Raw genomic sequence first — 71,906 nt, forward strand, 5'->3', positions numbered from 1 at the left:
TCCGGGATGACAATTTAGCGACGGAACAACGCAAGAGTGCCTTTTGGAGCAGAAGGAAGCATGTTGCGGTCAAAGACAAGCCTCCAGTGGCCAGCTCTGCTTGGTCTAACGTCATGAAATGCTGCATTTAATGCACCCACCCTCTCCTCCCTAACTTGCCTCTCCCTTTTTTCCGACCACGAAGATTTATAATCCTTTCCCTTTATCCCCGTCTTGATCATATACCCTTTATTTCTGAAAATTTTTTAAGTTTCTTTTAAAAGAACAAAAAAACTCCAACAACAACAACAACAACAACAAAAGCCCAATGAAAACCAGTTCGCTTGGAAGCAGAAAAATCCTGAACCTAATGGAAACCTCAGTCGCCATGACAACAAGGCCACGCCAAAGCAGGAGTCACCATCGCCCTGACTTAGTGGCTGATGTGTCCCCTACTTGGCCTCTTGCACCGGCTGTAGCTCCTGGGCTGGCACGGCCTGGTCCTCCCTCGGCCTGTCCCCCGTGGGAGCAGTTGGAAACCCGAGGTCTCTCTGGCTTTGCTGTGTCCGCCACTCTGCTCCTCCAGGTGACGCCACGCAGTGGAGGCCTGATGTCAAGCGGTAAGATTTGGGTGCTTCAGACTTCATGGTGGGTGTGACATTGAGTGGCTGAGGGGCAGGGGGGCAGGTCCTGGGAGAGTGAGGAGGGGCCCGCAATCCCCACAGTGGGTGTGGCTCCGGGCCCACAGCCCCGGGGCTGCCTGGAGCCCGATGCTGTGCAAACAGCCTGTCCTTGTGCTCCCGGAGCTCCACCGCACGCCTGTGCCACTGGGATTGGAGAGCCCATCACCTGTCCCATGATGAGGTAGTTGCAGGTCTTTTCGGGGTTTTGCCCTCATGTGTTTTTTTTTAATTGGGATTCTGTTTAGCTTTTACAAGAGTATACGTTCATGGTAGAAAATTCAGAGATTGCCGAATGCACAAAATACCAGGTAAACTCATGGTGCAGTCAAAGTCACCATGCGGAGAGGAGGGCTTCTTAAACAGAGGGTTGTTCGGGTGGTAACCAACTTGGTTCTCAAATCCTAAGGGTGCCCTCCGGGACCGTGAGGGCCCGGACCACAGGTGTGGAGTGGTCCTAGGCAGACTTGGGTCAGGGTGCTTTGAAATCAGGGATCTGAGGACACAGTGTCTCACGGCAGGTGTGCCCAGGAGTTATGTGTTGGCCTTGTGCCAACATTTGGTGCAGCCTCGTGAGTTGGTCCCCCAAGTTCTCCCAACTGCTCAGAGCCAACCCTGTGAGCGATGGGTAGAGTGGAGGCCTCCACTCAGGCCTGCGGCCAGGGCCTCCCAATCAGACCACAGCCCGTGAGGCGCAGCCCCACCTCTGTCCCTGGGCTCCGTGGGCCCCGCTGCCTCTGCTGCTAGGCCTCGGTGTGGTCGCCCCCCCTTGACATGGGGTGTTGCAGCCCCATTTCTCACTGTCCTTCTCTGCCCCAGGCCCTGGGGACCCGATACTGAAGGGAGTGGCCCTCCACGGAGGCAGCCTTGACCACTCAGATGCCTCTGCTGACCCAACACCCAGGCCTGGCGTCCTGACCAAAGGCGCTGCGGGAGCTGGGGTGACGCTAGGCTGTGAACAGGCTGAGCAGGAGCAGAAACTTTGGTCCTGGCCATGTGGCCTGTGAGGGGCGGCCCTGGGAGGGAAGGGCTCTCCGAGAACCCTCCTGCCCTCACTCCGTCCTCTCCTTCCTTCCTCTCTTCTCTGTAGGACACTCCCAGGTGCCGGATGATCTGCCAAGGTACCTTCTCAGAAACACCTTCATCTCCTGACCACCGGGGGACAGGCAGGCGCACCTGCCAGTAGCAAAGGGAGGATGCCCTCCAGCTCTGTGCCCGCAGGAGGACTGTCAGCCCCTGCGGGGGAACCTGCTGAAGGCCGGGCGGTATGTGAAGCCCAACTGGAGACCTGCTGAGCCCGAGGCCCACCCAGTGCGCCCTGAGGCAGCCCTGCCTCCCCAGAGCCTTTCTCTGGGCAGAGCCAGGCCACCCCATTCCCCCCTTGCCCCCCCACCTCCCACACAGCTGCCCGCTGGTGCCTGTCCCTAAATAGGGCGGTCAGCCTAGCCTCAGCCCAGCTGCTTGGGACCGCAGGCCACAGGCCGGCAAACAGGAGTCACCTGAAGGCGGGGGTTCTGAGGACTCGAGGGGCAGATACAGCCAGCCACATCCTCTGCCCCAGCTCCTTCACCGCCAGGGTCCCCAGTGCCAACCACTGGACAGGAGGCGCTTCTCACTGGCTCCCCCAAAGGAAGAGAGGCTGGCTCCCCTGCAGCCTCCGCCACGGCCCCGCCATGGCCACGGGAGGTGGCGGCCGCAGCAGCTCCAGCCCCAGCACTACACAGTGACTGCAGCCCTGGCTGCCAGGACGAGGCCTCGGCCCCAGAAGTTCAGGGCAAGTGGCCACCGTGGCCCCTGTCCTGGCAGTGTCAGCTTCTCAGAGCCCGACGGGTCCAGGGCAGGACCAGAGGGAGGGGCTCACTGCCAAGAGCCCACGCAAGTCACCGGACGTGGCTCCCACGCCATCGGGCCCCTGAGAACGTCAGTCATGGGAACAACTTAGAGAGCAGGCGGGCGTCGCCACAGCTGCGTGGGACCAGCAGGTGGAGCTCAGACGATGAGCGTGGCCGTGGGCGACTGGTCTTTTGGACCCGCAGCCCCTGAGCCTTAAAACTCCTGACGCCCCTTCTGACCACCAGGGCCCCCTCTCCCATCGGCCTGAGGGGCCGGGAGCGACTTTGGAACAGGGAAGCCCAGACCGGCCAGACGACCAAGACCTCACAGCCCTGGGTGGACCTTGGAGTCGGGCTCACTGTTACCCCAGAGTGTTGCCGAGCCAGGCCTGGGCCCCACACTCCTGAGCCCGGGGCCGTCCAGGCAGGTGGCCTCAGCCTGTGCCTCTCTCCAGCTGGCTCCTGGGCCCCGGACCTGCCCCCGGGTTCACTTTTCTACCATCATGGGCTCTGCCCCGCCTGGCGCAGAGAAGCCCTGCCCGCCCCCTCCCAGCAGAGGCCACAGTGTGCAGAGGGGAGCGTGTGCGAGAGGCGGGTGCAGCCTGGTCACTAACGCGGCTGTAGCCCCCGGTGTCCACCATCGAGGATGACACTTTGAGTCTTTGTTTCTGAGTCACTCCCCGGGATAGAAACCCAATTTACTACATTCCATACCCGTGTAGGCACTCATGGAATATATGTGTTTTGAGGTGTCCCCCAAATGGATGTACCACAGGCTGGCTGTCCACCAAATGTACACGCACTTTAACAGCTGAGAACCCAGTTTTCCCTCCTTTCAGGGTGAGCGGATTTGACGGAATGGGTGAAGCCAGACTCAGCTTGGAACCAAGAAGATGTGTCCTCTGGACTGTGTGATGGGGACACATCCAGGATGAAGTGTCTGGTCCCGAACGGGCCCCAGTCCAGGCATCCAGGGCCGCTGTGGACAGAGGATGCGCAGAAACACCGAACACAGCGATTCTCGGTGTTTGCGGTTCCATTGCTTCAGCAGCAGCAGCGCCTGGACCACAACTGACGCAGCCACGGAGCCGCACACATCAAGAATCGTTCCTTTGGTTCGGTGTCTGTACGCATCTCTCTCAATAGCTGCCCTCGATTCCTCGATTGCTGGGTGTTGGGTCCCCTCAACTTTATCTTTTCTGTGTCCCCATAAAAAGTCCTGTGGAGACATGGTCTTCGTTCAAATCCTACCGTCTTCACTGATTTCTTCAAATCTGTTCAAACTGAAAAGAAGTGAAAATTAAGTGCGTTATCAGCTGTTAATGTGTCTACATTTTGGGGGGATACTACATGTACATTCAATAGAGAGAATTTTCCATCAGTTGTCTGACCTCTTTGTACCTGTTTTGGGGGACAGCCTGTATTTACATTCAATGGGGACTCATTGTCCATCAGCAGCCCAACCTCTCTTTACCTTTTTGGGGGACAGCCCATATTTACAACCAATGGGGACTCATTTTCCATCAGCAGCCCAACCCACTTTACTTTTTTGGGGGACAGCCCGTATTTACATCCAGTGGGGACTCATTGTCCATCAGCAGCCCAACCTCTAACTTTTTGGGGGACAGCCCCTATTTACCTACAATGGGAACTCATTTTCCATCAGCAGCCCTACCTCTCTTTACCTTTTTGGGGGACAGCCTATATTGACATCAGTTGGCATCAATCTTTCTCTTTGGGAGTCACACCTCTAGTGTGTATATGGCCGGTTTCCTGACACATGGTTTCCGGTTTCCTAAGGTGCTCTCCTGGGATGGGCTTGGCCTGGGGACCCGGGCTCTATAAAGAGGTTTTCCTTTGGCCTTAATGTGCTGACAAAGAACTGGGTGTGCAAAAGTGTTTTGTCTCCGAGTGCTGTGACCTGTACTGATTAGCCATTGATTGTGGAACACAAGGATGGGTTTGTAATAAAATGAGTTGGAGTAGAATTGAGTCCTGCATTTCCTCACCGCTCGTCACTGGCAGCGATGCCCGGGCTCCGGGGTCCCTGCGTCCGTCCCCGGGTCCTGGGCCCCTGGAATGCAGACCTCCCTCGGCCAGGAGGCCAGAGAAGGGGAAGCCAGTTTTCCTGTTTCCCAGGCAGCCGCTCTTCCCAGGCCTTGGTGTATTTTAAGTCCCTCTAAGTGGAATCCCATTTTGATTTGGGATTTCTATCACAGCAGGAGCTCAGCTTACAATGATCCTTGGGTATTCCAAGGCCACTCAACTAGGAAGAGGCCGAGGAGGGAGGAGGACGACAGGTGAAGATCCCCCCCTGACCTGACCTCATGGCGGCCCGTCCAGCTGCCGCCTGCGTGTCCCTCCTCCCTCACCAGCCTCTTCTGTAAGGTGCTTCCTGTGGCCTCCTTTCCCCTTCTTTCCAAGGCCCTGCCCCTGGGGGAGCCGCCCCCTCTGCGAGCTGCCCTCCCCAAAGATGGGAGCCAAACTGAGCATGTGGACCCCTGCAGGCCGCCTCCCCTCCGCCATTGGCTGTTGCAGGGTCTGAACCTGACCGGTCACCCCTGGGAGCTCTCAGACTCTATCCCCTGATTCTCTCCCCTCTGGGACAGCTCTTCAGGGCGCACACTGGCCGGTCCCTGGGTCCCCCCTCATCCTTTCCACAAACACTCATTGGAGTTCCCTGTGTGCTCGCTCCCAGGTTCCACCATGGAGGCAGCCCCCTCCCTGCTCCTCTGCAGGGCTGAGCCACCTGCTCCCCAGCACTGACCGCTCCTGAGCTTCAGGCCTGAGGTCGCTGCCTTAGACCCCCTGCCTGGGCTGCAGGCTTCTCCACTGTCCCTGACTCCTCTGGGCTCCCTGCTTATGCAAGGCCACCAGCTGTCAATCACAGAAGCCAAAACCTGGGGTGCGGGCTGGACCCCTCCTCTCTCTCTCCTTCCCACAGGTAATCGCTCCCCTGAACCTGGGTCTGGAATGGATCTGGAATGTGCCCACCCCTCTTAGCTGACTGTTCTCATCCCAGGTCCCCCCGACACCCCTGTCCCTGGGTCTTGGCAGGGCCTGGCCAACTGGTCTGCCTGCCTCCCACAACATCTCAGCCCCCTGGCACCTCTGGCATCCACCCCGCTGACCTACCTTTGTGAACCTCCCTCCCTCAGCCTCCACACCAGCTACACCCGCCAGGAGCAAAGGGAGGATGCCCTCCAGCTCTGTCAGCCCCTGAGGGGGAAGCTGCTGAAGGCAGGGCGGTATGCGAAGCCCAACTTGAGACATGCTGAGCCCGAGGCCCACCCAGTGCGCCCTGCGGCAGCCCTGCCTCCCCAGAGCCTGTCTCTGGGCAGAGCCAGGCCACCGAATACGCCCCCCCCCCCCACACACACAGCTGCCTTCTGGTGCACGTCCTTGAACACAGCGGCCATCATGGCCTCAGCCCAGCTGCTTGGGACCCACAGGCCACAGGCGAGCAAACAGGAGTCACGTGAAGGCGGGGGTTCTGAGGACTCGGTGTGGGGGGGGGGGGAGGCAGTCAGAGAAACAGCCAGCCACACAATCTGCCCCAGCTCCTTCACGGCCTGGGTCTCCAGTGCCAACCACTGGACTGGAGGCGCTTCTCACTGGCTCCCCCAAAGGAGAGGCTGGCTCCTCTGCTTCTCACCGCCCCCCCCCCCACCACACACCCACACACACACACACAAACACACACACACACACACACACACAAACCCTATTTGACCAGGTAGTTAACTTTCTGGGGACTACAGATCTGTCTTGTCCCCTGGCTTGAGACACAAGCCCTGGAGAAGCAGGACCCCTCACTGCCTGGCTTAATAGACAGGGGGCCCTGCTGGGGTCTGGCTGGAACTCTGTCCCCAGCTGCCTCCTTTCAGCTCAGCAGCCACCACTCCTCCAGGTCCACGGAGCACATGCAACCTGCCACAGAAGGACAGGGGACCAGCCCAGCTCAGGGAAGGAGCCCACAGGGGGCTCTTGGTCTCGCACTGGAGCTCTTGGTCCCAGGTGGCGACCTGATGGAGCCTCTCCACTCTCCTGCTTTCTCCCAGGACCCTGGGGCTCTCCAAGTCCCACCCTTCGGGAAAGTGACACCTTGGCTGCCCCCACAGAGCAAGGCCCAGGGAAACCCCAATCCTCCAAGCGTTTTAAATACCTGACAAACCCAAGTTCACCCTTGGAATGAGCCCTTCCCGCCCACAACAGCCACTACCACATGGGACACTCCAAGTCCTAGCACCTGGGAGGTGCCAAATAGGCTGGAACCCGCACACAGTTGGGGGTGGGGGGTGGAACGGGGGGTCGACTAGGCTTTTAGGCGGAGTCGCTGGGCAGGTGCGCAGGAGGGCACTCACCTTGGTGACATTGAGGAAGGTGGTCTGGCCCATTGCTGCCCCTCACCAGCTTCCGCTCCAGCTCCTCCCTCAGATGAGCAAGTGGATCCAGCCCACATGCGGGAGAGGAGCGCCTGCAGGATGGTGGCCTGGACTCCAGGCAGATGCACTTGGTCTGGCAGCGGGGGCGGCTCCACACCAGCTGGGCTCGCCCTCCAACGGCTCCTCCGCCCGCGGGACCCTGGCGGACCCGGACGAGGCAGCAGCAGGAGCCAGGAAGCCCAGCGGTTCCTGTGACTCACGGTACCCCAGGCTTGTCCCCCTCACCCATGTGGGCACCTGTGGCCACATCTGCCAGGCTGGCCTGCCAGGATGGTTTGCCGCTGCAGCGCCACCTGGTGGCGCCTCTGGACAGTACCAAGAGGCCACCCTGGGCTCCTTGCTGCCATCCTGCTGTGCTCAGGAGTCTGGGTTAGTTCCTCCACCCAGCATTGCTTACTGACAGTCTGTCCCTGCAGAATAACTTCAACACAGGACACTTCTGCATTCTGACCAAGTCACTGTCGAGAGCCAGAATTTTCCATTAGGTCACTGGTTTGCTCATCATCATGTACAATATCTGAGCTTTTAATTTTTGACTTATTTTATTAAATATTTTATATTAAAGAAGGAAATAATTTTTTTGTAGATGTTATAAAGGAGGGTATGTCATTATATTGTCTGTGTACCAGGTGTCAGGAAGTTATAGTCAGCGGGTGAAATCTGGACTATTGCCTGTTTATATATGTCACATGAGATAAGAATCATTTTTATTCACTTTTTAAAAGTTAGAAAACAATGAAAAGAATATTTTTGATACATAAACATAATATGAAATTAACATTTTGGTGTCCATAATTACTGTTTGGTGTCCATAATTACCGTTTTACTGGGAGCAGTCATGCACAATCATTTACACATTGTCATTGGCTACTTGCATGTTACAATGGCAGAGTTGAGTAGTTATGACCAAGATGGTATTGTCTACAGAGCCCAAACCATTTACTACCAAACCCTTGACACAGGAAGTTTGCGGACCCTTGTCCTACACAGAGTAGATGAAGGCCGTGTGCGTTATTATTAGCACTGTATTTGGATTTCAAATGATTTTAAATGTCGCATATTGCACACTTTAAAGTCAACAAAATATGCCTAGCTAGTCTTGCTCAGTGATTGAGCATCAACTAATGAACTAGGAAGTCACGGTCTGCTCTGAAACCTGGATATTAAAGTAGCATCCTGGATATTTGGTAACATGCCCCAAAGGGGTGTGCTTTAGGGATAAATCTCCAATGAAATCTGTTTCAAGGGTATTTCAAGGATGAACCAACTTCCAGGAACTCTTCACATTTCGCCATTCTTGGAAAAAGATATCCTTGATGCCTAAATGTGATCATTTCCCAATTATACTAATTCTAGGAATAACCATATGAAGCCTTATCTGCAAATAGTAATATTGTTGGACTTGGAAGATAACAAGGTCCCTCTGTTTAAAATCCTCCCTGTGTCCCAATCAAAAGAGTGACTCTATTCTTAGTGTTTTTCTAAATATTTACTGTCCTCTGCAATTCATTTGCCCTGTGTACTCACTGTCTTTTAGTCACGCCAGTCTTTAAACTTCCAGATACTTTACATAATCTACCAGATGACTCTTATGGTTTATGAACCTTCTGAAGTTATAAGAAAAAATACTTGCTCATACTTGCTAATACACCTAAGTTCCCAATATTTCAGAAGCAATATTCTAAAAGACCACAAGATGGGGGTATTCCTGCATACAAGCAAATTCTCAAAGCAGTGCATTGAGCTCCCAAGTGTCAAGTTCTGCTTTGTTGGTTTCTGTTTGTTTGTTTGTTTTTCTAAGATTTATTTATTCATTAAGTTATTACAAATGTGTTCTTATCCCCACATTACCCTCCCCATCCTTCCCACTCATGCCCTCACCTCCCTGTTGTCTGTGTCCATTGGTTAGGCCTATATGCATGCAAATAAGTCCTTTGGTTGATCTCTCCCTCTTACCCCCACCCTCCCCTACATTCCCTCTGAGGTTGGTGGTCTGATAGATGTTTCTCTGTCTCTGGATCTGATTTTGTTCATCAGTTTATGTTGTTCATTATGTGTACCACAGTCTCTGGTGGTCTAGTGCTTAGGATTCGGCGCTCTCAAGTTCTGCTGTGACCAATAAGGTAGTCATTACCCACATGAGGCTAATTTAAAATGAAGTAAAAGGAGAAATCACACTCCTAAGTGGCACTAACCACCTATCAAGAGCTCAATAGCCATATGTGCCTGCTGGGTACACTGCTGAGCAGTGCAAAATAAAACATTTCTATTCTCACAGATTTTCTAGTGATTTTAAAATTAATTTCCTTTCATTTAAAAAATGGAGAAAGTTTTAGAAAGTGCTGATTCTTCCTATTATTCATAATGCTGAACAAGTGGAAAAAACTTAAATGTCCAGCGATAGAGTTTGGGTTCTCTGAATTGTGATTTAAACATATGCTGGAATATTACAAAGCCATTAAAATAGTCTTTTCTTAGAATGTGCAGGAAGGTTTATGGCATAATATTAAGAACAAGAGGAAGCAAAAAGTATGTGTACTTATATTTTCATAAATATATGTATATACACATTTGAATATATAATTCCAAATTTTGCAATTTTATAAGAGATATATATATATATACATATATATATATATATATATATATATATATATATATATATATACATACATATATATATGTAAAAGAAACAAAGGAAAAAGATCATACTATTATCTGTTAACTGTGGGATGTGAAATTATGGCAGATTTTATGTTCTTTGAACATGCCTTTATTTTTTATCTTTTTCCAATATCAGGGGAAAAATGAATAAAAGAAGAAACTATAAAAAGAATGTGAAATTTTTTGAACTTTTGCAAAAGCCAAAATAAGTTTCAGAAGATTCAGTAATTCACTTAAAAAAAAAACACAACTAAAGATTTTTTCGATGTATAAAATGTTTTGTATATCCGCTCAAGCCGTCTGCATAATTCTTGTCACCAAGGCAGGTGTCAAGGCAAGTGTCATTCGTAGGATGCTCCCATGTCTACAGAGCAGCGGAGTGGTCTCTGGATTCTCTCTGTAGCTGCACCTGTCTAAACATTGAGCCCAGGGTGACATTCATTCATTTATTCGGAAGCAGATCTGTAAACATTTTCTATGCTCCAATTGTTCTGAATGAGAGTCTCCTCTGTATCCCTATTGCTAGTCCTTAACCGTAAAAATTCTTTTCCCACTGGTTCTTTAGGAAATTGGTTGAAATTCATGAAGACACCAGCATGAGTCTTAGGAACAGAAACTCATACTTTCCATCAGGGAGGACAAGGAAAACCTGGACACAGGAGGCAGCTTGCTCTGGGGGAGCTGACTTGGCTGGATTTGGAGCCCCACCAATTCTGGCCTCCTGTCTTCAGTTCTCTGAATTCAGTTCTCTGCTTTCTAAAATGGGAGGCACATGGGGACCATTGTGGGATTAGAACAATACATGTAAAGTGCCTGAATTATGGAAGAAAACTAGGTTTTTTTAGTTCTTATTATGCTGATGTTTATTTAACAAAAAAATAATCCATTTTTCCCTTTTATCAACCATTTTGAGCACTGTGAGATTTTACACTGTCTGGCCAGGTGTCAGGCTGTGTTTAACATTTGTGTAGCTGGAGGTGACCGAGGCTCCAACTATCTCTGAAGTCTCTGCTTTTGTTTTTCCTGCTGCCTTCAGATTACCCTAAGAATTCCTTCTCAGATAGGGTTTACTCATGCAGTATGATTAGTTGGCATGCACTCATACTTCAGAGGGCTGGAGAGTGTCACCCCCAGGGGCAATGGTAAGATTTCTGGGAGGAGGTGGGGAAGGCATGGTTTTCTTAATTAAATTGAGAGAAGAGACTGTGAAAGGTGAGATGGAAAAAAAAAAATCACAGATGACTCGTCAGGCAGACCAAATGTGAAAGCAGCACCTAAAAGAAATGTGGAATTTCGAAATTAATTTTCTCAAATACTTTGTATACACTTGCATGCTCTTGAAAAGCATTTACCTGCCCTGAATTCCAATGTTCTCAAATTTTCCATCGGGGAAGGTCTTTATGGATAGGAAGGAGAAGCAAAGCCTTCTGAGCTCTGGTAACTGTGGGAACAAATGAAGAGATTGAGGACAGGGAACTGCAGATGCCTCCTGCCCCCTCCTCTGCAGCCAGGACTCTCAGAGGGGAGAGGGGGACACACAGACACTGGGGTTAGAATTGGAGGGCTGAGGACTGCTCCCCTGGGATTATCTGGGCAGACTGGGAGCCCCCAGGAGGGATGCTGCATGTCCTCACTCTCTGGCTGAGTAGAACTCCAGAAGGAAACCTGGAGTAGGACCCCAGGCAGGGACCCAGGCTAGCTACTCCCTGAGAGACAATAGGAGATACAAAGACTCTGCCCCTGTTGCCAGAAAAACAAAATAGCTCCGCCTCCCATCCCATATAACACCAATGGGAAAGGCACTGGGTTCATTTAAAGACAGGATTCCCTTCATGAGGCTGAACTCAGATATTAAACTGGGCTAAATATTTTCTTTTGCTCCTCTCCCCTCTATCCTTTGGTGGGGGACTCAAGAGCAAATTCATTTAGAAACAAGTAAATAAGCTATATTGCTTCTGCACATTTAACATACTGAATATATTTGCAACTTTGAGCCCTACTTATCTTTATTCATGCAAAACTGTAACTCTATCTGACATTTCTTCTTAAAGGTGTTTCTTCCTCGCTACAATGTGCAAAGGAAATTTCTTATTATGAAAATAGTGCTGTGGTTTTAGCTGTTGTGTTTCTGTGAAATAAGCTGAGCTTCCTTTCACCAGACACTGAGCAAGTGTCTTGTGAAAATAGCATAAAGGCTCTTGTGAGGAGAGAACCCTTCCTAGTACACTGGGGCCTTGACTTACAAGTGTCCCCACTAAGGAGTTTTTTGAGATACCAGCTGTCTCTTGGCTGATTTTTTGCATTGAGTTGACAGAGTAATTTGAGTTAAGGAGCGCCTTAACGAGCTCCTTAATGAGCTTGGTCTCAGAATGAATTAAACTAGTAAGTCAAGGCTCCACTGTATCTAGTGATTAAAGTAAAATCAGAATTTGTATGTATTTCTTAAAAAGAAACCTTCAAAAGTCATTGCTGAATTCCCACTCAGCACTGGGGGCTCTTTGGTCCTAGCACAGGCCTAGGCACCTTCTGAGAGGGAGATCCAGTACTGAAAAGGTCAGTTCTAGAAATGTCTGTAAAACATACATTTGGCAAATGAGTGAAGAAAGAAGCAAAGAAACACTGACAGAGAAGATGTTCCACTCTGCCGACTTAAAGTGTGCTTTCTAAAGGAGGTCTGAAGCTTCCTACTGTTTTTTCAGCTTCTTTGGATTTCTAAAAGGCAGGGCCTTTGAACTCTAATGGGAAAAGAGAAGAAAGTGCTGGGCATTCAGAATCATGAGCAGTGGGAATATTGGGGAACCTCAGACCAGTCACTTCATCTCCCTGAACCAGTTTCAATCTGCAAAATAACTAATATGTGATTTTTTAAAGAATATTTTTATCTATGAAATCCACTAGTGTGACATTGGTCAACAAGAACATACAGGTTTTAGGTGTGGGTTCTATGTGACAGGATCTGTATATTGCACCTTGTGCCCAACTGAGGAAGCAACACCAGGCTGGTGAACAGAAGATGAGGTGTAAAGGTGCATCATGGGTAAACTGGTCACCAGAGGCCAAAAGGGCTGGCCTGCGAAGGACCAGGAACAGGAGCCACATCCTGGCGTGAACCTGGTCTGCAGTCAGAGCCCTCTCCTCCCCAAGGCAGGTCATAAAGCAGCTACTGCATTTCTGAACAAAAAATTGAGACGTGGGTTTTGACCAAAAAATTAAGATATTTTAAAAATTCATGAATCTATGTGGGATGTCCTAAAGAGGATTAAGATATCATATGTATGTACATGTTAATGAATCAGGTTTATTACAAATATGAAATAAAGGAAATCAAAAAAGAGCTCTTTGCTCAGGAATTCATTCAGCAAGTGTGTGATGTCTACCTGGATCTCGGGGCAGGGCCTTCACAGGTCACCTTTCAGGTGCTGAGAGGGCCTGAGAGACAGACAGGTGAACAAGAACCAAGGCCACACTTTATTTCAGAGGACAGGAAGAGCCATGAAGAAAACAGACTTAGCTTATATGACTAGGGAGCGACAGGGACACAAAGGATTTCTATTGGTGCCCTGACCTATGACTTTAAAGGCAGAGGTTCACAGGACAAAGTGTGGGGTCCCAGGTGCTGTGGGTCAGAAACCTGAGGTGGTTCATTGGGTTGCCCTCCTCCCAGGAGGCCTCGGGGGGCCTGCTCATGGGGAGGTGGCAGATTCCCTTCCTTATGGCACAGTTCCCTTCTGTTCCCTGCCAAAGCCACTCCCAGCTTCCTGGGGCTCCCAAAAATCTTGGCTTTTGATCCCTTCCTCCAGCCTCAAAGCCAGCAACTCAAATGGGGTCCCTCCCTGGCTTCTCTGCCCCTCCTTCCCAGCCAGTTTTCACTTTGAAGAACACCTGGTTACTGAGGGCCAGGACCTCGGGGGGAGACACACCTCCTGTGCTTTCTGTAGAGGACCTGGGGTGTGTTGGTGTCAATAAATGTTTATTCACTGATTTTTAACAACACCACCACCAGAAAACTTGAGAGGTTGGCCCACATGGCTGACCTGGCATGGTGGCTAGGTTACCTCTATGACCTGTCTTACCATTCTGACCTCTGTTACTATTGTGACCTACTGACGGTGATATACCATAGGGCTAGATGGGGGCTCCTGAGCAAAGTGACTCCCCAGAAGGCTTAGGAAAGGGCTCCCCAACATATTTAAACTGAGACATGGCTGTTGAGACAGAGCTGGCCCCATGGAGACCTGGGGAAGCCACCCCAAAAGGAGAGGCAGTGCCCCAGGGCAAGGACAGCCAGGCTGGCTGGGAACAGCAGAGGGGGGGGGGCATAGAGGGCCCTAGTGTGGGTTGAAAATGCTGTCACAGCAGGAAGGCTTTTAGGCACGAGAATAGGGGGATCTGATTTATATTTTTTAAAGATCACTCGGTGATTTGACATTTGAAATGATATTTGACATGTGTCCTGAGAGCCCGGGAGGATTTGGGCAGATGAAGACGGTGAGATGTGCTTCAGGTGCAGACAGTGGACACGGCCTGGAGGCAGGACAGATGAACACTGGGGACCAGAGCACATGCCTCTCAGACCCTGTGAGTGATGGGACAGGGCAGGGAACCAGAAGACCCTGCATGGAGGGGGCAGGGCAGGGGGAAGGGGTCCTTCCATGGAGAGGACAGGGTAGGGGAGGCAGTAAACCCTCCATGGAGGGGGCAGGGCAGGGAGGACAGGGGACCCTCCATGGAGGGGAGAGGGGAGGGAGGAGAGGGGACCCTCCATGGAGGGGAGCGGGCAGGGAGGAGGAGGGACCCTCCATGGAGGGGACAGGTAGGAAGGAGTGGGGGCCCTCCATGGAGGGGTGGGCAGGGAGGAGAGGGGACTCTCCATGGAGGGTACAGGTCAGGGACAAAAGGGCACCCTCCATGAAGGGTGCAGGGCAGTGGGGACAGGGCACCCTCCTTTGAGGGAACATGCAGGGAGGAAAAGGACCCTCCATTGAGGGGACAGGCAGGGAGGAGAGGGGACCCTCCATGGAGGGGAGAAGGCAAGGAGGAGAGCAGACACTCTATGGAGGGGAGAAGGCAGGGAGGAGAGGGGACCCTCCATGGGGGGACAGCCAGGGAGGAGAGCGGACCCTCAATGGTGGGGACAGGCAGTGAGGAGATAGGACCCTCCATGGAGGGGAGAAGGCAAGGAGGAGAGCAGGCACTCCATGGAGGGGAGAAGGCAGGGAGGAGAGGGGACCCTCAATGGAGGGGACAGGCAGGGACTAGTGGGACCCTCCATGGAGGGGTGGGCCGGGAGGAGAAGGGACTCTCCATGGAGGGTACAGGGCAGGGAAAAAAGGGGACCCTCCATGAAGGGTGCAGGGCAGTGGTGACAGGGCACCCTCCTTTGAGGGAACATGCAGGGAGGAAAGGGACCCTCCATGGAGGGGTGGGCCGGGAGGAGAAGGGACTCTCCATGGAGGGTACAGGGCAAGGACAAAAGGGGACCCTCCATGGAGGGTGCAGGGCAATGGTGACAGGGAACCCTCCATGGAAGGGACAGTTATGGAGGAGATGGGACCCTCCATGGAGGAGAAGGGCAGGGAGCAGAGGGGACCCTCCATGGAGGGGAACGGCAGGGAAGAGATGGGACCCTCCGTGGAGGGGGCAGGGTAGGGAGCAGATGGGACCCTCCATGGAGGGGAAGGGAAGGGAGGAGAGGGGACCCTCCATGGAGGGGAGAAGGCAGGGAGGAGAGGGGACCCTCCATGGGGGGACAGCCAGGGAGGAGAGCGGACCCTCAATGGAGGGGACAGGCTGGGAGGAGATAGGACCCTCCATGGAGGGGAGAAGGCAGGGAGGAGAGCAGACACACCATGGAGGGGAGAAAGCAGGGAGGAGAGGGGACCCTCAATGGAGGGGACAGGCAGGGAGGAATGGGACCCTCCATGGAGGGGTGGGCCGGGAGGAGAAGGGACTCTCCATGGAGGGTACAGGGCAGGGACAAAAGGGGACCCTCCATGGAGGGTGCAGGGCAGTGGTTACAGGGAACCCTCCATGGAAGGGACAGTTATGGAGGAGATGGGACCCTTCATGGAGGGGAAGGGCAGGGAGGAGAGGGGACTCTCCATGGAGCGGAAGGGCAGGAAGGAAGGGTGACCCTTTATGGAGGGGAAGGGCAGGGAAGAGATGGGACCCTCCATAGAGGGGGCAGGGTAGGGAGCAGATGGGACCCTCCATGGAGTGGAAGCGAAGGGAGTAGAGGGGACCCTCCATGGAGGGGCAGGACAGGGAGGAGATTGTACCTTCCATGGAGGGGGTAGGGCAGGGAGCAGAGGGGACCCTCCATGGAGGGGAAGGGCAGGGAGGAGAGTGGACCCTCCATGGAGGGGCAGGACAGAGAGGAGATTGTACCCTCCATGGAGGGGGCAGGGTAGGGAGCAGAGGGGACCCTCAGTGGAGGGGAAGGGCAGGGAGGAGAGGCGACCATCCATGGAGGGAGCAGGGTAGGGAGCAGATGGGACCCCCCATGGAGGGGAAGGGCAGGGAGGAGGTGGGATCCTTCATGGGAGGAAAGGGCAGGGATTAGATGGGACCCTCCAAGGAGGGGGCAGGGTAGGGAGCAGAGGGGACCCTCCATGCATGGGAAGGGCAGGGAGGACGTGGGAACCCTTCATGGAGGGGACCCTTCATGGAGGTAAGGGCAGGGAGGAGATGGGACCCTTCCTGGAGGGGACAAGACAGGGAGGAGATCGGAACATCCATGGAGGAGATGGGTCATGGAGGAGAAGGTACCCTCCATGGAGGGGGGAGTGTAGGGTTATTGGAACCCTCCATGGAGGGGACAGGTAAGGAGGAGTCAGGACCCTCCACGGAGGCCACAGTTCAGGGAGGAGAAGGATCCCTCAGTGGAGGGTACAGGCCAGGGAGGAGAGGGCAGGGACGGGGACAGAGAACCCTACAGGGATGGGCTAGACAGGGAGGAGAGGGGACCCTCAATAAAGGGGACAGATCAGGGAGGAGAAGGATATTTCCAGGGAGAGGAAGGGCAGGGAAGAGATGGGAACCTCCATGGAGGCGATGGGTCAAGAAGGAGAAGGTATCCTCCATGGAGGGGGGAGTGTAGGGGACAGGGAAGGGAGAAGAGGGGACCCTCAATTTAAGTGGCTCTGCGGGAAGGACAAGGGAACCTCCATGGAGTGGGAAGGGAGAGGAGGAGAGGGGACCCTCCATGGAGGGGGCAGGGCAGTGGGGACGGGAAACAGGGAACCCCAAACAATGGGCTGGGCAGGGAGGAGAGGGGACACTGCATGAAGGAGGGAGGGCAGAGGAAGTGGGGACCCTCCGTGGAGGAGACAGGGCAGTGGGCAAGGAACCCTCCATTGAGGCTACAGGACAGGTGGGGCAGGGGACCCTCCATGGAGGGGTAGGGCAGGGAGGAGAGGGGACACTCCATTGAGGGAAGAAGACTGAGAGGAGAGGTGACCCTCCATGGAGGGGGCTGGGCAGGGAGGACAAGGGACCCTCCATGGAGGGGAGACGACAGGGAGGAGAAGGGACCTTCCATGGAGGGAGAGAATAAAGAGTAGAGGGGACAATGCATGGATGTTTCAGGTAAAGAGGAGAGGAGACTTACCATGGAGGTAACACGGCAGGGAGGAGAGGACCCTCCATGGAAGGCAAGGATAGTGGGAATGGGAACTCTATGTGGAGGGGGAAGTGAAGGGGGTATAGGGAACAGGGAACTCTCCATTGATAGGGTAGGGCAGTGCGGACTTGGAACACGGGACCCTCTATGATTGGCCAGTCAGAGAGTAGAGGGGAATCTTCATGGAGGGGGGAGGGCTGGGAAAGTGGGGATCCTCCATGGAGTTGACTGGGCAGGGAGGAGAGGGGACACTCCAGGGAGAGGGCAGGGCAGTGGGGACAGGGAAACCTCCATGGAGGCTTCAGGACAGGTGAGGGAGGGAACCCTCCATGGATGGGGCATGCCAGGGGTGTAGAGAACCTCACTTTGAGGAGGATGGGCAGGGAGGATAAGGTTTCCTTCATGGAAGGGGCAGGGCAGGGTGACAGAGAACCTCACTTTGAGGGGGCAAGCAGTGGGGAAAGGTAACCCCGGTTTGAGGGAGAAGGGCAGGGAGGAGACAGAATCCTACATAGAGGGACAGGTCATGCAGGAGAGGGAACAGGGATATCTCCATGGAGGGGAGAGGCTGGGGGCATAGAGAACCCTACTTTGAGACAGCAAGGATTTCAGCACAGGTCCTTAGATAGATGGCAGGGCAGGGGAGAGAGGACATCCTCTCGCGAGGTAGCAGGGCAGGGAGGACAAAGGACCCCACATAGTCTGAGCAGGATAGTGAGGTTAGGGCACCATCCATGGAGGGGCCAGGGAAGGGAGGACAGGGGAGTAGAGATAGGTAACAGGGGAAACACACCCCTCCATGGAGAGTCCCCTGTTCCCCCATGGTGGGGCCCTTGTCCCCCAGCCCTGCCCCTTCACAGCATTCCCTGTCCTCCCTGTCCATTGGTCCCTCCCCTGGTCCCCTGCCCCCACTGCCCTGCCTTCCCATGGAGGGCCTGCTGTCTCCGCTGCTCTGACCACTCTGTGGTTGGTCACCTTATCCCTCTGCCTTCTCCTTCCATGCCAGAGTCTTCTGTTTCCCTGCCCTGACCCCTCACTCACAGGCATCTGAGGGGCATATGCTCTGGCCTCTCCAGTGTTCATCTCTCCTGCCTTTAGGCTGAGTGTCCACTCTCTGTACCTGAAGTACATTCTCACCTTCTTCATCTGTCTAAGTCCTACCTGTGCTCTCAAGACACATCTCAAATATCATTTCAAATGTCAAATCACAAACAGGGGAAGGGGGGTGGGGGTGGGAGGTTAGGAGTGGGAAGTGGGGGATGGGAGTGGGAGTTGGGGGTGGGGAGTTGGGGGGTGGGTATGGTAGGTGGGGGTGGTGGGAGGGGAGTGGGGGCTAGGGCGTGTGGCCTGGGGAATGGGGGGTCAAGAATCAGGGGGGTGGTGTGCGGTGTGAGGTGTGGGTTGTGGGGTGTGGGTAGGGGTGTGGGTAAGAGTTTGAGGTAGGGGTGAGCGGTAGTGGTGGGGGATGGGAGCTGGCAGGTGGGTGGTATGGGGTCGCAGGAGGGGGCTGTGGGTTGGGGGTGTGGTGAGTCCGGTGGGGGCTGGGTGTGGTTGTCGGGTGGCAGGTGGTGGTGGCCTGTGCGGAGTAGGGGGTAGGGTTGGTGGGTGACAGGTGGGGGAGGGAGAAGAGGGAATAGGGGGGATAAATGGTGATGGAAGGAGACTTGACTTGAAGCCAGTGAACACACAATGCAATCTACTGATGATGCAATATAGAATTGCACACCTGACCTATGCAATTTCATTAATGAATGTCACCCAAATACGGTTGATTAAAAGTAAATGAAAGGTGGGTCTTTTGAGGTTGATTAGGTTATGAGGGTGGAGCCCTCATGAGTACGATTAATACCCTTTTCAAAGATATCCCATGCTAGACTTATCAGGAGATGACTTTATATGTTATATAAATGTCTAACCACTATTTTGTACACTTGAAACTAATATTGAATGTCATCCCTAATTGAAACTAAATTAAAGTAGTAAAACAATTTTGAATAAAAATTAAAATGCGAATCAGAGTGATCTTTAAAAAATGTAAATCAGATCATTATACTCTGTGCCTAAAAGCCTTAAGCGCTCCAACAGTGGTCAGCTCTACAGACAGCATCATGCCTGTGAGGGTGTTACACTCCTGGGAGAGGAATGCCCTGTTTTCTTCCTCCAGTAGCTCCCTTCATGGCTCTGGTGATGTGTGGCACTGGTGCAGGGCAGAACTGTGCTTCCTTGAGAGTGAGCTAAGCATCACTTTGGCTGCTTATTTGTAGTGTGGGAGCCAACACAGAAAAAATAAATTTAAGCCTTAAAGGTTCTCACAGCATTTCAACCCACCAAATGGACCTCTATCCTCCCTTCCCTACACTCCAGCCAGCCTGGCTCACCCAGCCTGGAGGAAAGAAGGCAGGGACAGTGCTGCCTGGGAAGCCAGTGAGCATGCATGTGGTCAGAAGTCTGGAGAGAGCTTCAGTTCTCTTAGGACAGAAATGGAGGGATGAATCTGCTGAAATCAGCCACCCATAAGGGGACTCAACTTTTCACTACATGATGACTGGATTACACCTGCATGATCCCACCATGCTCTCGCTCCCCTGTGGCATCCCAGGGGATCCATGGATCATCTACAACAGAAAGCAGCTCTCTGGCCTTTGAAAATCCACAGACCCTCTGCAAAGCCCTTAAGCTCACACGGCTGATCTCAGACTACAGATTCCAGACATCTTCAATCCTGGGAAGCAGCCTCTTTTGATTTTTCATTCTCCTCCTACAAACAATGCCAGGTCTGTGTCTTCTGTACACTGCTCAAAGATGTGTGAGGACCCAGCGGGTGGCAGCTGGACGTGGTATACCCTGGGACATTTGCTGAGTGGCCTCAGACCCAACACTGACACTGAGCTTGAACCTGCATCCATCTGGTGAACACCACTCACCTCTACCTGGGGACTCCCTGAGAACCTACCTCATGCAACTTGAGTGCTTCCAGAGACGCTTTCATTAGCGGAGAATAACAGGCACTCGGCACATGGAAGCAGACAGGGAGGCAGAACATGGTGTGCTCTGGGACTTTTGCTGACCTGTCCCCGGGATCAGTGCTAGTAAAAGCCAGCTTTGGTGCCCTGCCAGGGCCTTCCTGAGCTTACTGGGCCTCAGGAGTGCCTGTCACAAATTGTGAATTGCTTTGTAGATGCAAATAGATTGCCCTGGGCCAGTCACATCAAGCATCTGACATTGTTCAGCAACAGAGTCGCTCCCAGGAAGCCTCAGGACCAACAAGCCCAGTGGCCAGCTTCAGAGCACATCAGAGAAGGATACAATTAGCCTCAGAAGTGGCAGATCCAAAGAGAGATCTAGGCAGGCACCAGACCCCGCTGAGATGAATTGCACTCCACGTGGTCAACACCTGTCAGCAGCTTATACACTATACTATAGGCAGGGTACACTGTGGTCGCAGCCAACTAGCCTGAGCATCGACTTAGTACATGCATGGGCCAACAGCCATCAAGAACCAACTGCCACAGGAAGGTTCACATAACACACACGGGACATCCCTGGAGCACTCAACTCAGATGATCAAGAAGAAATCGCCACTGGGTTCCACAGGACTCCTACTACACGAAGCCACACTATCAAGACCTGGATTTTAATACAAAGAAAGAAACACACAGAGGCAGCCAAAATGCAAAGAAACATGCCCCAAATTTAAGAACAGGGGACACATCCAGAAAAAATGCTAAACAAAGTGAGGCAAGAAATATTCCAGATACCGCATATATATATACATAAAATGGTTGTAAGGATGTTAATTGAAGTTAGGTGAAAAATGGATGAAATCAGTAGGAACTTGAAAACTGATAGTAGGCATGAAAAAGTATATTTAAGCCATATAAAAGATCCAGTCAGAAATAAAGAGTAAAATCTTTGAAATGAAGAATACACTAGAGAAAATAAGTAATTTGATTAAGGAGAGAATCAAATGAGTGATTTGGAAGACAAAGTCACAGGAGACAAAACAGCAAAAAGAAAAAAGAACTTTTAAAAATGAGGACTGTTTAGGGGACTTTTGGGACAACATGAAACATTAACAACGTCCACATTATAGGCGTACAAGGAGAAAAGAAAGATTAAGGGACTACACCATATTAAAAGAAACAATGACCGAACAGTTCCCTCACCTGGTGAAGGAAGAGACACACAAGTCCAGGAAGCAGAGAGTCCCAAACAAGATGAACCCAAAAAGGCTTGACACCAGGAAACATCATCATGAAAATGACAAAGATTAAAGACAGGACATCTTAAAAGCAACCAAAGAAAGACGGTCAGTTACCTCCAAGGGAGCTCCCATAAGATTGTCAGCTTATTTCTCTACAGAAACATACCAGGCCAGTAGGGATTGGCACAAACTATTCAAAATAATGACAAGCTAGGACCTTCAACCAAGACTACTTTACCCAGCAAGGCTGTCATTTAAAATTGATGGAGAAATAAAGAGCGTCCTAGACAAGAAACAGCAAAACAAGTGTTTTACCACCAAACCATTAGTATAAGAACTATCAAGAAGGAATAAAAGGGAAACAGAGTTAAAAGAATAAAACATATCTACGAATAATCACTTTAAATGTAAGTGGCTTGACTGCTGCAGTTAAAAGACATGGTAGCTGAATTGATAAGAAATTAATAACCATATATATGCAGTCAACAAGAGATCTATCTCAGAATGAAAGATATACAGACAAAAAGCAAGGGGATGGCAAAAGGTATTTCATGCAAAAACAAATGAAAAATAAGCCGGGGAGGTAAACCTATATAGCTGACAAAACAGACTTTAAAACAAAGGCTGTATTGAGCAATAAGAATGGACACCACAGAATGATAAAGAGAGCAATCCAACAAGAGGATATAACCCTTGCAAACATGTATTTCCTCAACATAAGAGCAAGTAAATGTGTAAATCAAATCCTGATGTACATAAATGGAGAGTTCAACAATAATACAGACGCAGTAGGGGATGTTAACATCCCATTGGAATCAATGGCTGGATCTTCCACACAGAAAATCAAGAAGCAAAGAGTGGCCTGGTGCTGGACTCTGCAGCAGCAGCAGGAGCACATACCCTAAAGCTGGAATGATACAGATGAGATTAGGCTGGCCCCTGCGCAAGGGTGACACTCAAATCAGTGAAGCATTCCCTTCCCCCTAGCGTGGGACATGCTCTCCTGGCTCCCCTAGGCTCCCCTGGCTCCCCTGGGCTGGGGCCCCTGCGGGTGGGGGTGGAGGGAGATGGGCGGGGGCTGGGGGGGGAGGGAGACGGGCGGGGGCTGGGGGGGGAGGGAGAGGTGGGGGGGAGACTTGGGCACCTTCTCACCCTTGTGCAGGGCGGCCTCACACCTAGTCTTTAAATTAAAAAAAAAAAAGAGTGGACAGAAATAACACAATAGATCAAATGGATTTAATTGGTATCTTCAGAGCATTTCACCCTGAAGCAGTAGAATATACATTCATTTTAAGTGGACGTGCAACATTATCTGGATAGACCACATGTTAGGGCACAAAAACAGTCTCAGTAAATTTAAGAAGATTGAAATCATATCAAGAATCTTTTCTGGTCATAACTGTATAAAACTAGAAGTCAATTAGACAAAACTGATGTACAAGTGATCTATTACTGAATTTTACACACCTAAAACCACCCTGCCCCAATAAATTTATTAACAGAGAAATAAAAACCATGACAAGCAAAAATAAATAAATAAATACATAAAAATTTGGGGATACATGGTGGTGAGCATTGCATGTCAATATACTTGATGTATACTTAAATGTGGTTAAAACTCTAAATGTTATATTTATTTTACCACAATAAAAATTAGTAATTATAGGATTAAAAAGAAAACAGAAAAAGAAAAAGAAAAACCTGTAAAACACAGAAAGTCTTGGAGGCTAATTGACATGTTACTAAACAATGAATAGATAACAATGAGATCAAGGAAATAATGAAATAATACCTTGAAACACATGGAAATGAGAGCACAACAATCCTCACTCTATGGAGCACAGCATAAGCAGTCCTAAGAGGGAAATTCCTAACATTACAGGTCTACCTCAAGAAACAAGAAAAATCTGAAATACATCATCTAACTTGACACTTAGAGGAACTAGTGCAAAAGAAAAACAAAGACACCATAAAGTGAGAAGAATAAAGAAAATAATAAAGATCAGAGCAGAAATAAACAAAGCAGCAAAAAACAAATGCAGGTGCTGGACTGGATGGTTTCACAGTGCATTTCATCAAACAGTCAGAGAAGAACTAGCACCTGTTCTCCTCAAACTCATCCAAAACACTCAAGACAAGGGAAGACTCCCAAGCTCATTTTATGAGTTCAGCATTCTCCTAATCCCAAACCAGAATAAGACTTTACAAAGAAAAAAATTATAGGCCAATATCCCTGATGAATATAGATGCTAAAATCCTCAACAAAATATTGGCAAACTGGATCCAGTAATACATTAAAAAGATTACACACCATAATGAAGTGGGATTTATTCCAGGGATGCAAGCTTTGTACAGTATCTACACATAAAAAACATGATACATCGTAAACAAAATAAATAAAAATCACATGGTTATAACAATAGATGCAGAAAGAGCATCAAAACACAACACCTATTCATTATAACAACTCTCAGCGAAATGTGAATAGAGGGAATTCCCCTGAACATAATAAAGATTATGAAGAAGAAAGAAAGAAAAAAAGAAAGAAGAAAGTGAAAGAAAGGAAGGAAGACAGGAAGAAGTTGAAGAAGATACAAATTAATAAAAGCATATATGGTGTTCAAAGATAGGAAGAATTAACAACATTCAAATGTCCAGTGACGTATTCCAGAGAGCTACAACAAATATCACAAAAATCTATATGGAAGTACAAAAACAACAACAACAACAACAACAACAACAAAAAACCCAACACACACACACACACAAAAAAAAAACAAAACAAAAAAAAAAACAAAAAACACACACACAAAATAAAACCAAACCAATAGCCAGAGTAATCTTGAGAAAGAAGAACAAAGTGGGAGGAATCATGCTACCTGATAACAAACTATACTACGAGGCCATAGTAATAAATATAGTATGGTACTGGCATAAAACGCACATAAAGATCATCGGAACAGAATAAAAAGTCCAGAAATAAACCCATACACTTATGGTCAATTACTATTTGACAAAGGACACAAGACTATACAATGTGGTAAAGATAGTCCACTCAATAAATGCAATTGGGAAAATTGGACACATAAGTAGAAAAATAAATGAATGCTGACTACCTTCTTACACCATATTGAAGAAAAAATGCAGAATGGATTAAGACTTGAAAGTGAGATTTGAAACCGTAAAAATTCTAGAAGAAAATAAAGGCAATAAGTTTTCATAGAAATATTTTTTATTCTGATATATCTATTTGGGCACCAGAAGCATAAGAAAAACTAAACAAATGGGACTACATCAATCTAAAAAGTTGTTGCACAGCAAAGGAAACCATCAACCCACTGAATGGGAGAACATATTTGCCAATGATACATCTGATAAGGGTTTAATATCCAAAATTTATGAAGAACTTAAAAAACTCAGCATCATCACAAAATAAAACAATCCAATTTAAAAATGAGCAAATAACCTAAACAGACCCTTCTCCAGCGAAGATCTGTAGATGATTATTACAAATAAAAAGATGCTGAGCATCACTAATCATTACAGAAATGGAAATTAAAATCATAGCGAGGTATCACCTCACCTCTGTCAGAATGGCTATCACCAATAAATCAATAAACATCAAGTGCTGGTGAATATGTGGAGAAAAGAGAACTCTCGTGTATTCTTGGTGGGAATGCAGATTGGTGCAACCACTGTGGAAAGCAGTATGAAGTTCCTTCAAAAATTAAAAATAGAACTGCTTTATGACCTAACATTTCCATTTCTGAGAATATCTCTGCAGAAACCTGAAACACAGATCGGAAAGGATATATGCAATGCTATGTTCACGGCAGCATTATTGACAATAGCGAAGATTTCATAGCAGCCCAAGTGCCCAGCAGCAGATAAATGGAGAAAACGCTATGGTACATTAACACAATGGAATACTACTCACCTACACACACACAATAGAAAATGAAGGAAATTTTACCTTTTGCAACAGCATGGATGGAACCGGTGAGTATTATGCTAAGTGAAGTGAAGTAAGCCAGTCAGAGAAATACAGGTTCCTTATAGTTTCACTTATATGTGGAATCTAATGAACAAAATAAACTACAATCAAAATAGAAAAAGGCTCATAGATACAGAAAACTGACTGAATACTGTCAGAGGGGAGGAGGTTGGGGGACTAGGGGAAAAGTGAAGGGATTAAGCAAAGAAAAGACCTATAGACACAGACAACAGTTTGGTGATTATCAGAGAGAGAGGGGTGTGTGTAGAAGAGGGTTTAGGAAGGATAAATTGTGATTGAAGGAGACCTGACTTGGGTCGGGGGGAGGGCGGTGAGACACATAATTCAACATACAGATGATGTATTACCGAAATGTATACCTGAAAGCTACATGATTTCATTACCAATCTCACCCCAATATATTCAATTTAGAAAAATAGGCCATTGTGGCACATGCTACAACCTGGATGGACCCTGAAGACATGATGCTCAATGAAATAAGCCAGTCACAAAAGGACAAATAGTGTGTCATCCCACTCACATGAGGTCCCTAGAGCCATCAGAGTCATAGAGGTAAGATGGAGGGCACCAGTAATGGGGGAGTGGATGCAGAGTTGCTGTTTAGTGGGGACAGAGCTTCAGTTGGAGAAGATGAGAACAGTGATGGAGCCGATGGTGGTAAGGGCAGCACAACAATATGATTGTTAAGTTGTGTTAAGGACCACTTACCACCACTGGACTGTGCCCTGAAAAATACTTAAAATGGTAAATTTCATTGTGTATATATTACTGTGATAACAATATACCAAAAAAAAAATAAAAATAGAAGGCACTGTCCTGGGTGTGGGAGAATCGGGTAGAGCTGTTTTCTATGGGCTCTACATGGCTGGTTGGGTCACTGTCAATATCCTGGTTGTGAGATTTTAATAAGATATTATTGAGGGAAACCGGGTCAGATTACATGGGCCACCTCTGTCTTATCTCTTATAAATAATGGGAATCTACAATTGTAATTTTAAAAGGTTAAAAAATAAAAGGGGCGACAACCAGATTTGGTTGTCTTGCCCCAGAGAATCTGGTCCAGCAGGTCCCATTGGGGTCAGGGCTGAGTATAAGGAATTGCCCACAGGAACTGGTGGTCAGTGGGATTGAGGGCCACCATCCAGACCAGTCACCTACACAGCTAAGTTCTCATCCCATCATGAAGCTTCCACAGCTTTTAATACAGCTGCTGTGTCTCAGCCACCTCTAATGCGATCACTGGGGGGAACAGCTCCTTCACTGTGCCACCTGGTTTTTAAAGGAGCTTCAAACCTTTTAACCATCTCACAAAACACAACGCAGGTAGTGCAATCCTCCCACAGTGACCCTCTGCTTCATTAAACCACATCCACCAAGTGACAAGGATGGGCCTTTTGTGCCATTCCAGGAACACTGGGCCAGGGTCCTGTCGACAGAGCAGATTCACTTCTCGGTGTCAAGGTTGGGACCAGGGTACAGGGCCCAGGGTGACACTTCCCAAGGACAAGGATGAAGGAAGGCAGCATTGTCGTTGGAAGCACGTGCCTTTTAATCATCTGCAGATCTCAACTGTAGAAAAGATACCTATGCTCTGTTAAAGGTCTGGAAAGATAAATAATTTTTTTCTTTGTACTCAACAGAGTGGTGCTCAAAATTAAGGTAAAAATAATACCCTGTCTTCATATGCTCTCTCCTTCCATAGATGGCTCCAATTTTCCTGTCAACTTGAATGCAAGATGGAAGAAGTAATGCTGGTGGATGAAATCAACACATCCCTATTTTAAGGGGTGAAATGAAGATGAGAGACGGAGTGTCACTCATTAAGGTTTCATACTTTACTCTATGGTCAAGTAGGGAGTTTGTAATTGTCCATCCAAACCTGTATCATTAGGGTAATAATGTAGGGCTGTCATGAAGGCCTTTTCAGTGTCTGTACCCCATAAAATCTTGCTCTTTTTGGTCCATGATGTGGGCCAGGGAGCCACCAATGCTCATCCTCTCCCACAGTGACTGAGGGCTCCAGGGCTCCCCTGGCTTGTGGATTTAGCTGGCAATGAGCACAGCTCAATCGTGTGGAGGTGGGACAGACGAGTGGAGTCAGGATGGACTTGGAGCAGCCACTCATGGCTGTCCTTGCCTCTGGCCAGAGCTGATTCACATGGTGAGAGAGGCTCAGAAATGCAGAACAGCACAAACTCCTTGCTACTTGGCACCCAGGGCAGCACACTCACCCTCTTGTTCCTTTACCTGTGCAGCCAGCCAACTCAGTCACCTTCAGGGAGAACATCCAGAAAGAATAATAAAACAAAAGTACCTCATGCCAATCCACATAGCACTTCAAAGTACTAAGAGTAAAAAACTCACTGTCCATGCATTTCTACAGAAAGGCTACTTTCTGTCCAGACCCATACTCTTGCTCTTTTTTCTTCTTCTCCAAAGAAGAAAACACATCATTCTGGAGCCACCGAGATGGAGCAGACCAATGGCCAGCTGTCCACCCAATGATGACAACCGTGGTCTCAGAGAGAATACTATCTGCAGACTCCAGAGAGAGCAGCAGTGGGCTGAGTGGGGAGCGAACTGAGAACTTGACCAGTGACCAGCACGGTGGTGAGCTGATTTGTCTTGAAGACAGTGAGTCTTAGCACTGCTCTGTGCGCAGGACGGGAATGACTCAGAGAGGACTGGACCAGGGGCCTGTTGGAGCCAGAGTGGCGGCTGCCCTGGACCCTTCCCCCTTCTCTCCTGGCCAGGCCCTGGACTCCAAAGCATTGTGGCGACTCCTGATTATTTTTCTTCTTTTTCTCTTGCCAGTTTTCCCTGATAACCATCCTGTTATATGAAGCTGCCACACAGCTCATGGGTGGAGAGGAGTGTAAGGTTCTGAGAGAACCAGAGCTTCTAGCAGAAGGACCAGGAAGGTGGCTGAAATCCAGGGAGAGAGGAGCTGTGGGTGAGCTGGACCCGCACAGAGCACACCCTGGAGGCCAGCATAGGCTCTGCGCATGCTGATGCTGAGGTCACCCCCAGAGCTGCTGAGACACAAGTGACTCTGAACTTCATATGCTCCACAGCCTTACACAGGGGCCTCTCACCTCTGACACTCCGTGGTGGGAAGACAGACTGTGGAACCCATCCAGCAGGGGCAGCACATCCATCACCAGCCTCATGTGAAGTCTGGAAGGAGAAAGGATCTGCATGTGAATAGGCACAGGGCTCAAGTGCAAGGGGCCAGGGCAGTAGAGCCCCAGCCTGCAGACCCACCACACCCTGCACTTTAGTTCCAAGTACAAGCTCTTTTTTGCAATAGTAACAATTGTAGATTTGACTTTGAAGAAAAAATAACCCAAATTACATTAGAGATTTCAATTTTGGTTTGTCACATCTTCAGTACATGTTAGCTGAACTCACTGTGGTAGTCATTTCACAATGTAGGCAAATCAAACCATCCTTTTGTCTGCCTTCAACTTATACAGTGGTGTATATTGATTATTTCTCAATAAAGCTGGGAAAAATAAACAGTGCCTTCATAAACGGGGAAAAAGTGGTTATAGATGCAGTGGAATGAAAACACCATAACTAAGAGAAAACAAATCAGGATACACACATAACAAATAGTATCATCTTGCCCTGGTGGCGTGCTCACTGGTTGAGCCTTGATCTATGAACCAGGAGGTCATACATGGAGTCCCTGTCAGAGTACGTGGGGCTCCATCCTTAGTAGGGGGCATGTAGGATGCAGGTGATGAATGATTCGTTCTCATCATTCATATTACTACTACCTCTCTCTCTCCCTCTCCTTTCCTCTCTGAAGTCAATACAACATATATTAATATAAATGAATTAATAGTATCACCTCAAAAAGGTATCTAGATATATAAATGTACGAAAGACAAAAGGAAATACTTTGAAATGTTGACAGTGGTTAACCTTGGATAGTGGAAAGAAGTGATTTCCTTTACTTTATACTATTCTTTTTAAAATTCTAATGATCCTATATTATTTTGATAATGAAAAAAATCTTCTAAAACACATTTAAGTAACTTTTTTTGGTGTAAAATGCATTTTGCATCCATGTTCAGTGACCATCCACTTATCTTTGAGAAGCTTAAAAAGTGCTTTGCGTTGTGAAATATCCTTTAAAATGCATTCTTGCACTCCAACAGCTCCTGAATGAGAACACTGGGCTTTGGAGATGCTGGGTCTGCTTGGAAAAAATAATGGGCAGGGGTTGGAGGCACGGTAGGGGATGGGGCGGGTCAGCAACCCTGAAGAGAGGCTCCTAGGTAGGATGCCTCAGGGTCCACAGCTCAGGCTGTATTTGAAGAATTCCTCATTGGAAGGCTGATATCTACAGTAAAGTTTCAGATTTGATAAACTTCAGACATGAGCCACAGTAACTTTTTTAAAAACGGTTTTTGCCGTTCTTATTGCAAATCCATATATATAAAAGGCTAATGTGCTAAGGATTCCACCACCTGACCACTCGCTATGAAGAGCACTGACCACCAGGGGCAGACGTTCAATACTGGAGCTGCTGTGACCTGAACTGGCCCTTTACAGAGGCAGGGCACTGCGCACCCAGAGTCCACAAGCAACACTCCGCTTTTCCCAAGTGGGACACAGGCCCGGCCACGAACCCATGGCACAAAGCCCACAGGCCAGCCCAGCACAGAAATGGTGGCTGTGGGCACCAGGTAATGATGTCACATAGTAATGCCAGGCTTCCTCTCCCTAGCGACTAGCCTCCTTGGAGTTTCTTCACCCACTTGCTTTATAGCCAGGTGCAAACATTTTACACTTTAACCAAATGTCTTTGAAGTGTTTTCATGTGCCTCATCTCATTTGATCCTCACTGAAGTCCCGGAATAGGTAGAGAGGAGACTCGGTAGAATCCTGTTTTCATTTCATTAGCCAGAAAATGAAGATTTAGAATGTTTTAAAAATTGACCCAACTGAAAAGAAGCAAGAAATGGTAGAGCCTGAACATGACTTCAGGTTTTCTCACTGCAGGGAATATAGTCAAACGGGGTTATAGTTAAATATTTCTCCCTTTGTTATCTCTGCATGATGCACAATAATAATCTGCTTTCATTTTGGTATTTATGCTGTTTTGCTGTCAATATCCTGAAAAAGAAATTGGGGCACTTCACCAAGCTGGAAAAAGTTTACCTAATCAGAAAGCAGGTCTAAGTAAGCAAATATCTATATATCTATATCTATAACTATATCTATATCTATATCTATATCTATATCTATATCTATATCTATATCTACATCTATATCTATCTATCTATCTATCTATCTATCTATCTGGCGCCAGTTGCATGTGTTTCCATCTGTCATTGTTGATCGTGAATTTGGTATACACTTCTATTATTGAGAAAGGGCAAATAGTGATCTTACAATATTTCTTCTAATTAATTTCCTTTCAATGTGCACCAATTCATGCACTGGGACTCTAGTAATTAAATAATACTATCAAGACGCCTAAGAGAAACATATGTATACAGAAAAGATTTTTAAAGAATTCAGATCTCCTAAGTCACAGCTCTATGGTTCTAACCTCAACTGGGTCTACAGAGGCTGACAGGAAAAATAGAATGAGCACTTGCCCTGGGTTCTCATTTGATCTCTGCTATTAATAGCTTGTGGTCTTGGGGATTTCACTTACCCTTTCGGGGTCTCCTAGCTGCATCTATAGGATGAGGGTAAAATTAGACCTCTTAAATAAGGTTTCTTCAAAGGCTTCAAAAAATAATTGTAGGTTCTGATTTCTACAATGTTCCTAAATATCTCAGCAATAATAAACTTTTCCTTGTTTTAAACTTTGTGGTACAAAACTTCACAAAAATGTAAACACAGTTTTATAATACTACTCATTTTAAAAATATACAACCTCTATAAACCTTATCCTATAACATTTTGGTAGATACTATTAAACATTTCTTAGTAACTGTACTATAACCCAAATTAGTAAATTTAGCATTATCTTTTTAAAACATCAATTGCATATTCTTTGTATTGGTGTGAAAAGGCTCAGAAAATACAGATGTGTTGAGCACCATATGTCACTTTTATTAAAATTCAACAAGTAACTTCCCAGGTATGGAAAACTTCAGGTGAAGCCAATTTTGGGGGTGTAAAAATCAACTCCTGTAAACATCAAATTAAAATGTGGCTGTATTTTCTGCCTTAAAAATTAAAAAAACATAAGAATTGTTATTTAACTCACTCAAATGGTTTGTGAAGCTGAAATACTTCCATGTAGGGTCTGCCCCAACCTGACATTAGTTTAGTGCAAGGACTGAGAGCCACATGTCACCTATTCTCCCCAGTGAGGAAGGGAGCTGTGTGTGAATCATTCCTACCACTAAGCCCCTCGGACAGCCAGCTGCTAGGCAGCAAGGAAACCAGCCTCAGCTCACAGGTGGGAGAAGTGCTGCCATCTCTCTCAGAATACTTCCAAATTCATCCTGAGAAGGACAGGCCCTACCAGCCAAGACCCAGTCAGGCCACTGCTGGGCTCTAAGTAAAGACTGACAATTGTCTCTACCTCTTATTTCTTCTGAGACCAAACCAACCAACCTCCCACCCACCCACCCAACCACCCACCCAACCAACCAACCACAATTTAATCATAATCCTTGCACTGAAGCCACTGCTAAATAAACACCAAGTTGTATATGGGCTCACGTGGTGACTACCCTCCTAGACACATATTCCTAGGCCTGGAATAAGCTCTGCCCATGCCCATTCCCTTCCCTCAGCTCGATTCTCCAACCTCCCCTGCTCACACCCCCCCACACATACACCCTATTTGACCAGGTAGTTAACTTTCTGGGGACTACAGATCCGTCTTGTCCCCTGGCTTGAGACACAAGCCCCAGAGAAGCAGGACCCCTCACTTCCTGGCTTAATAGACAGGGGGCCCTGCTGGGGTCTGGCGGGAACTCTGTCCCCAGCTGCCTCCTGTCAGCTCAGCAGCCAACACTCCTCCAGGTCCAGGGAGCACATGCAACCTGCCCCACAATGACAGGGGACCAGCCCCGCACAGGGAAGGAGCCCACACGGGGGCTACTGGTCTCTCACTGGGGCTCTTGGTCCCAGGTGGCGACTTGATGGAGCCTCTCCACTCTCCTGGTTTCTCCCAGGAACCAGGGGCTGGCCAAGTCCCACCCTTTGGGAAAGTGACTCCTTGGCTGCCCCCACAGAGCAAGGCCCAGGGGAACCCCAATCCTCCAAGCGTTTTAAATACCTGACAAGCCCAAGTTCACCCTTGGAATGAGCCCTTCCCGACCACAACAGCCACTACCCCATGGGACACTCCAAGTCCCAGCACCTGGGACAGCCATGGGAAAACTATGGCCCGCGGGCTGGATTTGGCCCTTTCGAAATAATAAAACTAAAAAAAAAAAAAAAAAAGACCGCACCCTATTATTTAATGATGTTTACTTTGAATTTACATTAGTTCACACAAACACTCTATCCATGCTTATCTTACAGCCTGCCAAGAACCCATTGTGGCCCTCAAGTCAAAAAGTTTACCCATGCCTCTTCTAGAGACAACTTCCTTTCCAGCTCACTTGAGTGGAGAAGGTCAGGAGACCAGGATGTCTCTCTGTTGCTTCCCGTTCTTCCGACACTCTGCGAAGAAGAAAGTCCAGGGCAAGAGATGTTTCTGTTGCTGGGGAAACAGGCGCAAGCGCCACCACTGATACCCCTCGCCCTCTGGCACGAGGCACACACAGGTAACCAAGGGCAGGCCCTTTCAGCTCACACTTGTGCGCCAACTGGGGGTCATACCTGGGGAGCCCACACCTCTTACCCCTCATCCCAGGTGTGTGTGTGTGTGTGTGTGTGTGTGTGTGTGTGTCCGGGATGGTGAGGTGAAGAAAGCGGGGGATGAGGGATGCTCAACCTGGGCTAAGGAGCAGGTTGGTAAGTGTCAGAAGCCTGGAGGGTGTTGGAGGGTGTGTCATGTTCACTGCCCAGGTCATGGCTCACAGGAAGGGAAGCCGAGTGCTGGGGTCAGAGCTCTGCTACCCACTTATTAAATCGCAGGGGTGCTCAAGGGGTCATCAACTTCACTCCCTGCCTGGAGGTCTTTGCAGATGCCCCTCTCTGCCTGATCTGGGGAGCAGAATGGGTGGTGGGCATCTTCCCCACTGGTAATGCCCGGGCCCCTCATGCCTCCTGGCCCGGTAGCGGGCTCTGTCTTTGCAGAGCTCCAACAAGGGCACGTCGAGGAGCTGGCTGACAGGTTCACTTATGCCCTCAACGGGTACAAAGGACAAGTGCGTCAGGACAGGAAAACCATCCAGTGCCAAACTGAGGTGAGAGCTGGCCCACACCTAGGACTCTGAGGTGACTGGGGTGGGACCAGAAGTCAGACTCAAATCTGGGGCCTCAAGTTCTCACAGGCCCACTCCCAAAGTGATCTGCACCTTCAATCCTCCCGACCAGCTCCCTGGTAGGGGAGAAAAGCAGTCTTTCTTCCTGTGCTTCTTGGGATCAGAGAGAAAGCATCTGTTGCTCTCTTTGCCTCATGCTCCTTTCAACTGATGAAATCCCTGCCCAAAGTATCCTGTGGACCAGCCCCAGCCCGACTGTCCTTGCAGACCTTCTCCAAGCTATACACATCATCCCACTTGATAGTGCTGTGTATTGAAAAAAAAGGGGAGGGGGAAGCGGGGGTGGGGGTTAGGGGTGTAGGAAGGGATAAAGGCCTTGAATACTTTTCTCTGCAACCTATCACCTCACAGAGGACGACAAACCATTGCAGTGCGGCCAGCTCAGGAGCTGTGGCCTGACCCAACTCCATATCATCCCAACAAGGACAGAGTTTTCCTCAGTCATTCAGGCTTTCACTGTGGCTACACCTTGACACAAATCAATTGTTGCAAGCTCAGCAGGGCTGCCAGAAACATCCTCACTGTCCTCATAGGCTAGGTCTGCCATGACACAGGACCACAGATTGGGTGGAAGGTTCCTGATGCCTCCTGGCTCAGTACCCACTCTGTCTTTGCAGAGCTCCAAGGAGGACATCATTGAGGTGCTGGCCCATGGACCCGACTACACCACCTACGGGGTCAGGGTGCAGGTGCATCAGGCTGACGACACAGACCAGTGCCTGTCTGAGGTGAGAGCTGGCCTCGAGGGTCTCTACACCCAAAACCCCAACACAACCTGGCAGTGCCCAGAACCCACACTCCAATCTGGGGACTCCACAGATACCCTCCCAGGACTCTCCCTAGTGTCCCACTGCCCCAAGACAAAGAAATGAGGACCCCCCGCCCCCGTCCAGCTACATGGGACGGTAAAGACAAGCTCCTCACATATTTGTAGCAATATCAGAGAGAGAAATGTCGTGTGAACTGTGTCCTGTCCCTCATCTTGCCATGGCCACGGTACCAGCTTTCCCAGGGGGAATCACCCCCACGTCTCCACGCTGGCCTTCTGCAGAGCCCAACGGTTCCTGGACGAGCTTCTATCTCGGTGAGCATACACTCGTGACTCTGCCCACTGCTAGCTGTGAGGCATGAAAATGTCACCACATCTTCCCGAGTCTCAGGATGCTCCTCTGAAAAGTGGGTTGCTGGGGGGGGGGGGAACCTCATAGCACTGCTGTGGGGACAAGCCATGGCAGGTCTCACCTTCTCCCTGGCTCTGCAGACAGGGTAGCTGGATGTGCGGCAGTTGTTGTTGGCAATTCTTTCACTCTGTCCCACGGAAAGAACTCTGACACACCCATCAGCGGCCTGTGGCATCAGAGGTTGGAAAAGCACATGCAAAGCAACCTGTTAAGCAGTGTGAGATTTCACCTAGCCGGTCCTGGTCCTTGGTGTAACCACACTGGGGATTTCTGGGGAGAGCAGGGGCCCAGGCCCACTCAGATGTATGGCATGCTCCTGGTTGGAGTTTCTTTACTCGACAATGTGCACGCACTTTTGGAGACACTTAGCCTGACTCAAGGAATGAAGCAGACACAATCCCTGGGCCTCAGTTCTGGGCATTGGGTCCAGCAGTCACGCTCACCATCATTTGCAGCTCGTGTCCACCATCCACCAGGGCTGATGCCATCAGAGTGATTTTTCCATCTGGATGCACACCTGTTTAGAATGACCGGGCTGACACATCACAGGACCAAGTCATAAAGTGAGTGGTCTCCGGGTCCAGAAGGAGGGCCCTCAGAGTCAGCATCGTGGGGACTGTGGTGGGTGGGGGATGGAGAGTGCCTGGCAGAACCCTAATCTTATACATCATCTGATTCCCAAGAAAGGCCTGGGCTCTGGAGTCTTCTATTCCAGGAGGATAGGAGTCAAAGACGACAGTGGGTGGGGTCCCGGGCCTTGTAGACCCAGAGGGGACGCTGTGCTGATTGGTCCCTCACAGTCCCCTCCCCCCCACAGACCCACCCCGCTCTGCCTGCCCCTCTCCATATCCATCTCCCCTGACCACAGTGGCCAGGCTCAGAACAGGCCTGTGGTGAGCAGGGTGCTCACAAGCCTGTCTCAGTCCTCAGTCCAGATGCCCAGGGCCTGGAGGGTGGGGGTGGGCAGTGCACTGGACCTTTAGGTGAGCTGCCAGTGGGAAGAAGAGTCTCACACAGACTCCGTGTTAAACCTGCTGGATCCCACAACTGCTACAACCATGACAGCCACACAAGGGCCGGGGTTACCATGGTGCTCTCCCATGGGTGGTCATGGGAGACCTGCACAGAAGCTCAGATCTAAACAAGTGTACCATGGGAGGGCAGACTGGAAGGAAAGAGCAGGACTCAGAATCTGCTGCCCACCTGCCTCTCCCCAGGGCCTTTGCTGCGATGGTGGGGACCTGGCTGGACCACGTCCAGGGTTTGGGGCAGCCCCTTCCTTCCGCCTGCTTCAAGGTAGAGCAGGCCTTGGTGCCCGTCAATTCCCCTGCCCAAACCTGGTGGGCCACACCCAAAATCTATGGTTGGCGCTGCAGCACCTTGAGCCCACCGAGGCAACTCAACAAGGTGAGGCGGAATGATCATCTGGGCAGATCATCGGGGGAGGGCAGGCTCATGGGCTGGAGTTCCCTTAAAGGCGGTGGCATCTTTCCTGTCTGCACTAAGTCACAGGAAAGCCAGGAGTGTGAGTCAATGTGTCTCTTTCTCCTGCTCCAGGTCCACGCCCAGAGCTCCAGAGCTCTCCGGAGGCAGAGGAAGGGCCTGCTCAGGGGCCAGAGCCTGGTCCAACGAGAGGCCCTGCCCTGGCCAGGCCTGGCTCGAGGCAGTACCTGAAGCCATTATGGAGCCAGCTACTGGCTGCGCTGGAAGCCTTCCCTCATGCTGTCAGAAGAGTTCTAGGCGATTATCTTAAATAATTCAGAGGAATACATCCCAACTGTACATTTATAATAGTAAATAAGGATAATTTCTAAAAGTACCTACCTATTTATGTAGACTATTTCCCATTAAGTTAAATACTCCTTTTGAATAAATAAGGTTGTTTATTAAAAACACGTGTAGACCATGTCTTCTCACGTACATATACATAATTCCATACACACACACACACACACACACACACACGTACACACACACACGTACACATATATGCTGACATGGAAGGTGCTCACTGTATAATACAGTTTTAAAATAAGTTTTGAAACATTTAATTTCCTCTGATAACTACGTATACACTGATAAAATGGGGAAATAAAATCTGGAAATATATACACCAGAATGTTCACACTGGTGAACTGTCAGCAGTGAAACTACCAGAAGTGACAGTTTCTTCTCATTTTGCTTCATGTATAGGTTCTGGTTGACACAAGGATCATACCTCCAATATATAGACATAGACAGTAGAGAGAGAAAGGGAGAGGCAGAGAACACAGATGAGAGGTGCACCAGCCGCCTCGTGCCCACCCCGACATGGAACTGACCGCAAAACCCTGCCACATGCCCTCCCTGGGAACTGATCCGGAAACCTTTCAGTGCAAGGGGAGATGCCCATCCAATGAGCCCCATCAGCCGGGGCTAGACTCAGTATATATTTTTAAAAAATACACTTTGATTGATTTCAGGGAGGGAGAAAGGGCGAGACAGGAACGTAAACCATGAGAGAGAAGCATGGATCGGTTTCCTCCTTCACGACCCCTATCGGTGATCCAGGCTGCAACCGGGCCTGTGCCCTGACCCGGAATCAAACCAACTGTGCACTCCTGCCTGCTTCACAGGCGGACGCTCGACCACCGTGCAGCACTGGCCAGACTCAATCATATCTTTCTAAACTTTCCCAAGTGCCAATTTGTATCTTGAAATGGTCTCAGGAAAGGAAAAATTACTTAATGGGGGGCATTCTACTTCCCTCGCTGTTTAGATGCATTTGCTATTTGGCCAGAAACAACCAGTAGACTAGCTCTCAACCATACTTAAAATCACTAGGGATAGCAAGAGCATTGCTTTGGTTGCAACAGGAGTAACTCAAAACAACTCCCTCCACTAAACACTTCCTGAATCATTTCCCTTCCTCCATGAGCCCAGAATTTAACTCACCAGTCAAACTCAGCTTAGGGAGAGGAAATGGTTCCACTGGAACAGGACGGTATGGAAACAAGGTACACAGCCCTGGTTCTACCCGAGGGGCCATAGTTCACTGACACCACCACCACGGGAACAATCTATAATTAAAATGAAAACCACCATGTCAGAAAATTCTAAGCAGAAAAGGACAAAGGAATGCCACTGGTGAGTATTTCAAAAGGAGGCACGCTGTGCAAGAGGGATCCATTCAGTGCTGTGGCCCACTCATCCAAAGCTCATCGTTCTCATGTGAGCAGTACTCTTGCTCTGAGGGGAGACACATTTCCTTTCTTTCATTTCATATTTGCTTTCAAGGAAAACCAGCTAGCTGGTCAATACACCAAGCCAACACTCCTCAGGTATCCAACAGGAGAAACCTAAATGTCTCAGTGAATTTTAAGTTTTACTAAATTTGAATTAAAAAAAGTTTCATTTTAAATTGATATGTGGCTGCCCGACTGGCGTGGCTCAGTGCTTGATCGTGGACCCCGGAACCAAGAGATCCCCGTTTCATTCCCAGTCAGGGCCCATACTGGGGTTGCGCGCTAGGGGCTATGAGACGGATGATGCTCTCTCATCATTGATGTTTCTCTCTCCCCTTCCCCAGCCTCCTCACCGCCCCCACCTCCACCCCCCTGCTCTCTCTGTTCCCCTTCCCTTCCTCTCTCTGAGATCAATGAAAACATATATGTTTAACCAGTTCTATGTGGATAATATGGACCCTATGAGACAGTGTACTTCAAAACACTAGGCAACTGTTGTGAAACAGTCATCGCTGAATCTCGGGACACCTGTCCTCCACAAGTCCACACAGAAGAAATGTACGGGGCCCTCAGTGATCACAGTAGAAACAGGAAGCTCTCCATCTGACACGTCCCCACTGCCCTTCCCCTCACCACCTCCTCCTGGGCTGAGGCACCTCCTTCGGGAGCACTTTGACACTAAACTGCCCCATGTCCCTTGCAATTTGGCCCGTTCTGCCCAAGGGTTCACGCAAGAGTCTCATAGTTGATTTCTGAGACACTATGTTCCTCCCTGATATAAAGCACAACAGCGAGGAGAGGATTTTTTTCCTCTCGTTGATGCTGGGAGCTTACCCTGACATCACTGAGCAGCTGAATTCAATATTGGATCCACCTACCTGTGGACTTGTTCTTTTGTGAGAAAGACAAGTCCCTACTGTTAGCTGCATCACTATTCTGCTGCTTATAATTCTCAGCTTCCACACTGAATGAGATCCTTAAAACTCCTGAGGGTGGACAAGGTTGTAGCATTTCATGGTATTGCAAAACAACAACAACACCAAACACGAAAACAAAAACAAAAAACAATGGGAGCAGAGAGCAAGACAGGGGAAAGATGGGAGATGCCGGAAAGTACACCAGCCTTCCACCGACTCCAGAGGGAGACGTCGGGATACAGGGCATGGCACAGCTCTAAGCTGGGCTGGCAGAGTGTGATGCCAATGAGGATCTCAAAGTGTGACCACAGAAAAGGGGTGAGGGAGAGACAAGACTGCAATAGGAGCTAAGGTCGGATCATGGTCGGCCTGGACGGACACGCTAAGTATTTGGGACTCATTTCTAAAGGCCATAGGAGACCACTGGCAGTTTTCAGAAGAGACATGATCATATTGACATTTTCAAAAGATCCTTCGGTCTGCCCGTAGAGAATGCTTAGGGACCTGGCGATACTAGAGGTTGACAGGTCACAGAGCACACATGGGATCAGGAGGCCCCGAAGTCAATGGGGCTTAGTACTCTTGCTGCTAACCTTGATGGCTTCACACTAGAATCGTTGTATCAGGAATGTCAAGGTGGAAATCTATCCCACTCAAGGCACTTGACAGCTTATGTCTAGAAGTTACAATAAAGTAGCACGATATGCCGTATCTTTTCTCAGATCAAAACACTCTCAGAACAAAGTGGAGAACATACCAAAACCAAGACTTGCTAAAGTGGTAAGGAAAAGGGTGTGGACTCAGCTTCCAGACAGAACAACAGGTCAGTGGCACAGACAGAGACACGCACACACACACAGAATGCGAGAGAGAGGCTGAGAGGAAGGAAGGGACCTCAAGAACGAGAGTACAAGACAAGTGACAGGACCTGACACCCCATCAGCTGGCCTGTACTTGATGTTGTTTAGAAGCGAGTTTATAACATAGAGTCCAAACATAATCGAAATACAAGCAAATGTCACCATACTGTTCACAAAACCTTTAATGACACAGTTGCTTACCTTGATCAAGTGTGCATACTTCTTCAGTTGTTCTGAAAAGCATTGTGTAATCTTTGCAGTAATGATCTAAGTAAAACTCCATTTTTAAGTCCCTACAACAACAAGAACATATAAAATACAAATAACTAGGAAGGTATTCCAATATTTACCCCCAACAGTTAGCAATCATCAATAGAACTTTCCCATTTAAAAACACTTATGAGAAAAAAGATAATCAAATCCAGAGCCCCTTTATTCTATTTCTGGACTTTCCTGTGCCCAGTATTGTAAGTGCAACCTCAACTACTTTTGCTAGACAGATGTTGTGCAGGTGAAACTACTGTAAAAACACTGTGATCTCGGTTCTCTTCCATTACCTATTGGCTGTTGATCTTGAACAAACCATCTCTAGAGCCTCAATATTTTCTTCCAGAAAATGGGGAAATACCAGTTAATTCACTGTGAAGTTTTAAAACTAAATAAAATATGTAAAAAATACCAGAGCCCATGATTAGGGTTGGAAATCATTTCATTATAAAACAGTTTTCACGATAGTAATGATTTGTCCTAAGAGAAATAAAAAAAAAAATTAAAAGTGCCATGTCTCAGAATACAACTTCTTTATCTCAAGGAAGATCACAAAAATTAGAAAACGTTCTGTAATATTAACTCAGATGTTGGTATTTTTATTCCATTCAATTTTATTTATTATCAACGGTCACAATACCCAAGTGTGTGACCTTTAGAATTCAGTGTTAAACAGAGTGCTGGCCAGGCTGTGAGAGTGCAGTGTTAGCACCATTTAAACGTAGATCCACCAGGAACCTGACAGACACCGAAGGCAACAGCACAAGTGCAGCAGAGAGCCCACAGCGAACCAAGCGTCAGGGTCTTGGAAACACACTGACAGGTTTTCTCATCACTAATGGGGGTCATGGTTCCCTGGCCTGGTTGACAATTTATGTAGCTAAACTGCAGTTCTCTGAACTGTAAGCACTACTAGAATGTAGGTATTGTTACAGCATAGCAGGTATTGTTATAGACCTTCCACCACAGTGCAGGCAGTCAGCCTGTCAACATGAAATGCTCTTCGGGTCACCCCCAGTGTTTACCATGTTTCCTGACTTCCTACTGATCTTAGGACAAAGATGACTCACAAGCCCTTACATAGCCAGTATCTTCAAACAATTCTAGGTTTTGCAAACAATGCTCTGGGTTCTTAAGGCCAACGTCTGAGTCACCTGAGCACTCCTGGAAGTTTTCACTCTACACACAGTATTTACCTTGCCAACTGAACAAGGGGCGTCAACAAGTGAATGAATTCCTTCTCCCATCAGAGTATTCCATTTAGGCTCCTCAGAGACCCAGTGAAGTAGGAAAAAGATTGCAGGTATGTGAGAGAAGTGTAGAAGAATCCAGACTAAGATTCTGTGACAAGTCTTCATCCTTCATCTGAGAAACTTTCCAAAAGATTCAGACATAAAGATCTGTTCAAAAGGTGAGACTCAACCTTCTGGTGGTGGTCTGAATTCAGTAAATAATCCCAATCCCGAGAAGAAGAAACAGATATTGATTTTTTAAATCATGCCTCCTTGTAATTAGGGGGGTGGGAGTGATCAAGGAGGGGTCGATGAGGGGAGAAGGAGACATATGTAATACTTTAAACCAGTGTTAAACTCAACCTTCCTAATGCCGCGACCCTTTAATATAGTTCCTCATGTTATGTTGACCCCCACTTTCACTGTTACAAATTAAATATAATTAAAGCATAGTGATTAATCCCAAAAACAATATGTAATTATATATGTGTTTTCCCATGGTATTAGGCGACCCCTGTGAAAGGGTCATTCGACCCCTAAAGGGCTCACGACCCACAGGTTGAGAACCGCTGCTTTAAACAATAAAAAAATTCAATTAAAGCAATTCAAGTTCCATTTTCATATTCAGTTGATCTAAGAATATGAAAAAAAAATCACAATGCTGGCCCAGCAGGTGTGGCTCAGTGGTTGAGCATCAATCCATGAACCAAGAGGTCATGGTTCAATTCCTGACCAGGGCACATGCCCAGGTTTCTGGTTTTATTCCCAGGAGGGAGTGTGCAGGAGGCAGCCAACTGATGATTCTCTCTCATCAAGGATATTTCTATCTCTCTCCCTCTCCCTTCCTGTCCCTGAAATCAATTAAAACATTTTAAAAATTAAGTAATCACAATGCTGGAAAATGAAAGGAATATCAAAACACCTAAATGACTTTAGTGATCTTCTAAATCCTCTGTTGTCATTTCCAGTCTCCAAAGCACTTTCTCCACGAGATTTGAGGCTCTTTGTTGTCATTTCCACAGTCTCCACAGCACCTTCTACGGAAAGAGATGTGGACTCTTCCTTTAATGAATAATATAAAAATGCTTAGACAAAACCACCATTATTCATTTTGTTTTGAACAACAAAAAAAGAGGTATACATTTGGAATCAAAAAGTTCAATAAAATTCCAAAAAGAAACTTATTGTAGGCTTTTTCAGACTTACCCTGTGATATGATAAATGCCTAAAATTAAAACAAAATGCTTATCTAAGAATTGCATCTAAATAATAGCCTATTAACAAATCATATCTAAATAAGAATTGTGGTGAGCTAGAAGGGGACAATAAAAAAGGGGGGACATATATAATACTTTCAAAAGGAAAGATTTTAAAAATAAATAAATAAATAATAATGACATATAGCTATATACTACCTTCTCACCAGCTCAACACATGCACCATGGGAACTAAAAAAGGTAAAATAAAATTAAACAAATGAATGATAAATATTATAAGATAAAGTATGTGTGTAAATAAATTTTAAGAAAAGAGTAGACAAAAATTTAAAAATCAACTAGCTAGAAGCCTTGCCACAAAAGTGACCTCAAACCGTGGCTCAACCTGTATTGACCTTATGTCCTTTATAAAACTAAAGATTACCAGAAGAGCTATTCATAACCTACAGGTTTCTTAATGATCTTATCATTCTTAGACAGTCAGAAAAATATCTTTAGAAAAACTAAACTTTCCCTTTCATCTTGCAAAACATAAACTAGGAAATGCCATTCAACTTTCACTAGCATGCCTAACAATCACTTACTTGAAATTATTTAATGGTATTTTATGGGTTTTTTAATTGTGGTTAAATATACATAATGTAAAATTTACCATTTTAACCATTTCGTGGTGTACAAATTCAGTACCATTAAATACATTCATTCATAAAGTTGTGTAACCTCAATGCTATCCATTTCCAGAACTTTTCCATTATCCCAAACAGAAACTGCCAATTCAACAACTCCCCCTTTCTCCCTCCCTCAGCTTCTATTATATTTTCTGTCCTTATGAATTTACCTATTCAAAGCAAAGTACCCCATGAAGGTGGAATTATACAGTATTTATGTTATGTTGGGTATAACATCCTCAAGGTTCATCCATGTGGTAGCACATCTCAGAATTTCCTTCATTTTAAAGGCTAAATATTTCATTGTAGGCATATACCACATATTGTATATCCAGTCATCTCTCCATACACACTGGGGTTGTTTCCAATTTCAACTATTGTGAATAATGCTGCTATGAACACTGGTGTTCGACTGAGTCCCCACTTTCAAATCTTTTCCTTTTATTTCAACATTTTTTTTTATTAAGGAATTACATATGTCATTATCCCCCCATTGCCCCGACCCTACTCCCATTCATGACCTCACTCCCCTGGGTCTGTGTCCATTGGTTATGCTTATATGCATGTATACAAGTCCTTTGGTTGACCTCGATCCCTTACTCCCACCCTCCCCTACCTTCCCTCTGAGGTTTGAGCATCTGATCGATGCTTTTGTCTTTTGTGTATATATAATCAAAAGGGGGATTGTTGGATCATATGGTGATTCTAGGTTTAACTCCCCCCCCCCCCTAATTTATCTTGAAATTTATTGTTGAAATTATTATAGATGTCCCTTTCTATCCCCCATTCATCCCCTCCACCCTGCCTAGGTTTAATATTTTGAGAAACAGCAAATGGTTTCCCACAGTGGCATTTTTTACTTTTCCACCAGTAATCACAGGGTTCCAGTTTCAACATCCTCACTTATTTTTTTCATTGTTTAAGAAATCAGTCATCTCAGTAGGTATGACATGGTATCGCACTGTGGTTTTGATTTGCATTTGCCTAATGATTAAACATGCTGAGCACTGTTTCATGTGCTCATTGGCCATTTACATATCTTTAGAGAAATGTCCGTTCAAGCCCTCTGTCCAGTTTTAAATTGAATTGTCTGATCTGTGGTTGTTGAATTTAGGAAAAACCGGCATGTACCTATTATTGACTCAGCTTCCTTTTATGAAATCCCATCCTCCCAGTCTCTAAAAGCAGATAGTATTTTATTTTATTTTTATTTTTTAAATCTATATTGTTGAAAGTATTACATAGGTCCTCCTTTCCCCGCATTAATCTCTTCCGGGCCACTCCCATCCCCACCCCAATAGTATTTTCATACTCTCCCTTACTCCTGATGTCTCAGGACTTACACATTCCCTCAGCTCTGTCTCTCATTTCTGTCTTCTCTCTTCAGAGCCAATCTTTTTCCCCTGAACTATCATAGAACAGTATCCTTGACAACAGTCTCTCTACTCTCCAGCCAATCCTACACATCCTACACATTGCCACCAAAGTCCTATCTTCTCAAAATACAGAACTGAAGATGTACTTTCCATTTTAACATCCTTGACAGGCTCCTTCTGTGTACAGTTTAAATTTCAAGTTCCCAGGTACAAACAAGGCCCTTCAGTTTGGATCCACTCAGCACCTGCAAGCATCTCTCCACACCCAAACCTTGTGTACATCCATTCTGAACTTAAAAACATCATGTTTTTCCATAAATAGTTTGGCTGATTCGCTCTGCCTAGAATGCCCTTCTTTTACCAACTTCCAGTTCAATCAGCAACTTCTTTGAGAAATCCTTCCTTCAGAGCCAGTCCCCTGACTCTCACCACACTGTGGACACACAGGTATTATGTGGCATTTTAATTCATCTGCATACAGCATTTTAGTTATCTGTTTATTTGTTTAACTAAATCTGAGTCACATACACCTGGTATTGATTCCTAACCAAAATATAAAATATCTTCCCGCATATAGTAAGAAGACTAAAGAACAATATGTTTTCCAGACCAAAAGGACTGAAATTAAAAATCTTATCGTTCTATTTACAAGCAGTCTTAAGATAACGGAGACAAAAGAGACAATTCATCTAACTGCACATCCATGGAATCTAGTAAACATGCAATCATCCTTTGGAGAATTTAAGATGGAAACATAGAAGCAAAGAATGAGTTTGAGCCCGGCTAGCATGGCTCTGTGGTTAAGCATCGACCAATGAACCAGGAGGTCACAGTTTGATTCCAGGTCAGGGCATATGTTTGAGTTGCAGCCTCGATCCCCGGGAGGCAGCCAATCAATGATTCTCTCTCATCATTGATGTTTCTATCTCTCTCTCCCTCTCCCTTCCTCTCTGGAAAATAAAAATACATATTAAAAAAAAACCCTTGTTGGATATCATCATGCCACTTTCACAACTACACTAACCATATGGTTACGGGGGGGCAGGGGGGGCGGAAATATCATCAAAATGGTCACTGGGGCCCTTGCTGGTTTGGCTCAGTGGATAGAGCATTAGCCTGTAGACTGAAGGGTCCCAGGTTCGATTCCAGTCAAGGGCACATGCCCAGGTTCCGGGATCAATCCCCAGTAGGGGGCGTGCAGGAGGCAGCCGATCAATGATTCTCTCTCATCATTGATGTTTCTATCTTTCTATCTCTCTCCCTTCCTCTCTGAAATCAATAAAAATATATTTTTAAAAAAATGGTCACTGGCTTCAACACTCCTGGACAGAAATGCTTTTACACATGCCCTCAAGTTTAGGAATAATTCAGTTTATCGTTCCCAGTATATTGTTAGAAGGGTACAATGTTCATCAGGAAACAGTTAATGGGGGAAAACACAAAAAAGCAATGTCCAGGTACCAAGATTGCAGTGCTTACCACTAAGGAATTTAACATTAGTCAAAAAGTCTTGAAATCTCTTGTCAATAGCCCAATAATTAATTCAACTGCTATAGATATATTCTCCCCCACCCGAAAACTTTTTATTCTAAAAATATTCAGTAAGAAAAGTTGAAATAATACAGTGAACACCTGTTTCATCTAAATCTAACAGTTGTTAAGGCCTAGCCGGTTTGGGCCAGTGGATAGAGCATCGGCCTGCGGACTGGTCCTGGGTTTGATTCCAGTCCAGGTCACATACCCAGGTTGCGGGCTCAGTCCCCAGTAGTGGGCATGCAGGAGGCAGCCGATCAATGATTCTCTTCTTACCATTGATGTTACTGATGTTTCTCTCTCTCTCTCTCCCTCTCCCTTCCTCCCTAAAATCAATAAAAAATGTTTTAAAAATAAACAAATAAATCTAACAGTGGTTACCAATATGCCATATCTGCTTATGTGCATGTGAGGGATTTGACTGGGGGATGATGACTACCTGAAAATCCCCCACATCATGACTTCATCATGCATTTCCCCAAAATAAATATTCTCTCCTATACACCACAAAACCATCATCTTGCCTAAGAAAAAATTTTTCTAACATCACCTAATATTCAGTCCATTTGCAACTTTTTCAAATTTTCCCCAAAATGTTTTTTTAAGACAATTTTCTAGAACCAGGACTCAATCAAAGTTCATTCAAAATGGTGCAAAATATATTGCATTTGGTGATGTCCTTTAGTCTCTTTTAACCTACAATAGGCCCCACCTTTTTCCCCCTCCATGCCTCTTTTTTTTTTTTTTTTTGCTTTCTACTACTGTTCTTTTTTTTATTAATTAAACCTTTATTGTTCAGATTATTACTTTTGTTCCTCTTTTTTCCCAACATAACTCCCCTCTACCCTGTTCCCACCCCACCCACTTCCCTCACTCCCCATCCACTGTCCTCATCCAGAGGTGTGCGATTTTTGTCCAGTCTCTTCCCAAATCCCCCTCACCCCTTTGCCCCCCAAGAATAGCCAGTCCACTCCCTTTCTATGCCCCTGATTCTATTATAATCACCAGTTCATTCTGGTCATCAGATTAGTCACTTGATTTTCAGATTCACTTGTTGATAGATGTGTATTTGGTGTTCAAAATTTGTATCTTTACCTTTTTCTTCTTCTTCCTCTTCTTAAAGGATACCTTTCAGCATTTCATATAATACTGGTTTGGTGGTGATGAACTCCTTTAGCTTTTCCTTATCTGTGAAGCTCTTTATCTGACCTTCAATTCTGAATGATAGCTTTGCTGGATAAAGTAATCTTGGTTGTAGGTTCTTGGCATTCATCACTTTGAATATTTCTTGCCACTCCCTTCTGGCCTGCAAAGTTTCTGTTGAGAAATCAGCTGACAGTCGTATGGGCACTCCCTTGTAGGTAACTGACTGTCTTTCTCTTGCCGCTTTTAAGATTCTCTCTTTGTATTTTATTCTTGGCATTTTAATTGTGATGTGTCTTGGTGTGGTCCTCTTTGGATTCCTTTTGTTTGGGCTTCTCTGCGCTTCCTGGACTTGTAAGTCTATTTCTTTCACCAGGTAGAGGAAGTTTTCTGTCATTATTTCTTCAAATAGGTTTTCAATATCTTGTTCTCTCTCTTCTTCTGGCACCCCTATAATTCGGATGTTGGTACGCTTGAAGGTGTCCCAGAGGCTCCTTACACTATCTTCGTATTTTTGGATTCTTTTTTCATTTTGCTTTTCTGGTTGGATGTTTTTTGCTTCTTCATATTTCAAATCGTGGACTTGATTCTTGCAATCAAGGCTAGAGAGTCTGCTGTTGGGAGTCTGTATAATATTCTTTATTTCAGTCAGTGTATGCTTAATTTCTAGTTGGTCCTTTATCACAACCTCGAGGGTCTCATTAGATTTCTTATAGATCTCATTAAGTTTATCGGCAGTTTCTAGAAAATTCTTGAAAAACCTTAAAAGTGTGGTTTTGAACTCTATATCCAGTAGTTTGCTTTCCTCCATTTCTGTCATTTGTGTCCTTCTTCTTTGTCTCCGCATTTTTATGCTTCCCTGTGTTGATAAAGTGGTTTTCTGTGCTGAGTGTCCACTAGGGCCCAGTGGTTCAGCCTCCCCAATTACCTGAGGAGGAGACTCCTGGTGCACCCCCTTGTGGTCTTTGTGCACACTCTTGTTGTAGTTAAGCCTTGATTGTTGCAGTTATCACTGGGAGGAATTGACCTCCAGGCCAATTGGCTGTGAGTATCAGCTGTGTCTGCAGTGGGAGAACTTCTGTGCTGGACACACTCCTCTGGGGCAAGACTTGCTTCAATGGGGCTTTGGTGCTCACTGAGTCTGCCCCCTGAGTGTGTCCTTTATGGTTCCACGGAGCTGCAAACTGGATGGTTCCACTCTTACCTCTGGGTTTCCTGGCTCCTGGATCTCTAGGGAGGTGCTAATCTAGCCTTTGCCTGATGCTATACAGCAAAATCTTCCCTGCAGGGCTTAGGCGGGGCGGGTCCCACGGGATCAACAGGGTGGGGCTAGCAGTTATGGCTGCTCTCAGTCCAGCCCTCAGAGGCTCTGCTTCTCAATGTCCTGGTAATCGCTGCAAGCACCTCGGAGAGAAAGCTGCCCTCGAGTTCTGACCTATGCCAGACAGTCCCGCTTCTCCCGTATGAGTCTGGGTCCCTAGAGACTTGCCTGGAACCGGAGCTCAGAGCCTGAGACTACCTCCTGATTGAAAACGACAACCATGCCCTCAGCCGCCAGCCCGCTCCGCATGCACCTCCGCACCATAGTATTTTACTGCCATACTGCGTCTCCTCTGAGTCTCGGTATGCTTTTCTCTTTCCTTCTCCCTTCTAGTTGTACAATTTCCACTCAGCCAACCTTCCTGTGGTTCTGGATGGTGTCCATTCCGTCTTTTAGTTGTATTTTTGAAGTGGTTGTTCGAGGCAGTAAACTCCAGTGTTTACCTATGCTGCCATCTTGGTTTCTCTCCATGACTAACTCTTTAAGGAGACCAGAATGTAGACTATCCCATATTCTGGATTTGTCTAATTGTATCTCATAGTGGTTTTTTCTTTAAGTCTTTATGATAGAAAATTTCAAATATATACAAAGGAAACAGAGTAACATAATAAATCTCCAACAGCCAGCTTCAATAATTCTCAATTTCTGGTGGTTCTTGTTTCATCTATACCTCCACCCATTCCTCATCTCATTTTACAAACTGATCCTCTAGGCCCCATACTTCCTATAACTGGAAGTTAGGTCTACATATTCATATCAAATATTTGGGGGAAGAAAACTGAGTAGATGACATCATGTCTCCATGCCACATTACAGCTGTAGGTATAAAAGAGTCCTCTGTCCCCTATCAGTGATGGTAACCCACCAGGTTGTGGAGGTGGAGAACAACATGCAGCTTCAAAGTAGAGATGCATTTATTTCTTCACTTTGGGTGACACCTTGGTGCCATGCTAACACCTTTCACGCAATGGCATTACTATCCCATTTACAATCCTTGTCTGAATCAGAGGTTACACTGGAGTAAGAGGTTACACAGAATAGCGATTTTCAAATTCTACCAGTCCTTCTATATTTATTAGCTGGAATTCTACTTTAAATAAGGGTTTTCCTTTATTAACTGGAGATGAACTGCAAGGCTTCCTAAAAAGGCAGAGCAAATGCTTAATTCTGTCCCTTTAATTGCTAATTTTTATTTGTTTCTATTCTTTTTTTTATAATCAGTTAGAAATACATGTAGTTTACATATAAATAAATATACATATAAATTTATATATAAATTTATGAAATATAAATACATATATAAATATATTTTCATTGACTTCAGAAAGGAAGAGATAGATAGAAACATCAATGATGAGAAACTTTCATTAGCTGCCTCCTGCATGCCCCCTACTGGGGATCAAGCCAGCAACCCAAGCATGTGCAATGACAGCAAATTAGATTTTTTTTTCCTTTCCCGTACTCTCTATTTTCACTATGAACTTGATTTTTATTTATTCAACACTTTGCAACCAAATATAATCATGTGCTAATATATTCTTATACCCTTAAATTTAAGTCATGAATTTTCTCGGCAATAACTAATTAAATTACTCAAGTGTTTAAACATTACCATGAAATTGACAAAGAACAGTGCAAAAAAATGATGATATAGAAAATAACTGAAATGTTTATTTCCCTACCATTATCTTCACTACATGTTAAAACATATATCTAGCTACTGAGATCATTATATATTGTTTTTATTATTTCTGTTAAAATTAGGATAAAAGCATTGTTTAAAAAAAAAACCACTAAATAATCAATCAAATACTAAAATTCAAATCAACTCACCTGTTGAACAGGACTATCAACGGTAAAGGCCTTGTAAAGAGCCAATGCCTGGCTTTTACTCCCTTTGCTCCAGATCACCATATTTCCAGCCACATAGAGTTCCTCGTCATAATCCATTTCTCCAATTTCATTTCTGCCTCTCCTTAACTGCCAGCTTTCCTAAAAAATTTACATATGTAAGACATGTTTAAGCAGTTTTTATTTCTTTTGCAACATTATGGAGCAAGATTTATTAATTAAAATTGAACCGCAATTCAGATACAAGTCTCCTGCTCTGTCTGTGGAGTAAGGCTCAGTCCAAGCCCAACTCTTAGGTTTGGTGCCACCGATTAACAGAGGAGGGGGTGTGGGTGTATGTATCATACTGTATCTTACAGGATTTCAAAAATGGGAATTTACCTCAAGAATTCTCTATATTAAGTATTTTATTATTACGTTACCATTTTATGCTGCCAAAAACATAAATAAACAAAAATTAGACCTTACCTATATATCCAAAAATTAAACCAACATTCTTGGGAGACTAAAGACATATGAAGCATATGGGGGGTGAAGCAGAGGGGGCAGTGAAGTGCACATGGGACACTGGGGGAGCTTACCAACCATGCAGACTTCCCTGCTTCACAACTGCATATACATTCACTTTCCTGCCCTTGTGCCAACCATCAGAATGAACAGGGCAGAGAAAGGTTTGGATTCCTAACTACAGACTTCCGCTCCTGGAAATTTTGGTATCCCAAAAGGGATACAGAAATGGAATTAAGATGAGAATGACTGACTGTTTAACATGCACTTACTTCTCATTCCCCTATTTAAAAACTAGTACTGTATCTACTTATGTGGCATTTCCTTTCTCCTCTAGAAATATGTAAGTTTTGGGCAGCAGGGACCATTGCTAACTCGACTATCTAACCATCAAATAACATGAAATCTGGTCCCACGTACTAAATGAAGAAAAAGAGATTTAAATGGACCATAATCATAGTGACTCTCATTATAAATCCCTGAGTTATATGTCTAAACAGCCATGACACTGTAATACAATTAAGGTCATTATTTTTAGCTTTCATGAAAATTACCAAATCTTAACCAATACCCTAGAAGTAGCATCATACTCATTTCTCAGTTGCATCTGGGTAGCCTTAAATTACAAGTAGATCGAATCTCTCTACATTTCAAAAGCAAACTGAGAAACTTGGTAAAACCTTCTGTTTTTCGTGGATTGTAACCTCCTGCAGGGATCCCACCAAGCCAGCAGCACCATCAGACGACCACAACTCAGAGGCTGGCTGCAGCTGCCGAAGCTGAAGGTTCAAAGCATTAGGGTGCTGTCTGCAGTGGTCTCGACGGAAAGGAACAAATTCCTGCAAATCCCCAGCTGCAATCATTGTTGCCCTTTCTTCAGAGAAGTTCAACATGGCTTTCAGATATCAATATTATTTCTGTATGAATTCAAACACATTCTGGCCAGCTGCTGGGATCAAAACGAGAAGAAAATTATCAGAAGTTTACAGAAGAGCCATGAATCCTTAGATGAGTGTCATACAATCCTATCACATTGTAGGTGTACAAGTAATCATAACATCAAAGAGCATTCCAGATCTGATTCTTTCAGGGAATTAGTTACCATTTCATAGTTACCTCACACTATCAGTACATAATTAACATTACAGCTACATGTTAGCTGCTGACAAAATCAACTGTAGGAAATCACTGGGCTGAGAGATAAGCACTGATGTCTGACAATATTGATCCTACATTTCCTACTACTACTCACTAATTTCTCCACATTTCACATTTAAGGATTTAGACAAGTTTTACTTTATAGTAAATGGCTCTCAACATTTAAGGGCATTTCTGTTCAAATGCTGGAACAACATTTAAAAAGCACACCTGACAGATGACTGGCATATTGAAATGAAACAAACAAAAACAACATATCATTTCTAATGCATCAAAAGTTGAACCACTTGGTGCTTTAAGAAACTAGTAAATGTCATCATTAATTTTGAGGCTCAATCCACCTAAACATATAATTGCAAGCAATTCCAATTTCTGGTGCTAACCCAAAAGACCAAGGCATGAATAAAATTACTGGCAATGGAACAGTCGTGCTTGTTTGCAAACTTAACAGTTCAGCTTATTACTACAAAGAAGTGGATGAGCTGTGGGTGGTAAGAGCCCTCACCCCTTACTTCCAGAACATTTCTATGAACAGTAACTAACAGCCAGTCAAATTCGGCCACTGTAGAAGGTGGATGACAGTTCTGCCTCAGACAACTCTTATATGTAAAACGGTTTTGTGGCATAGCGGTTAAGCTGCAATCCTCAAATACAGGAATCAAAACAAACATTCATGTCAGCACTAGACAACCTTTAAAAACAGTGTTTGAAATGGCTTTCACATCACAAACAGTTTAATTTGACTTCGTTTCTCCTCTGAGATCTTTTTGGCACCAGCAGCTTTCTTGGCTGAAATATCTAAGCCTGTGGTTCCCATGCAGCTCCTCTAGGGTTGCAGTTATGTTTTCTGTGAATTAAGTGTTATTCCTGAGAGAACGGTTATGTCACATTCATGACACTTTTTCCTCCTTCTGATAAGTCAGTTTTGAGAACAGTTTAACTTGGGCCATGACTGAGATAGTGCCTGTGGGAGCCTCATCAGGGTACGCCAGATGTTCAAGGCCAATCTGAGCAGGAGAATCCTAACTGGGATGTTCAAGGCCAATCTAAGCAAGGACACAGAGATTGTACTGTACACACTGGGCAGGAGTACCTTACTATAACCCAAATACTGATGTCACTGTTGGGCAGGAAGCCTTTGTGTCTAAGTTAGTACAAACGTGTTCCTAACCAGCCGGTGGGTGGCTGCTTGGTATGGCTCCTGTTTGCTACTGTATTAGCAAGGGCTGCTTGGCGCAGCCACTGTGTGAAGCTACTTTGAAGAACTGTTTTGTCTGATGGCTCCTTGTTAGCAATGGCTACATGGCCTGCAAAAGAGACTCTCCTGCCCTAACCGGTTTGGCTCAGTGGATAGAGAACAGCCTGCGGACTGAAGGGTCCCAGTCCAGGGCATGTACCTTGGTTGCAGGCACATCCCCAGTAGGGAGTGTACAGGAGGCAGCTGATCTATGTTTCTCTCTCATGATGTTTCTAACTATCCCTCTCCCTTCCTCTACGTAAAAAAAAATGAAAATATTTTTTTAAAAAGACTCTCCTATATGCCTCTGTCTCTCATGTCCTCTTTGTCTACTGCCCGGCGTTCACGTGGGTACAGCCCCTGGCAGAGGACTGTGCACCCCACAGTGCCTTATAAAACTTACACCAAACACCACAAAATCCAGCCGGCCTTCCTATGTTCTAGTCAACAGGTTATCCAACATATTAACTCTGAGAGGAAGCCACAGAATCGGTAATTAAAGGATCGCCTGCACAGAACAATGACCACTTTGTGCTGATTAGTATATTTAGATCTTTGCAGCCCCAACTGTGTGTGCGGTTCCCCGGGCCCTATAACAGCTCCGCATGGAACTGATGCGCTCCCAGGGAGACTGCGGCCTGGCTTCCTGGGAACAGGGACCTGCCAAGAGCACCCGAGGCGGCTGGGGGGGAGGGGGGGACCCGAAGGCACAGGAGGCACCGGAGCCGGGTCTGGGCAGAAGGGCCGCGTCCGGGGCCTCAGGGTCAGCGAGACCCGCGGGCTGAGCCGGGGCCTCAGCAGCACCAGCCGCCTGGCGGCCCGCTCTGAGCTTCGGCCGCGGGGACACCGCGCTCAGCTGGGAAGGAGGCCTGGGAGGCGCGGGGAGGGGCGGCGCGGAGCCCAGGCCACGCCGCCCGGGGCGGTCGGGTGCGGGGTCAGGGACACACGGCGACCAGCAGTGCCGCCGGCCGGGACTCGCCTGAGTCACTCGGGACGTGCGAGGCGCGGGAGCCCGGCTGCGCCCCCGGGGCCACAGCAGAGTCGGTCACGGGGACTCCGCCGCCGCTGAGCGTTTCCTCCCCCTCCGCCCCCCGCTCCCGGGAACCGGCGAGCAGCAGCCCAGGACCGCGGGCGTCAGCTCCCGCTCTAAAAGCAAACGACGGACTCCGCTGAATTTCCCGTCCTGCTTCGCGCGGGGCCCGGGGGCGGGGCCTTGAAGCACCGGGTCTCGCGGGAGGTGCCGCAGCCCGCGGTCCGGCTCTGCTCGCCTCGGGGGAGGATGCTGGGTCCGCCCGCCGGTACCGCCTTGTCCCCGGCGCCGAGTGGAGCCCGGAAGCAGGACCCGGTCAGCTGGAGGCTGAGCTGTGACTGGACCGTCCTGGCCTCTCCATCTGCGCCGAGTCCTGTCACTAGGAGCCTGAGATGCCTCCACCCGGAGCTGCCGCACTTCCAGGCCGGTTCTGCTCGCTCCCCGGTGGGACTGGGGCGGTGAGGGGCGCGCTGATTTCCCCTCTGCCAGTGCTCCTTCACCCTGTAGGGCCAGACCCTGTGAAAAGTGCAGGAAAGACACGGAGGTCCTCACAGAAACATGGCATGCCATTTCTGAGCTTCACAGACACACCCCCAGGTGACGCCTAGACCTGGATGAAGCATCCCTGGAGACCGGATACTGAAGGGAGTGGCCTTCCACTGAGGCAGCCTTGACCATTCAAATGCCTCTGCTGACCCAGCACCCAGGCCTGGCGTCCTGACCAAAGGCGCTGCGGGAGCTGGGGTGACGCTAGGCTGTGAACAGGCTGAGCAGGAGCGGAAACTTTGGTCCTGGCCATGTGGCCTGTGAGGGGCGGCCCTGGGAGGGGAGGGCTCTCCGAGAACCCTCCTGCCCTCACTAAGTCCTCTCCATCGTTCCTCTCTTCTCTGTAGGACACTCCCAGGTGCCCGATGACCTGCCAAGGTACCTGCTCAGAAACACCTTCATCTCCTGACCCCCGGGGGCCAGGCAGGCGCACCTGCCAGTAGCAAAGGGAGGATGCCCTCCAGCTCTGTGCCCGCAGAAGGACTGTCAGCCCCTGCGGGGGAAGCTGCTGAAGGCGGGGCGGTATGTGAAGCCCAACTTGAGACCTGCTGAGCCCGAGGCCCACCCAGTGCGCCCTGAGGCAGCCCTGCCTCCTCAGAGCCTTTCTCTGGGCAGAGCCAGGCCACCCCATTCCCCCCTTTCCCCCCCACCTCCCACACAGCTGCCCGCTGGTGCCTGTCCCTAAATAGGGCAGTCAGCCTAGCCTCAGCCCAGCTGCTTGGGACCTCAGGCCACAGGCCGGCAAACAGGAGTCACCTGAAGGCGGGGGTTCTGAGGACTCGAGGGCAGAAACAGCCAGCCACACCCTCTGCCCCAGCTCCTTCACCGCCAGGGTCCCCAGTGCCAACCACTGGACAGGAGGCGCTTCTCACTGGCTCCCCCAAAGGAGGAGAGGCTGGCTCCCCTGCAGCCTCCTCCACGGCCCCGCCATGGCCACGGGAGGTGGCGGCCACAGCAGCTCCAGCCCCAGCACCACACAGTGACTGCAGCCCCGGCTGCCAGGACGAGGCCTCAGCCCCGGACGTTCAGGGCACGTGGCCACCGTGGCCCCTGTCCTGGCAGTGTCAGCTTCTCAGAGCCCGACGGGTCCAGGGCAGGACCACAGGGAGGGGCTCCCTGCCAAGAGCCCACGCAAGTCACCCGACGTGGCTCCCACGCCAACGGGCCCCTGAGAACGTCAGTCATGGGAACAACTTAGAGAGCAGGCGGGTGTCGCCACAGCTGCGTGGGACCAGCAGGTGGAGCTCAGAAGATGAGCGTGGCCGTGGGTGACTGGTCTTTTGGACCCGCAGCCCCTGAGCCTTCAAACTCCTGACGCCCCTTCTGACCACCAGGGCCCCCTCTCCCATCGGCTGGAGGGGCCGGGAGCGACTTTGGAATGAAGAAGTGTTCCCGCCGCTGCTCCCATCTTTCGGTGAGTGACAAGGCTCTGCCGGACCCTAGGGTCACACTCCCACGATGGCTGCACACGTCTGACCCTTCAGAAACTGGTCTCTTTGAACAAATCCACGTTGGCCCGGGGATGCTCACAGTGCAGTCACAAACACACTCCCTGAGGCAGATGCTGTGCCCCTTACAACATGTGTCAGCAACCTGACCTCCATGAAAGCGTCCATGTGTGTGCTGCTGTGGGTGAGCAGGTACATGAAGGCACGCTCTCAGGGCTGGGCCCTGTGGTCCGGACTTGACTCCATCTCCAGAAGCCTGGGGCTCCCAGGAGAAGCCCAGACTGGCCTGACGACCAAGAACTCGCGGCCCTGGGTGGACCTTGGAGTCGGGCTCACTGATACGCCAGAGCATTGCCGAGCCAGGCCTGGGCCCCACACTCCTGAGCCCGGGGCCCGAGGCCTTCCAGGCAGGTGGCCTCAGGCTGTGCCTCTCTCCAGCTGGCTCCTGGGCCCCGGACCTGCCCCCGGGTTCACTTTTCTACCATCATGGGCTCTGCCCCGCCTGGCGCAGAGAAGCCCTGCCCGCCCCTCCCAGCAGAGGCCACAGTGTGCAGAGGGGAGCGTGTGCGAGAGGCGGGTACAGCCTGGTCGCTAACGTGGCTGTAGCCCCCGGTGTCCACCATCGAGGATGACACTTTGAGTCTTTGTTTCTGAGTCACTCCCCGGGATAGAAACCCAATTTACTATATTCCATACCCGTGTAGGCACTCATGGAATATATGTGTTTTGAGGTGTCCCCCAAATGGATGTACCACAGGCTGGCTGTCCACCAAATGTACACACACTTTAACAGCTGAGAACTCAATTTTCCCTCCTTTTCAGGGTTAGCGGATTTGATGTAATGGGTGAAGCCAGACTCAGCTTGGAACCAAGAAGATGTATCCTCTGGACTTTGTGATGGGGACACATCCAGGATGAAGTGTCTGGTCCCGAACGGGCCCCAGTCCAGGCATCCAGGGCCGCTGTGGACAGAGGATGCGCAGAAACACGGAACGCAGTGATTCTCGGTGTTTGCGGTTCCATTGCTTCAGCAGCAGCAGCGCCTGGACCACAACTGACGCAGCCATGGAGCCGCACACATCAAGAATCGTTCCTTCGGTTAGGTGTTTGTACGCATATCTCTCAATAACTGCCCTTGATTCCTCGACTGCTGGGTGTTGCGTCCCCTCAACTTTAATTTTTCTGTGTCCCCATAAAAAGTCCTGTGGAGACATGCTCTTCGTTCAAATCTTACCGTCTTCACTGATTTCTTCAAATCTGTTCAAACTGAAAAGAAGTGAAAATTAAGTGCGTTATCAGCTCTTAATGTGTCTACATTTTGGGGGGATACTACATGTACATTCAATGCAGAGAATTTTCCATCACTTGTCTGACCTCTTTGTACCTGTTTTGGGGGACAGCCTGTATTTACATTCAATGGGGACTCATTGTCCATTAGAAGCCTGACCTCTCTTTACCTTTTTGGGGGACAGCCCATATTTACATTCAATGGGGACTCATTGTCCATCAGCAGCCCAACCTCTCTTTACCTTTTTGGGGGACAGCCCATATTTACATCCAATGGGGACTCATTTTCCATCAGCAGCCCTACCTCTTTTTACCTTTTGGGGGGGACAGGCTATATTGACATCAGCTGGCATCAATCTTTCTCTTTAGGAGTCACACCTCTAGTGTGTATATGGCCAGTTTCCTGACACATGGTTTCCGGTTTCCTAAGGTGCTCTCCTGGGATGGGCTTGGCCTGGGGACCGGGGCTCTATAAAGAGGTTTTCCTTTGGCCTTAATGTGCTGACAAAGAACTGGGTGTGCAAATGTGTTCTGTCTCCGAGTGCTGTGACCTGTACTGATTAGCCATTGATTCTGGAATACAAAGATGGGTTTGTAATAAAATGAGTTGGAGTAGAATTGAGTCCTGGATTTCCTCACCGCTCATCACTGGCAGCGATGCCCGAGCTCCGGGCTCCCCGTGTATCCTCTTCCCAGGCCTTGGTGTATTTTAAGTCCCTCTAAGTGGAATCCCATTTTGATTTGGGATTTCTATCACAGCAGGAGCTCAGCTTAAAATGATCCTTGGGGCCGAAACCGGTTTGGCTCAGTGGATAGAGCGTCGGCCTGCGGACTGAAAGGTCCCAGGTTCGATTCCGGTCAAGGGCATATACCTGGGTTGCGGGCACATCCCCAGTGGGAGATGTGCAGGAGGCAGCTGATCGATGTTTCTCTCTCATCGATGTTTCTGACTCTCTATCTCTCTCCCTTCTTCTCTGTAAAAAATCAATAAAATATATTAAAAAAAAAAATGATCCTTGGGTTTTCCAAGGCCACTCAACTAGGAAGAGGCCGAGGAGGGAGGAGGACGACAGGTGAAGATCCCCCCTGACCTGACCTCATGGCAGCCTGTCCAGCTGCCGCCTGCGTGTCCCTCCTCCCTCACCAGCCTCTTCTGTAAGGTGCTTCCTGTGGCCTCCTTTCCCCTTCTTTCCGAGGCCCTGCCCCTGGGGGAGCCGCCCCCTCTGCGAGCTGCCCTCCCCAAAGATGGGAGCCAAACTGAGCGGGTGGACCCCTGCAGGCCGCCTCCCCTCCGCCACTGGCTGTTGCAGGGTCTGAACCTGACCGGTTACCCCTGGGAGCTCTCAGCCTCTGTCCCCTGATTCTCTCCCCTCTGGGACAGCTCTTCAGGGCGCATACTGGCCGGTCCCTGGGTCCCCCCTCATCCTTTCCACAAACACTCATTGAAGCTCCCTGTGTGCTTGCTCCCCGGTTCCACCATGGAGGCAGCCCCCTCCCTGCCCCTCTGCAAGGCTGAGCCACCTGCTCCCCAGCACTGACTGCTCCTGAGCTTCAGGCCTGAGGTCGCTGCCTTAGACCCCCTGCCCAGGCTGCAGGCTTCTCCACTGTCCCTGACTCCTCTGGGCTCCCTGCTTAACCAAGGCCACCAGCTGTCAATCACAGAAGCCAAAACCTGGGGTGCGGGCTGGACCCCTCCTCTCTCCACTTCCCACAGGTGTTCGCTCTCCTGAACCTGGGTGTGGAATGGATCTGGAATGTGCCCGCCCTTCTTAGCTGACTGTTCTCATCCCAGGTCCCCCTGACAGCCCTGTCCCTGGGTCTTGGCAGGGCCTGGCCAACTGGTCTGCCTGCCTCCCACAACTTCTCAGCCCCTGACACCTCTGGCATCCACCCCGCTGACCTACCTTTGTGAACCTCCCTCCCTCAGCTTCCACACTAGCTACACCCATCCTTCTGCGGACTATGTGTTCCATGTGACTCACCGCGGGGTGTACCCCACCCGCTCTCATCCCCCTCCAGCCCCAGACAAGCTGGTCGTACCTACAGCTTTCACTGCCATCTTCCCAGAAGACTCCCAGCACCGCTAGGCCAGGCCTCTCCTGGGAACCGCCTGATCTGTTCCCAGCTTGTAGGTCCCAAAGACACCTCCACCCCACAATGCTCAGCACACCGTTCACGCTCCTCCCCCACCAAAGCCTCTCTGCTCCTCCTCTCATCCCCTCTGTCCCCTTGCCCCAGACCATGCTGGGCATCGCCCTCCCTTCCCCGTGTCCTATCCCTCACTCCCCCAGTTGCTCCCAACTCTGACTTCTCACTCACATACCACCCAACCCAGGGGGTGGTCCTCCCAGGGTTGTGCCATGGGGTCCTATGGCTGAGGGAGCACCCAAACGAGGCCCTCCTGAGCTCCAGGACCCCACCTCTCTGCACTGGCTGGGAGCTGTGTGCTCTGGGGGGTGGTAAACATCCACGTGACTGCTCAGGGCTGAGGTCTGCCTGCAGAGAGGGCGGGGTCACCTGTGGCACCAGAGGGGCTCCCCCTGGGGAGAGCAGGAAAGTGAGAAAATGGGAAAAGGTCAGACACACCTCGGGAAAGAAGCATCCAGCCACATGTTTATCAACCAACCAGAGGAAGAGGAGGGAGTGTGTTTATATGTCCACACACATACACAAACACAGACACACATAGAGACACACACACATAAACACACACACACACACACACACACACACGAGAATATAAACATGTAGATACACAGCCCATTGACTCCCTTCGAAAGCTCTTCTTGATTTTTGCCAAACAGGTGAATTTATAGCTACCCTATGCTTGCCCTCAACTGACGGATGAGTGTCATTCCAATGAGAATGTTGGGTGATGCTTGCTGTTATGTAAGCAAGTAAGACAAACTGGAGGTGCCTATGAGATGCTCACTCTTTTGTTCATGATGTGAGTGACTACTCAGTCAGGTAGTGCTTTTCTGAATGCCAGCCCAGTCCCTCAATTCTTATAATGTGTTGACACTGCAAGGCCTACAGAGGTCTTTTTAAAAACCAGAGAGACGATTTACGTGTCATAATATTCACCCAGGGCACACTTTCAGGTTTAATCTTCACTATTAACATTTTCTGCATCACTTTCTCAAGTCTAGAGACCACAGGCACAGAAGAAAACAAATCAAGTCGCGATTTGGTAACACTGGCCAATTCCTAGGGTGCAAATATTTTCACCAGAGGTGATTTCAGGCTGCTGACATGGTGTCCCGACCACGAACCTGGGGATAGATGTATGGTCCACCCTGCTCTATAATATCACCTCCACCCAGGTACGATAGGTCTGAATAACCCCAAGAGTATGGGTAACAGGGAAAAAATTCCAAGTAACCAGTTTTGGATTTTTGTGTTTTTTTAAATATATTTTTATTGATTTCAGAAAGGAAGGGAGAGAGAGTGAGAGAAAAGAGAAACATCAATGATGAGAAAATCATATATTGGCTGCCTCCTGTACACCCCCCACTGGGGATCAAGCCTGCAATCCAGGCATGTGCCCTTGACTGGGAATTGAACCGTGACCTCCTGTTTCATTGGTTTCTGCTCACCACTGAGCCACGCCAACAAGGCCAAGGGGCAAGTTTTGAGTATTTATAACCTTTCTTTCTTATTATGTTTTTATTGATTTTAGAAAGAGGATTAGGGAGAGAAAGAGAGAGAGAGAGACATTGACCAGTTGCCTCTGCCAACACCCCTACCATGGACTGAACATGCAACCTGGGCCTGAACCCTGACTGGGAATGGAATCGGTGACCTTTGGGAGCACAGGACAATCAATGCCCAACCACCTGAGCGACACCGGCCAGGGTTACCACCTTTGCTTTTAATATAATTTATTGAATCCCAAGTTCATATGAGTTAATTGTTAGCCATGTCTGTGTGTATCACGTGGCCTCTGAAGCCCCTGGACACACCCATGGGCTCTCAGCAGCAGCACAGGCTGCTGCAGCTCAGCCAGGGCCACTGCCTGGTAGGGTGGGCTGAATGGCAGGGGCCTGCGAGGGTGAGAGTGAGCCCTCTGCCAGCGCGTGCACCGAAGAGGACCCGCAGGAGGAGCGGCAGGACCATGGTCACAAGGATGGGAGAAGAGACTGGGCGGCTCCCAGGGTCTGCCCGAATGTTCTCCCCAGGCTCAGGGGGGAAAACAGCTGGGTGTGGCTGGGTGGCTGGCTGGAGGGAGCTGAAGAAGAGGGTTGGGTGACCTTGCAGCCTAGGGTCCCCCGTATCCCTTCCCTTCTCACAGGGTCTCTCTATGCTGACCTTCCACCTACCAGATGGGCACAGATGAAAACCCAGGAAGGAGTCAATGATGGAGGGGGTGTGGCGAACAGGCGCTCACTCTCCATTTGAGTGTGAGCTGGCACAGGAGCAGCTTGGACATTTGCACTTACCTTTTCATTAAAATAGATTCATGCATTTTCCCTAAGCTAGTTCTAGGATGACAGCCTAGGAAACACTGCATGTCCTGCAAACACACACATACCCACTCTCTCTCTCTCTCCCTCCCTCTCTCTCTCTCGTGCACACATGCGTGCACACCAGCACCCTGTCCCAAGCTCTCACCTGTCAGCCTCCGTGTCATTCTTGAACTGTCTTATGTTTGCGACCAGGCCTTTCACCAGGAGCAGAGAAACAGAACTTCCTGTCCACCATCTGCCCTGAGTGCCTGCGGAGGGCGCTGGCATTCATTCACTGAGCAGCTCCTCTGTGCCAGAGCCCTTGTCAGCACTCCTTGGGAATAAATGGATTCACTTCATTTGGTTCCTGTGAAAGGGGGCGACTGACTCCCTCTTCCCAATTAGCACCAGAGAAACCATTGCATGAGAAAGAGTCATGGGCTCCAGGGTGTAAGACAGAAGGGAGACGCTGTAGAGACTTGGGTGGGGGTAGTGAGGGTGCTGAGTACAGGCAGCACTAGAGGAGGTGGGCTCAGACCTAAGAGGAGCTTTGTCACGCCTGCTCTTGAGTCTCCCTCGCACGGCCCTGCACCCTGGTCCTCAGGCCCTCTGGGCAGATATAAACCCAGGTCCACAGGTCAGGGTATAGGATGGGAGGTGCCCAGGGCATCAGGGATGAGCCAGCGCCCCAGGCACCCCTCCTCCTGCTCCTCAGCCCCAGCCTGGAGCCCCTTCCTCTCCTGTGGCTTCTCTCCAGGAGCCCAGGAGGCAGTGACCGGGCAGGTGGGCAGGGACCGGAGCTCTCCACGCTGCCTGTGAGACTCTCAGCCCCGGGGTCAGGGAGAGGGCAAGGCTGGTCCTCCTGGTGCTGCAGGGAAAACCTCTCGCAGCTTCAGGTGGAGCCAGCTGTCCTCGGTTCCCGGGCTGGGAGCCCCATCCGCCCACCCATCTCTGCGTCCAAGTCATATGACCTTCTCTCTGCCAGCGAGTCTCATTTCCCTCCACCAGGACACCTGTCACTCAGTGAGGCCCACCCACCCCAGACCCTGAGACCCCTCTGACCTGGAGTCCACCGGCCAAGGCCGTTCTCAACAAGGCCACGGCCACTCTGTCCCATCCGCATGGACCGGGGGCACAGAACACACCACAGAAGAGGCCCCACACGGCACACGGAGGCACGAGGCCCGGGGTTGAGTGGCAACAGCAAGCTGAGTAGAAATTTCCCGTCAATTCTGGCCAATAGGCGCCCAGGCCAAGGGCACATTCCCTGTGGGCATGGTCTCCAAGTCCCTACGCCCACGTGTGCCTACGTGATGCCTGCGAGCAGCAGGGCCCCTCCATGGCGGGGCAGGAGGAGGCGTCTGCACTGGGACCTGCAGGGCTTTGCTGTGGGAGCTAGAGCAGCCCCTGCTGCCCCAGCTCAGAGCACAGAGCTCCCCCAGGAGGCACCTGGCTGCTGACACTTCCCTGTGCTGCCGCCTCCCGCCACGAGGTGGCGCACAACGGGCCCTCGCAGGTACCGCCCACTGCGCGGAAGTCCCGCCCCTCCCGGAAGTCAGCCAGGAGCCTGTGGAGCCAACAACTTGGAGGTGTGGGCACTGTCCGACCTGTGTGGCTGCTGGCAGCGCACGGCCAGGGCAGCCAGGAGGCTTCTGCAGGGAAGATGGCGAGTGGGGGCCGCGGGGCCCTGGGGCGCGGGCTGAGGACCGCCCTGCTCAGGCCCCAGGTCCTCTGGGCAGCGACCCCCGCTCTGCCCGCACCAGTGGCTCCAGGAGGGAGGCGCCTTCCTAGTCGGGGTTTGTGTCTGAGGAAGACGCCCCCTCACCGGCCAGGCCACCCTCCTCCCTGCAGAGGGCGCTGGACCCGGCCACGGCCCCGCCCTGTGTGGCCCCGCTCAGGGCTCTGCTCCAGGGCTTCCCGGACCCGCAACCTCCTCAGCCACAGGGTTCGGCTCAGACAGAAGGTCCCGATGGGGAGTGAGAGCCACGGACCCCGACCTCCCGCTGCCGGTCCAGCGTCCACGGAACGCGGCCCAGGTGGTCACTGTGCACTTGGCGCTGCAGCCTTCCCCGCGGCAGGACGGACACCGGCCATGACGCGCTCAGGGACGGCCTTCCGCTCCAAGCCTGTGGCGACAGGGGCGTCCTCGTGGGGCCCAGAGTCTATCCCAGGGTCTGTCCCGAGCCTGTGGGCCGCCCCCGAGCTGCCCTCGGCTCCTGGATCCATCAGACAGCAGGCCTGCAGAGCTGTGTGCACGTCCCCTCGGAATCACTGCAGGTGCTCCAGTAAGTCCAACACATGAATGCTATTGCTCGTTTGAAAGCCTCTACTAAGCTCTATTTTATTTATTTTCATTTTTCATTTCTTTGGCATTTTCTTTCTCTTTTTCTTGAAAAACTATTTAAAATATGTTACATGCCGTAAACAAGATTTCAAGAAAAACAATTTGACCTATAACTAGAGGCCTGGTGCCCAGATTTGTGCACCAGTGGGGTCCCTTGTCCCTCTCACCATCCGGGACCCCTCAGGACATGTCCGAGCCCCGCAGGCCAGAGGAGGGACCCCCACGGGGGCCTCTAGTATGCATAAAAGGTTTTTACTATAAAACCCACAATCCCATCAGGCCTCGCTCTCTCTCGGCCACTGGGGCTTACCGTTGCATCGGTGAGTGTGGTTGGGGAGCCGAACAGGTACGAAATGAAAGACTCTTTGCTTTTGCATCGGACTCGCTGGCTCCTTGCTGGGCCATTTGGGAACCTTGAAATCTGGGCACAACACCCACCATATCGTGTTCACGTGCAGGCTCCGTGAAATTCCGGTAAACTCCCCGATCTAAAAAAATTGTGATTGCATGTCCATGGGTTATTTAATTAACCTGAGTTCCTGCATCGCTGACAGCTCATGTGTCTTTAAACCAGCTGAGAGCTGCAGCTATTCCCGGGAAGCGAGTCATTGAAATGTCCTCTGAACGTGAGCAGTCCCTGCTCCTCTCTGTAAGCCCAGTTACCCTGGGACAGGCTCATGGGGGGATTTGTGTGGCCCATTCTGTCTTTCAAATTTCCTGGGTCATCGTGTTACCAGGTTAGTTGATTTCAAAATCTTCCCACTAAAAGGCACAGAATAAGAAAAAGGAAGTGGCCGTTAACGTCGCAGCCTGGGGGTCACTGTTCCAACGTCACACAGCCAGGAACGCGTGAGAGTCCATTTTTAATCACCAGGCCCAGAACAAAGGACTGTGTGACACACAAAACTGCCAGAGAGTAGAACATTTCCAGGGAAACCGACGCTTCCCAGAGGCGGTGGTATCCTGTTAGATCAACAGGCGCCAATGGCAGGTGCCGGCTTAGGGGGCCCTGGGGTTCATGCCCTCAGCTGAGGTCAGGGTGCCACGAAGCTGCGTGTCCTCTTCTTCTTCCAGCCCTGGGTGGGGGGGGGGGCGGAGGAGCGGAGGGGGGCCTTGCCCACGTCCACAGATGTTCTCTGCAGCATCGGTGGGCTGTGGTGTTATTTTATCCAACCAAACCTGTACAGAGGAAAAGGCCTGAACCAGCAGGTGCTGTGTTCCAGTCAGGGCGTCGTCACCACTCACCGCGTCCACGGGACAGAATAACTGATAACAAACACCATGCAGGCAGGGCTCCCCACGCGGCCCTCACCAAGCTAGGCATTCCGAGTATATTGTCCTTTTCTGTTCTCTGTGTCTCCATTCAGCAGTGAGAAAATTAAAGTTCAGAAACATGGGAGTAATTCTCCCCAGGTCACGCCCTAGTGATGCTATGGGAACCGCAGCCCGCAGCCCCGCCTGCTCTGCGCCCAGTGTGTCTGAGCTCAGCCCCGTCCTTGAAAAGGCCGAACAGCTTATCTCAGGACCAAATGCGCTCTCCTCTATGAGAAGTCTTGGGAAAATCTCTTAAACGCCCTGCAAACAAAGTGTTGTTGTGAATGACGGTGTTTGTGCTCCAGGCCGCCCGTAGGAAGCTTTTCCTTGCAGCACCTAGAGGCTGGCGGCCTCCTGGGCGGCCTGGTGTAATTATCTGCCTCCCTCGTCTTTCTCGGGACTGGCACCCCAAAAGGAGTGGCAGCGCTGGCCCGGATACTTCCCTCTGAGTTCTCTGCGGGCTCCAGAAAGCAGTGGTCAGAGCCCCCATAAGACACTGAGCCCCGGGGAAAACACAGTGCTCCTCCCGGGAGGCTGCCCACGAGTCGGGGAGGGGAGGACTCATGCTCAGGGACAGCCTCTTAGCTGAGGTCCCCTTCCCCAGGGGTGACCTAAGCATGTCTTTTCATTTTACACTGAACTATTTTTTTTTTTAATTTAGGTCAGAGCCGAGGAGGGAGCCAGGGAGAGGTGGGGCTGGGGTGGGGGTTGGGGCGGAGCAGGAGGGGATTCCTGAACTGTTTTTTTGTTTCAGATGCATATTATATCATCTGAATACTATCTGTAATAAGAAAAGTGTAATATGCTCATTAGACCAGACGTCCTTCCCGACAACCTTCCGGACGACCTTCCTGATGAAGCCAGGGCTGTGAAGGAAGCCTGGGTCCCAGGTACCAGAGGGAAGCCAGTGCCCGCAGCCGGGGGAAGGAAGGCCTACTCTTGCACAGATTTTGTGCATTGGGCCTCTAGTTATATATAATAATTTGTAACATCCTAACCTTATTATTTCTATTTTTTATCTTTATGTTAATCCGCACCCGAGGATATTTTGTCCATTGATTTTAGAGAGAATGGAAGGGTAAGGGAAGAGGGAGAGAGAAACATCGATGTGAGAGAGACACAGAAATTGGTTGCCTCCCGGACATGCCCCAACCAGGGCTGGGGATCAGTTCTGTAACCCAGTGTACATGCTCTTGACCCGGAATGGAACCGAGACCCTTCTGTGCTCCGGCCGACGCTCTAACCACTGAGCTACACCCGCCAGGGCACTAGTCCTTTTTAAGTCCACTTACGTTACCCCTGTGCTCACACCTCCAGGCACACATTTGCCGGCTTTAATTTGCATGTGTGTGATGACCATCAGGGTCAATACCCTTAGTAAGTACATTTACCATTTCCGTGACATCTTCTGTGAAAGCCCCAGGGTTCTGGTTTCCGGGGTGCCTTCTGGGCCTCAGGAGAATCAGTCTTGGGATTCTATTGCCACATGGTCCTTGGCCCCTCAGGAGGGTGTCGGTGGAATGAAAGGGACACTGACAGGCATCCCCTGTGGCTACACGTTCTGTGAGCGGCGCCCCGAGTGCCAGAGCGGTCAGTGTCCTAACACCCCAAAGGGCCCGAAGGGGAAGGGCCGGGCGTGCTGGCTGCTCGATCCTCGTGCTCCGGGCCTGATCGCCTTCAAAGTCCACACCCAGGAGATTACACCAACTCCCTCGTCTTCCTGATAAAATACAAAGCCCATTCCTTTGCAGTTCAAGTGACGCTTTTGCTTAGCAAAGCCATTGGAAGGAGACTTCTTCAAGGCATGGACACAGCATTGCGCTGGTGGGACAGTGGCACCCCCAATATCTCACTGTAATCCCAGCTGACGTGGCCGCCTCATCAACTCAGTGTCATTCCCTGGGCAGTTCTGGATGCCATGCTGAGATTCCTGAGGCTGGGAGCCCGGGGAGGCCTGCTTTCTGTTAGTAACAGGGAGGTAAAAGGCAAACATTGTTTGTTTCTATCCTGTGACTTAACGTTTCATTTCCAGACACTCCGTTTAGGGAAGAAAAAAAAGGGTGCCCTGGCCGGTGGCTCAGTGGTTAGAGTGGCGGCCTGCGCCCTGCAGGGTGTCAGGTTCACTTCCCAGGCAAGGACACATCCTGGGGTTGCAGGTTCAATCCCCTGCCCTGGTCGGGTTCCATTTGGGAGGCAACCAATTCCTGTGTCTCTCTCACTGAGGTTCTCTCTCTCTCATCCCGCTCCCTCCTTCCCTTCCACTCTCTAAAAAAAATTCAATGGGAAAAATATCCCTGCGTGAGGATTCTTTTAAAAGGAGGGCGGGGGGAACTAGGCGCACTGCGCGACTGTGAGGCTGGGCCTCTTGTCCGCTCCAAAAGCCTCGCGAGGCTTGGGGCAGCGTTCTTTGTGAGGGCGTCACCAGGCCAGGCGCTGGGGTCCGGGTGCCGGGATGGCATCTGGAGCGGCTCGCTGGCTGGTATTGGCGCCTGTCCGCTACGGGGCTCCCTGGAGAGGACCCAGCTTGGCGAAAGATGGAGCTATCTCCGCTGGACGGGGCGGCTCAGGTCAGAGCCTGGTACCATCAAGGTCAGTCATCCTTACTGGCAGTGGTGCCATTTTGCCCAAACCGGTGAAAGTGAGTGTCTGCCTGGAGGCGGGGCAAAGGTGCCGAGGCCAATCGTAGTGGGAAATGTGTGCGGTCGACTTTGATTGATAGGAGCAATGGCCAATCGAATGGCGGCCTTAGACGGGAAGACGGATCCAAAAGTTTTGCGCAGACAAAGGTGCTGATGCCGGAAGGACTGAGGTTGGGTTCCTTCGGCCTTGCCTCTGAGTCAGGCATCCTGTGACGTTTACAGTGATCATGGGATTCTAAATCTCGTCTCAAGTAAGTTCCTGCTCCCCGAAGGCCGGGCCGCCCGCGTGCAGCTCCTACACACACCGTGTCGCCTCCTCAGCCCCGTGCGTGGCCGCGCAGCACAGTCCAGACACTGCCCAGCATCGGGTTCTGGATGAAGGCGGAGAACACGGAAATTAGAACACCGAGCCAGCATACCCCAGCTGCCCCAAGAGCTGGCGCCTTCAGTGTCCCCTTCCAGAGGGGCAGCACGTGTCCCGGCTCCCCCAGCTCCGGCCTGTGGCAGGGGGAGGCTGGGAGGCCGGGAGGCGTGGCCGGACACAGCTCTCCCATCTCAGGGCTCACAGTGCAACTCGGAGAAAGTGAAGACAAAGTCTGTGGCTGTCCCCCCAACACCCCCCCAAATCATCACATCCCTGGGGTGTGACACACCCAGGAAGGCTGCGAACATCCTGGGCCTCCTGCCCATCCGCCAGGGCTCAGAGGTGGGCACGCCGCCCCCCTTCCACTGCTGCCCCGCCCTGCCCTCCCACCTCCAAGTTCCGGAGGCTCCGGTGGGTGGGGGGATCGTGAGTCTCTGGGACTCACACAAGAACAGACCCAGTTCTTGGCCACGCCACCCCCAAATCCTTTACTCCTGAGCCAAGTTACAGTCCCTTGACTCTCCAGGGGCCCTGGCACCCTGTGTGTGGTGGTGCCACTCGAAGAAAGGGAAGCCAGGAGTGAGGGGGTGTGGAGCCCTGGAGCCTGAGTTTGCAGGCATAAGGGGAGGCAGGCTGCTGTCCCTGGGGGTTCCTCTGCATGTGCCTCCAGGACGGGGCGGGGGGGGGGGGCGGGGGGGGGGGCGGCTCTCTTGGTGGGTTTCATAGAAGGACGTTTGTTTCATTGCAGCATTGTTCCGATTCAAGAGGAATCATCTCTAAGGGGAAAGAACGCTGGAAGGGGAATTGAAACTAGGGAGCAGGGACTGTCTGGGAGGCGGGCGTGACCTTCCCAGAGTAACTCCTGTGTGGACCCTAACTCGGTGGTGCCAGGATGGGGAGCTGATTGTTCTGCACCAAGACCTCTCCACACAGGTAACACTGAAACAGGATGCTTAGCCAGCGACGGGGAGGGCGTGTGCATGCGAGTGAGTGAGTGTGTGTGTGTGTGTGTGTGAGAGAGAGAGTGTGTGTGTTCAGAGTGTGTGTGTGTGTGTGTGCGAGTGCAAGTGAGTGTGTGTGTGTGTGAGAGTGTGTATGTGAGAAAGATGTGTGTGTGAGAGAGTGTGTGTGTTGAGTGTGTGTGCGTGTGTGTGCGAGAGTGTGTGTGCGAGAGTGTGTGTGCGAGTGAGTGTGTGTGTGTGAGCTAGTGAGTGTGTGTGTGTGAGTGAGTGTGTCTGTGTGTGTGTGAGAGTGAGTGTGTACGAGTTTGTGTGTGAGAATGTGAGAGTGTGTGTGTGTGTGTGCGCGAGTGTGTGAGTGTGTGTGTGTTTGAGTGTGTGTGTGAGAGAGAGTGTGTGAGAGTGAGTGTGTGTGTGTGTGAGTGTGTGAGAGTGTGTGTGTGTGTGAGTGTGTGAGAGTGAGTGTGTGTGTGTGTGTGTGTGTGTGTGTGTGTGTGCTGCAACAGAGAGAGAAACAGACCAACACAGGGACTCAGAGGAAGACACACAAAGAGACAGAGCGAGGGGCAGAGAGCGACGAGGAAGGACACACAGACAGAGGTCAGAGACAGAGACACAGAAACCGGGTTTCGGCTAAGCTGCTCGAAGCCCCACCACAACCACAGTGTGCGGACTGAGGTAGTCTGCCCGCCACGCTGCTGTCTCTGTTGGCATTGCTGTCCTTCACCTCAGGGAACGACAAGGGACCTGCCTCCTGATGGGCGTGTGGCGGAGTTGCCCTTGAGTCCCAGGCGGCTTTTCAGGGAGCCATCCGCACGCCCTTGGTCCTGCCGGTGGGTCCGCACGGGTCGCACCAGCTGGGAACCACGGAAGGCCTTGGGCTGCCCACCCCCAAAAACAGCCTCTTGAAGACATCCCACTTAAGCGCCTCCAGCCACAGACAGAAGCATCTGCTGTCTTTTATCCCAGTAACAAACAGCAGCACTGGGCGTGGGGCAGTACGTCAGCTCTCCAAGACCATTTTCCGCTCGGCAGCCACGGTCTCTGACATCGCAAGCGGCACTGGGGTCGAGGTGGACAGAGGGAAGCAGAGAAAACAGAGCGGAGAAGAAACCGAAAAACATATCTTCTCTTCCAGTATTTTCCGTAGTCCACTGCTCCCAGGTACCAGCTGTGTGATTCCAGCAAATTGTTTCAACTTTTCCCCATTAATTTCCTTGGGCAGCACCACCTGGGTGGCTGAGGGTTCAGTGGATCTACTGGACCTGTCCCCTCCTTCCTCTGTCCCTTCAGCCTCTGTCCCCTCCCTCCTCTGTCCCATCAGCCTCTGTCCCCTCCCTCCTCTGTTTCCTCCATCCTCTGTCCCATCAGTCTCTGTTACCTCCCTTCTCTGTCCCACCAACCTCAGTCCCATCAGCCTCTCTTTCATCAGTCTCTGTCCCATCAGCCTCTGTCCCATCAGCCTCTGTCCCCTCCCTCCACTGTCCCTTCAGCCTCTGACCCCTCCCTCCTCTGTCCCATCAGCCTCTGTCCCCTCCCTCCTCTGTCTCCTCCCTCCTCTGTGCTATCAGCCTCTGTCCCCTCTCTCCTCTTTCCCATCTGTACCTGTCCCATCAGCCTCTGTTTCATCAGGCTCTGTACACACCTTTCTCTGTACCATCAGCCTCTGTCCCCTCTCTTCTCTGTGCCATCAACCTCAGTCCCATCAGCCTCTGTCCCCTTCCTCCTCTGTCCCATCAGCATTTCTCCATTCAGTCTTTCTCCTCCCTCCTCTGTCCCTTCATACTCTGTCCCCTCTCTCCTCCTCTGTCCCATCAGCCTCTTTAATCTCCCTCGTCCACTGTACCATCTGCCTCTGTCTCCTCCCTCTTCTGTCCCATCAGCCTCTGTCCCATCAGCTGTGTACCCTCTCTTCCTCTGTCCCATCATCCTCTGTCCACTAACTCCTCTTTCCCATCAGCCGCTATCCCCTACCTCCTTCTCT

General features: G+C 49.4%; 1 protein-coding gene across 1 annotated transcript; it reads right to left on the reverse strand.

The window, feature by feature from the left end:
* Positions 1-27,069: 27,069 nt before the first annotated feature.
* On the reverse strand, positions 27,070-40,329 carry LOC308526448 (uncharacterized protein). The gene is made up of 6 exons (XM_081101554.1): positions 40,238-40,329; positions 37,970-38,094; positions 35,479-35,552; positions 35,097-35,201; positions 28,536-28,617; positions 27,070-27,712 (listed from the first exon to the last, which is right to left on the reverse strand). Exons 2-6 carry the CDS (start codon positions 38,061-38,063, stop codon positions 27,705-27,707), a joined length of 363 nt encoding a protein of 120 aa, XP_080957680.1. The 5' UTR covers positions 38,064-38,094; positions 40,238-40,329; the 3' UTR covers positions 27,070-27,704.
* Positions 40,330-71,906: the final 31,577 nt, after the last annotated feature.

Source organism: Myotis nattereri (assembly GCF_964212035.1).
Source record: "Myotis nattereri genome assembly, chromosome: 10".
In the NCBI taxonomy this organism is placed as follows: Eukaryota; Metazoa; Chordata; class Mammalia; order Chiroptera; family Vespertilionidae; genus Myotis; species Myotis nattereri.

Bases quoted from the DNA above. Each gene is read 5' to 3' on its own strand.
- LOC308526448 (XM_081101554.1), bottom strand. From the start codon at position 38,063: ATGGCCCCTCGGGTAGAACCAGGGCTGTGTACCTTGTTTCCATACCGT. The intron at 35,202-35,478 runs GTGAGCGTGACT...CTGATGCCACAG, and splicing joins GACACGAGCTGCAAATGATG to GCCGCTGATGGGTGTGTCAG. The intron at 28,618-35,096 runs GTGAGACCTGCC...TTCTCCTTCCAG, and splicing joins TCTGCAGAGCCAGGGAGAAG to ACTTCACATGAGGCTGGTGA.